Source organism: Ascaphus truei, unplaced genomic scaffold, assembly GCF_040206685.1.
Source record: "Ascaphus truei isolate aAscTru1 unplaced genomic scaffold, aAscTru1.hap1 HAP1_SCAFFOLD_1436, whole genome shotgun sequence".
NCBI lineage: Eukaryota > Metazoa > Chordata > Amphibia > Anura > Ascaphidae > Ascaphus > Ascaphus truei.
The window spans coordinates 1618-73037 of NW_027454320.1; the positions used below are offsets into that span (position 1 = coordinate 1618).

Here is a 71420-nt window from a genome sequence, read left to right on the forward strand (position 1 = left end):
GAGAGCGGGGGAGAGAGAGAGAGCGGGGGAAGAGAGAGAGAGCGGGGGGAGGGAGAGGAGAGAGAGACGGGGGGAGAGAGAGAGAGAGACGGGGGGAGAGAGAGACGGGGGAGAGAGAGAGAGACGGGGGAGAGAGAGAGAAAGACGGGGGAGAGAGAGAGACGGGGAGAGAGAGAGAGAACGGGGGAAGAGAGAGAGAGAGAGAGAGAGAGAGAGACGGGGAGAGAGAGAGAGAGCGGGGGGCGAGAGAGAGAGACGGGGGAGAGAGAGAGAGCGGGGGGAGAGAGAGAGAGAGACGGGGGGAGAGAGAGAGAGAGAGAGACGGGGGAGAGAGAGAGACGGGGGAGAGAGAGAGAAAGACGGGGGAGAGAGAGAGACGGGGGAGAGAGAGAGAGAACGGGGGAAGAGAGAGAGAGAGAGAGAGAGAGACGGGGCGAGAGAGAGAGAGCGGGGGGCGAGAGAGAGAGACGGGGGGAGAGAGAGAGAGCGGGGGGAGAGAGAGAGAGACGGGGGGGAGAGAGAGAGAGAGAGAGACGGGGGGAGAGAGAGAGAGAGAGAGACGGGGGGAGAGAGAGAGACGGGGGAGAGAGAGAGAAAGACGGGGGAGAGAGAGAGAGAGACGGGGGAGAGAGAGAGAGAACGGGGGAGAGAGAGAGAGAGCGGGGGAAGAGAGAGAGAGCGGGGGGAGAGAGAGAGAGCGGGGGGAGAGAGAGAGAGCGGGGTGGGGGAGAGAGAGAGAGCGGGGGGAGAGAGAGAGCGGGGGGAGAGAGAGAGCGGGGGGAGAGAGAGAGAGCGGGGGAGAGAGAGAGAGCGGGGGAGAGAGAGAGAGCGGGGGAGAGAGAGCGGGGGGAGAGAGCGGGGGGGGAGAGAGCGGGGGGGGAGAGAGAGAGAGCGGGGGGGAGAGAGAGAGAGCGGGGGGAGAGAGAGGAGAGCGGGGGGGAGAGAGAGAGAGAGCGGGGGGAGAGAGAGAGAGCGGGGGGAGAGAGAGAGAGCCGGGGGGAGAGAGAGAGAGCGGGGGAGAGAGAGAGAGCGGGGGGAGAGAGAGAGAGCGGGGGGAGAGAGAGAGAGAGCGGGGGGAGAGAGAGAGAGCGGGGGGAGAGAGAGAGAGCGGGGGGAGAGAGGAGAGAGCGGGGGGAGAGAGAGAGAGCGGGGGGAGAGAGAGAGAGCGGGGGGAGAGAGAGAGAGCGGGGGGAGAGAGAGAGAGCGGGGGGAGAGAGAGAGAGCGGGGGGAGAGAGAGAGAGCGGGGGAGAGAGAGAGCGGGGGGAGAGAGAGAGCAGGGGGAGAGAGAGAGAGCAGGGGGAGAAAGAGAGAGCAGGGGGAGAAAGAGAGAGAGGAGCAGGGGAGAGAGAGAGAGCGGGGGAGAGAGAGAGAGCGGGGGGAGAGAGAGCGGGGGGAGAGAGAGAGCGGGGGAGAGAGAGAGAGCGGGGGGGGAGAGAGAGAGAGCGGGGGGGAGAGAGAGAGAGCGGGGGGAGGCGGGGGAGAGAGAGAGCGGGGGAGAGAGAGAGCGGGGGGAGAGAGAGAGAGCGGGGGGAGAGAGAGAGACGGGGGGAGAGAGAGAGAGCGGGGGAGAGAGAGAGAGCGGGGGGAGAGAGAGAGAGCGGGGGGAGAGAGAGAGAGCGGGGGGAGAGAGAGAGAGCGGGGGAGAGAGAGAGAGCGGGGGGAGAGAGAGAGCGGGGGAGAGAGAGAGCGGGGGGAGAGAGAGCGGGGGGAGAGAAAGCGCGAGGTAGAGAGAGAGCGGGGGAAGAGAGAGAGAGAGAGCGGGGGGGAGAGAGAGAGAGAGAGCGGGGGGGAGAGAGAGAGAGAGGCGGGGGGGAGAGAGAGAGAGCGGGGGGGAGAGAGAGAGAGCGGGGGGAGAGAGAGAGAGCGGGGGAGAGAGAGAGCGCGGGGGGAGAGAGAGAGAGCGGGGGAGAGAGAGAGAGCGGGGGAAGAGAGAGAGAGCGGGGGAGAGAGAGCGGGGAAGAGAGAGAGAGCGGGGGGAGAGAGAGCGGGAAGAGAGAGAGCGGGGGGAGAGAGAGCGGGGAAGAGAGAGAGAGCGGGGGGAGAGAGAGCGGGAAGAGAGAGAGAGCGGGGGGAGAGAGAGCGGGGGAGAGAGAGAGAGCGGGGGGAGGAGAGAGAGAGCGGGGGGGGGAGAGAGAGAGAGCGGGGGGGAGAGAGAGGAGAGCGGGGGGAGAGAGAGAGAGCGGGGGGAGAGAGAGAGAGCGGGGGGAGAGAGAGAGCGGGGGGAGAGAGAGAGAGCGAGCCGGGGAGAGAGAGAGAGCGGGGGGAAGGGAGAGAGCGGGAGAGAGAGCGGGGGAAGGGAGAGAGCAGGAGAGAGAGCGAGAGATCAGGAGGGGAGAAGGCGAAAGGGGGCGAAACAGACCGGCCCCCATGAGATAATGAGACAGACCTGACTCCAGTAGCGATTGACGATGAGAAGAGATGCATCGTCCGTGGCTTGCCGTCTCTCCAGGGTCTCGATGCGCTCTCGCAGCTCATCCTCTATGGTCTGTCTCTGGTCCAGCATCCCCGCGAGCTTCTTGTTCTTCACCTGCAGAGTGCGCAAGTCCTGCTCCTCCTACCGGAGAGAGACAGCGTGGAGCAGAGAGCGCGGGCGTCCAGGTGGGGGGGAGAGCGCGGGCGCCCAGGGGGGGAGAGCGAGAGCGGGCGCCCAAAGGGGGGGAGAGAGAGCGGGCGCCCAGGGGGGGCAGAGAGAGCGCGGGCGCCAAGGGGGGGGAGAGCGAGAGCGGGCGCCCAAAGGGGGGGGGAGAGAGAGCGGGGGCGGCCAGGGGAAGCAGAGAGAGAGCGGGCTCCCAGGGGGGGAGAGCGAGAGCGCCCAAGGGGGTGAGGAGAACGAAAGAGCGGGTGCCCAGGGGGGGCAGGAGAGGGAGAGAGCGGGCGACCATTGGGGGGAGAGAGAGAGAGTGGGCGCCCAGGGAGGGAAAGCAAGAGAGCGGCCGCCCAGGGGGGGGAGAGTGAGAGAGCGGGCGCCCAGGGGGGGAGAGCGGGCGGCCAGGGGGGGAGAGCGAGAGGCCAGGGGGGGAGAGCGAGAGCGCGGGCGCCCAGGGGGGGAGAGCGAGAGAGCGGGCGCCCAGGGGGTGAGAGCGCGGGCGCCCAGGGAGGAAAAGCAAGAGAGCGGGCGCCCAGGTGGGGGGGGAGAGAGAGAGATAGCGGGAGCCCAGGGGGAGAGAGAGAGCGGGCGCAAAGGGGGGAGAGCGAGCGGGCGCCCAAAGGGGGGGAGAGAGAGGGCGCCCAGGGGGGGGAAGAGTGAGAGAGCGGGACCCAGGGGGGGTGGGGGGAGAGCGAGAGAGCAGGCATCATGTGGGGGGGGGGGGCGAGCGAGAGACCGGGTGCCCAGGGGGGGGAGAAACAGCGGGCGCCCAGGGGGGGCAGAGAGAGAGAGCAGGCTCCCGGGGGGGGAGAGCGAGAGAGCGGGCGCCCAGGGGGGGGGGGAGAGCGAGAGCGCTCAAGGGGGGAGAGCGAGAGCCCAGGGGGGGTGGAGAACGAAAGAGCGGGTGCCCAGGGGGGGCAGAAGAGAGGGGGGGGCGGAGAGAGAGCGGGTGCCCAGGGGGGGGTGGGGGGAGAGCAAAAGAGGGAGCGCTCAGGGGGGGAGAGCGAGGAGAGCGGGCGCCCGGGGAGGGGGGAGCGAGAGAGCGGGCGCCCAGGGAGGGGAGAGAGAGAGAGAGAGAGAGCGGGCGCCCAGGGGAGAGAGAGCGCCATGGGGGGGGAGAGAGAGCGAAAGTGCGGGCACCCGGGGGGGGGGGGGAAGAAAGAGCGGGCGCCCAAAGGGGGGGAGAGAGCGGGCGACCAGGGGGGGGGGGGGGAGGAGAGAGAGTGGGCACCCAAAGGGGGGGGAGAGAGCACGGGCGCCCAGGGAGGGGAGAGCAAGAGAGCGGGCGCCAAAGGGGGGGAGAGAGAGCGGGCGCCCAGGGGGGGCAGAGAGAGCGAGCGGGGCGGGCTCCCAGGGGGGGAGAGCGAGAGAGCGAGTGCCCCAGGGGGGAGGGGGGAGAGCGAGAGCGCCCAAGGGGGGGGGGGAGAGCGAGAGCGCCCAAGGGGGGGGGGGGGGAGAGCGAGAGCGCCCAAGGGTGGAGAGCGAGAGCCCAGGGGGGGTGGAGAACGAAACAGCGGGTGCCCAGGGGGGAGAACGAGAGAGCAGGCGCCCAGGGGGGGAGGGGGGGACGAGAGAGCAGGCGCCCGGGGGGGGGGGACGAGAGAGCAGGCGCCCAAGGGGGGAGCACGAGAGAGCAGGCGCCCAGGGGGGAGAACGAGAGAGCAGGCGCCCAGGGGGGAGAACGAGAGAGCAGGCGCCCAGGGGGGAGAACGAGAGAGCAGGCGCCCATGGGGGAGAACGAGAGAGCAGGCGCCCAGGGGGGAGAACGAGAGAGCAGGCGCCCAGGGGGGAGGGGGGGGAACGAGAGAGCAGGCGCCCGGTGGGGGGGGGGAACGAGAGAGCAGGCGCCCAAGGGGGCAGAACGAGAGAGCAGGCGCCCAAGGGGGGAGAACGAGAGAGCAGGCGCCCAGGGGGAAGAACGAGAGAGCAGGCGCCAAGGGGGGAGAACGAGAGCGGGCGTCCATGGGGGAGAAACAGCGGGCGCCCAGGGAGGGGAGAGAGAGTGAGCGCCCAAAGGGGAGGGAGAGAGGGCGCCATGGGAGGGGAGAGAGAGCGCCCAAGGGGGGAGAGCGTGAGACCAGGGGGGGTGGAGAGCGAAAGAGCGGGTGCCCGGGGGGGGGGAGAGAATGGGCGCCCTGTGGGGGGAGAGAGCGGGCGCCCATTGGGGGTAGAAAGAGTGGGCTCCCATTGGGGCGAGAGAGAGAGAGCGGGCGCCCAAGGGGGAGAACGAGATAGCAGGCACCCAGGGGGGAGAACGAGAGAGCAGGCGCCAGGGGGGGGGAGCGAGAGAGTGGGCGCTCAGGGGGGAAGAGCGAGCGCCCAGGGGGGAGAGCGAGCGCCATGGGGGGGGGGGAAGAGCGAGAGACTGGGTGCCTGAGGGGGGGGGGAGCAAGAGAGCGGTCGCCCGGGGGGGAGAGTGAAAGAGCGGGTGCCCAGGGGGGGAGAGCGAGAGAGCGGACGCCCAGGGAGGAGAGCGAGAGAGCGGGCACCCAGGGGGGGAGAGCAAGAGAGCCCGCGCAGGGGGGATAGGGAGAGTGAGAGCACGCAGGGTAGAGCGATAGAGCGCACGCAGGGGGAGAGCACGCAGGGGGAGAGCAAGCAGGGGGAGAGAGAGACTGCATAGGGAGTGTAGAGATCACCAGTATACTCACAGTAGAAGAGACACCCCCCAGTTTAATCGTCTCCACTGTGGTCCCAGAATCCTCCACTGCTGCCTTCTTTTCTGGGGGGGCCAAGGAACCTGCGTCCCCCCCAGCTCTCTTACTTCCGGCTCCTGACATCCTGGGGCAGTCTCGTGGGACACAGGGACGCTCCCGCACGGCTGTCTAACCCCGTCTCACTGCCGTGGCTAGACAGCGAGGAAAGAGGCCATACTTAGGACTAATCTATACAGCGCGTGTGGACTCAGAGATGGGGAGCCCAGCACTCCTAGTATCAGGTGCTCATAGGGTTAACACACACAGCGCACAACAGTGTATTAAACAGATGGAAAGTATCGCACGTACAGGATATTCCTATCACTCAGGCACTGCGTGCCCGGTAAGTATCGCACGTACAGGATATTACTATCACTCAGGCAGTGAGTGTCCGGTAAGTATCGCACGTACAGGATATTACTATCACTCAGGCACTGCGTGTCCGGTAAGTATCGCACGTACAGGATATTACTATCACTCAGGCACTGCGTGCCCGGTAAGTATCGCACGTACAGGATATTCCTATCACTCAGGCACTGCGTGCCCGGTAAGTATCGCACGTACAGGATATTACTATCACTCAGGCAGTGCGTGTCCGGTAAGTATCGCACGTACAGGATATTACTATCACTCAGGCATCGCGTGTCCGGTAAGTATCGCACGTACAGGATATTACTATCACTCAGGCATCGCGTGTCCGGTAAGTATCGCACGTACAGGATATTACTATCACTCAGGCATCGCGTGTCCGGTAAGTATCGCACGTACAGGATATTACTATCACTCAGGCACTGCGTGTCCGGTAAGTATCGCACATACAGGATATTACTATCACTCAGGCACTGCGTGTCCGGTAAGTATCGCACGTACAGGATATTACTATCACTCAGGCACTGCTTGTCCGGTAAGTATCGCACGTACAGGATATTACTATCACTCAGGCACTGCGTGTCCGGTAAGTATCGCACGTACAGGATATTACTATCACTCAGGCATCGCGTGTCCGTTAAGTATCGCACGTACAGGATATTACTATCACTCAGGCACTGCGTGTCCGGTAAGTATCGCACGTACAGGATATTACTATCACTCAGGCACTGCGTGTCCGGTAAGTATCGCACGTACAGGATATTACTATCACTCAGGCATCGCGTGTCCGGTAAGTATCGCACGTACAGGATATTACTATCGCTCAGGCATAGCGTGTCCGGTAAGTATCGCACGTACAGGATATTACTATCACTCGGGCACTGCGTGTCCGGTAAGTATCGCATGTACAGGATATTACTATCACTCAGGCACTGCGTGTCCGGTAAGTATCGCACATACAGGATATTACTATCACTCAGGCACTGCGTGTCCGGTAAGTATCGCACGTACAGGATATTACTATCACTCAGGCATCGCGTGTCCGATAAGTATCGCACGTACAGGATATTACTATCACTCAGGCAACGCGTGTCTGGTAAGTATCGCACGTACAGGATATTACTATCACTCAGGCATCGCGCGTCCGGTAAGTATCGCACGTACAGGATATTACTATCACTCAGGCACTGCGTGTCCGGTAAGTATCGCACGTACAGGATATTACTATCACTCAGGCACTGCGTGTCCGGTAAGTATCGCACGTACAGGATATTACTATCACTCAGGAACTGCGTGTCCGGTAAGTATCGCACGTACAGGATATTACTATCACTCAGGCATCGCGTGTCCGGTAAGTATCGCACGTACAGGATATTACTATCACTCAGGCATCGCGTGTCCGGTAAGTATCGCACGTACAGGATATTACTATCACTCAGGCAGTGCGTGTCCGGTAAGTATCGCACGTACAGGATATTACTATCACTCAGGCACTGCGTGTCCGGTAAGTATCGCACGTACAGGATATTACTATCACTCAGGCATCGCGTGTCCGGTAAGTATCGCACGTACAGGATATTACTATCACTCAGGCACTGCGTGTCCGGTAAGTATCGCACATACAGGATATTACTATCACTCAGGCACTGCGTGTCCGGTAAGTATCGCACGTACAGGATATTACTATCACTCAGGCATCGCGTGTCCGGTAAGTATCGCACGTACAGGATATTACTATCACTCAGGCACTGCGTGTCTGGTAAGTATCGCACGTACAGGATATTACTATCACTCAGGCAGCGCGTGTCCGGTAAGTATCGCACATACAGGATATTACTATCACTCAGGCACTGCGTGTCCGGTAAGTATCGCACGTACAGGATATTACTATCACTCAGGCACTGCGTGTCCGGTAAGTATCGCACGTACAGGATATTACTATCACTCGTACAGGATATTACTATCACTCAGGCATCGCGTGTCCGGTAAGTATCGCACGTACAGGATTTTACTATCACTCAGGCACTGCGTGTCCGGTAAGTATCGCACGTACAGGATATTACTATCACTCAGGCACTGCGTGTCCGGTAAGTATCGCACGTACAGGATATTACTATCACTCAGGCATCGCGTGTCCGGTAAGTATCGCACGTACAGGATATTACTATCACTCAGGCATTGCGTGTCCGGTAAGTATCGCACGTACAGGATATTACTATCACTCAGGCATCGCGTGTCCGGTAAGTATCGCACGTACAGGATTTTACTATCACTCAGGCACTGCGTGTCCGGTAAGTATCGCACGTACAGGATATTACTATCACTCAGGCACTGCGTGTCCGGTAAGTATCGCACGTACAGGATATTACTATCACTCAGGCATCGCGTGTCCGGTAAGTATCGCACATACAGGATATTACTATCACTCAGGCATAGCGTGACCGGTAAGTATCGCACATACAGGTTATTACTATCACTCAGGCACTGCGTGTCCGGTAAGTATCGCACGTACAGGATATTACTATCACTCGGGCACTGCGTGTCCGGTAAGTATCGCACGTACAGGATATTACTATCACTCAGGCATAGCGTGTCCGGTAAGTATCGCATGTACAGGATATTACTATCACTCAGGCAGCGCGTGCCCGGTAAGTATCGCACGTACAGGATATTACCATCACTCAGGCACTGCGTGCCCGGTAAGTATCGTACGTACAGGATATTACTATCACTCAGGCATCGCGTGTCCGGTAAGTATCGCACGTACAGGATATTACTATCACTCAGGCATCAGGCACTGCGTGTCCGGTAAGTATCGCACGTACAGGATATTACTATCACTCAGGCACTGCGTGTCCGGTAAGTATCGCACGTACAGGATATTACTATCACTCAGGCACTGCGTGCCCGGTAAGTATCGTACGTACAGGATATTACTATCACTCAGGCATCGCGTGTCCGGTAAGTATCGCACGTACAGGATATTACTATCACTCAGGCATCGCGTGTCCGGTAAGTATCGTACGTACAGGATATTACTATCACTCAGGCATCGCGTGTCCGGTAAGTATCGCACGTACAGGATATTACTATCACTCAGGCATCGCGTGTCTGGTAAGTATCGCACATACAGGATATTACTATCACTCAGGCACTGCGTGTCCGGTAAGTATCGTACGTACAGGATATTACTATCACTCAGGCATCGCGTGTCCGGTAAGTATCGTACGTACAGGATATTACTATCACTCAGGCATCGCGTGTCCGGTAAGTATCGCACGTACAGGATATTACTATCACTCAGACATAGCGTGACCGGTAAGTATCGCACGTACAGGATATTACTATCACTCAGGCACTGCGTGTCCGGTAAGTATCGCACGTACAGGATATTACTATCACTCAGGCATCGTGTGTCAGGTAAGTATCGCACGTACAGGATATTACTATCACTCAGGCATCGCGTGTCCGGTAAGTATCGCACGTACAGGATATTACTATCACTCAGGCATCGCGTGTCCGGTAAGTATCGCACGTACAGGATATTACTATCACTCAGGCATCGCGTGTCCGGTAAGTATCGCACGTACAGGATATTACTATCACTCAGGCACTGCGTGTCCGGTAAGTATCGCACGTACAGGATATTACTATCACTCAGGCACTGCGTGTCCGGTAAGTATCGCACGTACAGGATATTACTATCACTCAGGCATCGCGTGTCCGGTAAGTATCGCACGTACAGGATATTACTATCACTCAGGCATTGCGTGTCCGGTAAGTATCGCACGTACAGGATATTACTATCACTCAGGCACTGCGTGTCCGGTAAGTATCGCACGTACAGGATATTACTATCACTCAGGCACTGCGTGTCCGGTAAGTATCGCACGTACAGGATATTACTATCACTCAGGCACTGCGTGTCCGGTAAGTATCGCACGTACAGGATATTACTATCACTCAGGCATCGCGTGTCCGGTAAGTATCGCACATACAGGATATTACTATCACTCAGGCATAGCGTGACCGGTAAGTATCGCACATACAGGTTATTACTATCACTCAGGCACTGCGTGTCCGGTAAGTATCGCACGTACAGGATATTACTATCACTCGGGCACTGCGTGTCCGGTAAGTATCGCACGTACAGGATATTACTATCACTCAGGCACTGCGTGTCCGGTAAGTATCGTACGTACAGGATATTACTATCACTCGGGCACTGCGTGTCCGGTAAGTATCGCACGTACAGGATATTACTATCACTCAGGCATAGCGTGTCCGGTAAGTATCGCATGTACAGGATATTACTATCACTCAGGCAGCGCGTGTCCGGTAAGTATCGCACATACAGGTTATTACTATCACTCAGGCACTGCGTGTCCGGTAAGTATCGCACGTACAGGATATTACTATCACTCGGGCACTGCGTGTCCGGTAAGTATCGCACGTACAGGATATTACTATCACTCAGGCATAGCGTGTCCGGTAAGTATAACATGTACAGGATATTACTATCACTCAGGCAGCGCGTGCCCGGTAAGTATCGCACGTACAGGATATTACTATCACTCAGGCATCGCGTGTCCGGTAAGTATCGCACGTACAGGATATTACTATCACTCAGGCACTGCGTGCCCGGTAAGTATCGCACGTACAGGATATTACTATCACTCAGGCATCGCGTGTCCGATAAGTATCGCACGTACAGGATATTACTATCACTCAGGCAACGCGTGTCTGGTAAGTATCGCACGTACAGGATATTACTATCACTCAGGCATCGCGTGTCCGGTAAGTATCGCACGTACAGGATATTACTATCACTCAGGCACTGCGTGCCCGGTAAGTATCGCACGTACAGGATATTACTATCACTCAGGCATCGCGTGTCCGGTAAGTATCGCACGTACAGGATATTACTATCACTCAGGCATCAGGTACTGCGTGTCCGGTAAGTATCGCACGTACAGGATATTACTATCACTCAGGCACTGCGTGTCCGGTAAGTATCGCACGTACAGGATATTACTATCACTCAGGCATAGCGTGACCGGTAAGTATCGCACATACAGGTTATTACTATCACTCAGGCACTGCGTGTCCGGTAAGTATCGCACATACAGGATATTACTATCACTCAGGCACTGCGTGTCCGGTAAGTATCGTACGTACAGGATATTACTATCACTCAGGCATCGCGTGTCCGGTAAGTATCGCACGTACAGGATATTACTATCACTCAGACATAGCGTGACCGGTAAGTATCGCACGTACAGGATATTACTATCACTCAGGCACTGCGTGTCCGGTAAGTATCGCACGTACAGGATATTACTATCACTCAGGCATCGCGTGTCCGGTAAGTATCGCACGTACAGGATATTACTATCACTCAGACATAGCGTGACCGGTAAGTATCGCACGTACAGGATATTACTATCACTCAGGCACTGCGTGTCCGGTAAGTATCGCACGTACAGGATATTACTATCACTCAGGCATCGCGTGTCCGGTAAGTATCGCACGTACAGGATATTACTATCACTCAGGCATTGCGTGTCCGGTAAGTATCGCACGTACAGGATATTACTATCACTCAGGCATAGCGTGTCCGGTAAGTATCGCACGTACAGGATATTACTATCACTCAGGCACTGCGTGTCCGGTAAGTATCGCACGTACAGGATATTACTATCACTCAGGCATCGCGTGTCCGGTAAGTATCGCACGTACAGGATATTACTATCACTCAGGCATCGCGTGTCTGGTAAGTATCGCACGTACAGGATATTACTATCACTCAGGCACTGCGTGTCCGGTAAGTATCGTACGTACAGGATATTACTATCACTCAGGCATCGCGTGTCCGGTAAGTATCGCACATACAGGATATTACTATCACTCAGGCATAGCGTGACCGGTAAGTATCGCACATACAGGTTATTACTATCACTCAGGCACTGCGTGTCCGGTAAGTATCGCACGTACAGGATATTACTATCACTCGGGCACTGCGTGTCCGGTAAGTATCGCACGTACAGGATATTACTATCACTCGGGCACTGCTTGTCCGGTAAGTATCGCACGTACAGGATATTACTATCACTCAGGCACTGCGTGTCCGGTAAGTATCGCACGTACAGGATATTACTATCACTCAGGCACCGCGTGTCCGGTAAGTATCGCACGTACAGGATATTACTATCACTCAGGCACTGCGTGTCCGGTAAGTATCGCACGTACAGGATATTACTATCACTCAGGCACTGCGTGTCCGGTAAGTATCGCACGTACAGGATATTACTATCACTCGTACAGGATATTACTATCACTCAGGCATCGCGTGTCCGGTAAGTATCGCACATACAGGATATTACTATCACTCAGGCATAGCGTGACCGGTAAGTATCGCACATACAGGTTATTACTATCACTCAGGCACTGCGTGTCCGGTAAGTATCGCACGTACAGGATATTACTATCACTCAGGCATCGCGTGTCCGGTAAGTATCGCACGTACAGGATATTACTATCACTCAGGCACTGCGTGTCCGGTAAGTATCGCACGTACAGGATATTACTATCACTCGTACAGGATATTACTATCACTCAGGCATCGCGTGTCCGGTAAGTATCGCACGTACAGGATTTTACTATCACTCAGGCACTGCGTGTCCGGTAAGTATCGCACGTACAGGATATTACTATCACTCAGGCACTGCGTGTCCGGTAAGTATCGCACGTACAGGATATTACTATCACTCAGGCATCGCGTGTCCGGTAAGTATCGCACGTACAGGATATTACTATCACTCAGGCATTGCGTGTCCGGTAAGTATCGCACGTACAGGATATTACTATCACTCAGGCATCGCGTGTCCGGTAAGTATCGCACGTACAGGATTTTACTATCACTCAGGCACTGCGTGTCCGGTAAGTATCGCACGTACAGGATATTACTATCACTCAGGCACTGCGTGTCCGGTAAGTATCGCACGTACAGGATATTACTATCACTCAGGCATCGCGTGTCCGGTAAGTATCGCACATACAGGATATTACTATCACTCAGGCATAGCGTGACCGGTAAGTATCGCACATACAGGTTATTACTATCACTCAGGCACTGCGTGTCCGGTAAGTATCGCACGTACAGGATATTACTATCACTCGGGCACTGCGTGTCCGGTAAGTATCGCACGTACAGGATATTACTATCACTCAGGCATAGCGTGTCCGGTAAGTATAACATGTACAGGATATTACTATCACTCAGGCAGCGCGTGCCCGGTAAGTATCGCACGTACAGGATATTACTATCACTCAGGCATCGCGTGTCCGGTAAGTATCGCACGTACAGGATATTACTATCACTCAGGCACTGCGTGCCCGGTAAGTATCGCACGTACAGGATATTACTATCACTCAGGCATCGCGTGTCCGATAAGTATCGCACGTACAGGATATTACTATCACTCAGGCAACGCGTGTCTGGTAAGTATCGCACGTACAGGATATTACTATCACTCAGGCATCGCGTGTCCGGTAAGTATCGCACGTACAGGATATTACTATCACTCAGGCACTGCGTGCCCGGTAAGTATCGCACGTACAGGATATTACTATCACTCAGGCATCGCGTGTCCGGTAAGTATCGCACGTACAGGATATTACTATCACTCAGGCATCAGGTACTGCGTGTCCGGTAAGTATCGCACGTACAGGATATTACTATCACTCAGGCACTGCGTGTCCGGTAAGTATCGCACGTACAGGATATTACTATCACTCAGGCATAGCGTGACCGGTAAGTATCGCACATACAGGTTATTACTATCACTCAGGCACTGCGTGTCCGGTAAGTATCGCACGTACAGGATATTACTATCACTCAGGCACTGCGTGTCCGGTAAGTATCGCACGTACAGGATATTACTATCACTCAGGCATCGCGTGTCCGGTAAGTATCGCACGTACAGGATATTACTATCACTCAGGCATCGCGTGTCTGGTAAGTATCGCACATACAGGATATTACTATCACTCAGGCACTGCGTGTCCGGTAAGTATCGTACGTACAGGATATTACTATCACTCAGGCATCGCGTGTCCGGTAAGTATCGCACGTACAGGATATTACTATCACTCAGACATAGCGTGACCGGTAAGTATCGCACGTACAGGATATTACTATCACTCAGGCACTGCGTGTCCGGTAAGTATCGCACGTACAGGATATTACTATCACTCAGGCATCGCGTGTCCGGTAAGTATCGCACGTACAGGATATTACTATCACTCAGACATAGCGTGACCGGTAAGTATCGCACGTACAGGATATTACTATCACTCAGGCACTGCGTGTCCGGTAAGTATCGCACGTACAGGATATTACTATCACTCAGGCATCGCGTGTCCGGTAAGTATCGCACGTACAGGATATTACTATCACTCAGGCATTGCGTGTCCGGTAAGTATCGCACGTACAGGATATTACTATCACTCAGGCATAGCGTGTCCGGTAAGTATCGCACGTACAGGATATTACTATCACTCAGGCACTGCGTGTCCGGTAAGTATCGCACGTACAGGATATTACTATCACTCAGGCATCGCGTGTCCGGTAAGTATCGCACGTACAGGATATTACTATCACTCAGGCATCGCGTGTCTGGTAAGTATCGCACGTACAGGATATTACTATCACTCAGGCACTGCGTGTCCGGTAAGTATCGTACGTACAGGATATTACTATCACTCAGGCATCGCGTGTCCGGTAAGTATCGCACATACAGGATATTACTATCACTCAGGCATAGCGTGACCGGTAAGTATCGCACATACAGGTTATTACTATCACTCAGGCACTGCGTGTCCGGTAAGTATCGCACGTACAGGATATTACTATCACTCGGGCACTGCGTGTCCGGTAAGTATCGCACGTACAGGATATTACTATCACTCGGGCACTGCTTGTCCGGTAAGTATCGCACGTACAGGATATTACTATCACTCAGGCACTGCGTGTCCGGTAAGTATCGCACGTACAGGATATTACTATCACTCAGGCACCGCGTGTCCGGTAAGTATCGCACGTACAGGATATTACTATCACTCAGGCACTGCGTGTCCGGTAAGTATCGCACGTACAGGATATTACTATCACTCAGGCACTGCGTGTCCGGTAAGTATCGCACGTACAGGATATTACTATCACTCAGGCATCGCGTGTCCGGTAAGTATCGCACGTACAGGATATTACTATCGCTCAGGCATAGCGTGTCCGGTAAGTATCGCACATACAGGATATTACTATCACTCAGGCATAGCGTGACCGGTAAGTATCGCACATACAGGTTATTACTATCACTCAGGCACTGCGTGTCCGGTAAGTATCGCACGTACAGGATATTACTATCACTCAGGCATCGCGTGTCCGGTAAGTATCGCACGTACAGGATATTACTATCACTCAGGCACTGCGTGTCCGGTAAGTATCGCACGTACAGGATATTACTATCACTCGTACAGGATATTACTATCACTCAGGCATCGCGTGTCCGGTAAGTATCGCACGTACAGGATTTTACTATCACTCAGGCACTGCGTGTCCGGTAAGTATCGCACGTACAGGATATTACTATCACTCAGGCACTGCGTGTCCGGTAAGTATCGCACGTACAGGATATTACTATCACTCAGGCATCGCGTGTCCGGTAAGTATCGCACGTACAGGATATTACTATCACTCAGGCATTGCGTGTCCGGTAAGTATCGCACGTACAGGATATTACTATCACTCAGGCATCGCGTGTCCGGTAAGTATCGCACGTACAGGATTTTACTATCACTCAGGCACTGCGTGTCCGGTAAGTATCGCACGTACAGGATATTCCTATCACTCAGGCACTGCGTGCCCGGTAAGTATCGCACGTACAGGATATTACTATCACTCAGGCACTGCGTGTCCGGTAAGTATCGCACGTACAGGATATTACTATCACTCAGGCATCGCGTGTCCGGTAAGTATCGCACATACAGGATATTACTATCACTCAGGCATAGCGTGACCGGTAAGTATCGCACATACAGGTTATTACTATCACTCAGGCACTGCGTGTCCGGTAAGTATCGCACGTACAGGATATTACTATCACTCGGGCACTGCGTGTCCGGTAAGTATCGCACGTACAGGATATTACTATCACTCAGGCATAGCGTGTCCGGTAAGTATCGCATGTACAGGATATTACTATCACTCAGGCAGCGCGTGCCCGGTAAGTATCGCACGTACAGGATATTACTATCACTCAGGCATCGCGTGTCCGGTAAGTATCGCACGTACAGGATATTACTATCACTCAGGCACTGCGTGCCCGGTAAGTATCGCACGTACAGGATATTACTATCACTCAGGCATCGCGTGTCCGGTAAGTATCGCACGTACAGGATATTACTATCACTCAGGCATCAGGCACTGCGTGTCCGGTAAGTATCGCACGTACAGGATATTACTATCACTCAGGCACTGCGTGTCCGGTAAGTATCGCACGTACAGGATATTACTATCACTCAGGCACTGCGTGTCCGGTAAGTATCGCACGTACAGGATATTACTATCACTCAGGCATCGCGTGTCCGGTAAGTATCGCACGTACAGGATATTACTATCACTCAGGCATCGCGTGTCTGGTAAGTATCGCACATACAGGATATTACTATCACTCAGGCACTGCGTGTCCGGTAAGTATCGTACGTACAGGATATTACTATCACTCAGGCATCGCGTGTCCGGTAAGTATCGCACGTACAGGATATTACTATCACTCAGACATAGCGTGACCGGTAAGTATCGCACGTACAGGATATTACTATCACTCAGGCACTGCGTGTCCGGTAAGTATCGCACGTACAGGATATTACTATCACTCAGGCATCGTGTGTCCAGTAAGTATCGCACGTACAGGATATTACTATCACTCAGGCATTGCGTGTCCGGTAAGTATCGCACGTACAGGATATTACTATCACTCAGGCATCGCGTGTCCGGTAAGTATCGCACGTACAGGATTTTACTATCACTCAGGCACTGCGTGTCCGGTAAGTATCGCACGTACAGGATATTACTATCACTCAGGCACTGCGTGTCCGGTAAGTATCGCACGTACAGGATATTACTATCACTCAGGCATCGCGTGTCCGGTAAGTATCGCACGTACAGGATATTACTATCACTCAGACATAGCGTGACCGGTAAGTATCGCACGTACAGGATATTACTATCACTCAGGCACTGCGTGTCCGGTAAGTATCGCACGTACAGGATATTACTATCACTCAGGCATCGCGTGTCCGGTAAGTATCGCACGTACAGGATATTACTATCACTCAGGCATCGCGTGTCTGGTAAGTATCGCACATACAGGTTATTACTATCACTCAGGCACTGCGTGTCCGGTAAGTATCGCACGTACAGGATATTACTATCACTCGGGCACTGCGTGTCCGGTAAGTATCGCACGTACAGGATATTACTATCACTCAGGCATAGCGTGTCCGGTAAGTATCGCATGTACAGGATATTACTATCACTCAGGCAGCGCGTGCCCGGTAAGTATCGCACGTACAGGATATTACTATCACTCAGGCATCGCGTGTCCGGTAAGTATCGCACGTACAGGATATTACTATCACTCAGGCACTGCGTGCCCGGTAAGTATCGCACGTACAGGATATTACTATCACTCAGGCATCGCGTGTCCGGTAAGTATCGCACGTACAGGATATTACTATCACTCAGGCATCGCGTGTCCGGTAAGTATCGCACGTACAGGATATTACTATCACTCAGGCACTGCGTGTCCGGTAAGTATCGCACGTACAGGATATTACTATCACTCAGGCACTGCGTGTCCGGTAAGTATCGCACGTACAGGATATTACTATCACTCAGGCATCGCGTGTCCGGTAAGTATCGCACGTACAGGATATTACTATCACTCAGACATAGCGTGACCGGTAAGTATCGCACGTACAGGATATTACTATCACTCAGGCATCGCGTGTCCGGTAAGTATCGCACGTACAGGATATTACCATCACTCAGGCACTGCGTGTCCGGTTAGTATCGCACGTACAGGATATTACTATCACTCAGGCATCGCGTGTCCGGTAAGTATCGCACGTACAGGATATTACTATCACTCAGGCATCGCGTGTCCGGTAAGTATCGCACGTACAGGATGTTACTATCACTCAGGCACTGCGTGTCCGGTAAGTATCGCACGTACAGGATATTACTATCACTCAGGCATCGTGTGTCCGGTAAGTATCGCACGTACAGGATATTACTATCACTCAGGCATCGCGTGTCCGGTAAGTATCGCACGTACAGGATATTACTATCACTCAGGCATAGCGTGTCCGGTAAGTATCGCACGTACAGGATATTACTATCACTCAGACATAGCGTGTCCGGTAAGTATCGCACGTACAGGAAATTACTATCACTCAGACATAGCGTGTCCGGTAAGTATCGCACGTACAGGATATTACTATCACTCAGGCACTGCGTGCCCGGTAAGTATCGCACGTACAGGATATTCCTATCACTCAGGCACTGCGTGCCCGGTAAGTATCGCACGTACAGGATATTACTATCACTCAGGCAGTGCGTGTCCGGTAAGTATCGCACGTACAGGATATTACTATCACTCAGGCATCGCGTGTCCGGTAAGTATCGCACGTACAGGATATTACTATCACTCAGGCATTGCGTGTCCGGTAAGTATCGCACGTACAGGATATTACTATCACTCAGGCATCGCGTGTCCGGTAAGTATCGCACGTACAGGATATTACTATCACTCAGACATAGCGTGTCCGGTAAGTATCGCACGTACAGGATATTACTATCACTCAGGCACTGCGTGCCCGGTAAGTATCGCACGTACAGGATATTCCTATCACTCAGGCACTGCGTGCCCGGTAAGTATCGCACGTACAGGATATTACTATCACTCAGGCAGTGCGTGTCCGGTAAGTATCGCACGTACAGGATATTACTATCACTCAGGCATCGCGTGCCCGGTAAGACACAGTGAGAGGGGGGAGGGGGATATATACAGACAGTGAGGGGGGGGAGGGGGATATATACAGACACAGTGAGAGGGGGGAGGGGGATATATACAGACACAGTGAGAGGGGGGAGGGGGATATATACAGACACAGTGGGAGGGGGATATATACAGACAGTGAGAGGGGGATATATACAGACACAGTGAGAGGGGGAGGGGGATATATACAGACAGTGAGAGGGGGATATATACAGACACAGTGAGAGGGGGAGGGGGATATATACAGACACAGTGAGAGGGGAAGGGGGATATATACAGACAGTGAGGGGGGGATATATACAGACACAGTGAGAGGGGGGGGATATATACAGACACAGTGAGAGGGGGATATATACAGACAGTGAGAGGGGGGGAGGGGGACATATACAGACACAGTGAGAGGGGGGGGAGGGGGATATATACAGACACAGTGAGAGGGGGGGAGGGGGATATATACAGACACAGTGAGAGAGGGGAGCGGGATATATACAGACACAGTGAGAGGGGGAGGGGGATATATACAGACACAGTGAGAGGGGGGAGGGGGATATAAACAGACACAGTGAGAGGGGGAGGGGGATATATACAGACAGTGAGAATGGGAGGGGGATATATACAGACACATTGAGAGGGGGGAGGGGGATATATACAGACACATTGAGAGGGGGGAGGGGGATATATACAGGCACAGTGAGAGGGGGAGGGGGATATATACAGGCACAGTGAGAGGGGGGAGGGGGATATATACAGGCACAGTGAGAGGGGGGGTGTATACAGACACAGTGAGGGGGGTGTATACAGACACAGTGAGGGGGGGTGTATACAGACACAGTGAGGGGGGGTGTATACAGACACAGTGAGGGGGGGTGTATACAGACACAGTGAGGGGGGGTGTATACAGACACAGTGAGGGGGGGTGTATACAGACACAGTGAGGGGGGTGTATACAGACACAGTGAGGGGGGGTGTATACAGACACAGTGAGGGGGGGTGTATACAGACACAGTGAGGGGGGATGTATACAGACACAGTGAGGGGGGGGTGTATACAGACACAGTGAGGGGGGGGTGTATACAGACACAGTGAGGGGGGGGTGTATACAGACACAGTAAGGGGGGGTGTATACAGACACAGTGAGGGGGGGTGTATACAGACACAGTGAGGGGGGGTGTATACAGACACAGTGAGGGGGGGTGTATACAGACACAGTGAGGGGGGGTGTATACAGACACAGTGAGGGGGGGTGTATACAGACACAGTGAGGGGAAGTGTATACAGACAGTGGGGGGGGGGGTATATACAGACAGTGGGGGGGGTATATACAGACAGTGGGGGGGTATATACAGACAGTGGGGGGGTATATACAGACAGTGGGTGGGGTATATACAGACAGTGGTGGGGGGTATATACAGACAGTGGTGGGGGGTATATATAGACAGTGGGGGGGTATATACACACAGTGGGGGGGGTATATACAGACAGTGGGAGGGGTATATACAGACAGTGGGGGGGGGGTATATACAGACAGTGGGGGGGGTATATACAGACAGTGGGGGGGTGTATATACAGACAGTGGTGGGGGTGTATATACAGACAGTGGTGGGGGTGTATATACAGACAGTGGTGGGGGTGTATATACAGACAGTGGGGGGGGGTGTATATACAGACAGTGGTGGGGGTGTATATACAGACAGTGGTGGGGGTGTATATACAGACAGTGGTGGGGGTGTATATACAGACAGTGGTGGGGGTGTATATACAGACAGTGGGGGGTGGGTATATACAGACAGTGGGGGGGGGTATATACAGACAGTGGGGGGGGGTATATACAGACAGTGGGGGGGGTATATACAGACAGTGGGGGGGGGGTATATACAGACAGTGGGGGGGGGGTATATACAGACAGTGTTGGGGGTATATACAGACAGTGGGGGGGTATATACAGACACAGTGAGGGGGTATATACAGACACAGTGAGGGGGTATATACAGACAGTGGGGGGGGGGTATATACAGACAGTGGGGGGATGTATATACAGACAGTGGGGGGGGTAAATACAGACAGTGGGGGGGGTATATACAGACAGTGTGGGGGGTATATACAGACAGTGGGGGGGGGGGGTATATACAGACAGTGGGGGGGTATATACAGACAGTGGGGGGGGGTATATAAAGACAGTGGGGGGGGTGTATATACAGACAGTGGTGGGGGTGTATATACAGACAGTGGTGGGGGTGTATATACAGACAGTGGGGGGGGGGTATATACAGACAGTGGGGGGTGGTATATACAGACAGTGGGGGGGGGGGTATATACAGACAGTGGGGGGGGTATATACAGACAGTGGGGGGGGTATATACAGACAGTGGGGGGGGGTATATACAGACAGTGGGGGGGTATATACAGACAGTGGGGGGGTATATACAGACAGTGGGGGGGTATATACAGACAGTGGGGGGGTATATACAGACAGTGGGGGGGGTATATACAGACAGTTGGGGGGGTATATACAGACAGTGGGGGGGGTATATACAGACAGTGGGGGGGGTATATACAGACAGTGGGGGGGGGTATATACAGACAGTGGGGGGGGGTATATACAGACAGTGGGGGGGGGGTATATACAGACAGTGGGGGGGTATATACAGACAGTTATATACAGACAGGGGGAGGGGTGTATATACAGACAGTTATATACAGACCGTTATATACAGACGGGGGGGTGTATATACAGACAGGGGGAGGGGGGTGTATATACAGACAGGGGGAGGGGGTGTATATACAGACAGGGGGAGGGGGTGTATATACAGACGGGGGAGGGGGTGTATATACAGACAGGGGGGAGGGGGTGTATATACAGACAGGGGGAAGGGGGTGTATATACAGACAGGGGGAAGGGGGTGTATATACAGACAGGGGGAGGGGGGTGTATATACAGACAGGGGGAGGGGGGTGTATATACAGACAGGGGGAGGGGGTGTATATACAGACAGGGGGAGGGGGGTGTATATACAGACAGGGGGAGGGGGGTGTATGTACAGACAGGGGGAGGGGGGTGTATGTACAGACAGGGGGAGGGGGGTGTATGTACAGACAGGGGGAGGAGGGTGTATGTACAGACAGGGGGAGGGGGTGTATGTACAGACAGGGGGAGGGGTGTATGTACAGACAGGGGGAGAGGGGTGTATATACAGACAGGGGGAGGGGGGTGTATATACAGACAGGGGGAGGGGTGTGTATATACAGACAGGGGGAGGGGTGTGTATATACAGACAGGGGGAGGGGTGTGTATATACAGAGAGGGGGAGGGGTGTGTATATACAGAGAGGGGGAGGGGGGTGTATATACAGACAGGGGGAGGGGGGAGTATGTACAGACAGGGGGAGGGGTGTATGTACAGACAGGGGGAGGGGGGTGTATGTACAGGCAGGGGGAGGGGGGTGTATGTACAGACAGGGGGAGGGGGTGTATATACAGACAGGGGGAGGGGGTGTATATACAGACAGGGGGAGGGGGTGTATATACAGACAGGGGGAGGGGGGTGTATATACAGACAGGGGGAGGGGGGTGTATATACAGACAGGGGGAGGGGGTGTATATACAGACAGGGGGAGGGGGGTGTATATACAGACAGGGGGAGGGGGGTGTATGTACAGACAGGGGGAGGGGGGTGTATGTACAGACAGGGGGAGGGGGGTGTATGTACAGACAGGGGGAGGAGGGTGTATGTACAGACAGGGGGAGGGGGTGTATGTACAGACAGGGGGAGGGGTGTATGTACAGACAGGGGGAGAGGGGTGTATATACAGACAGGGGGAGGGGGGTGTATATACAGACAGGGGGAGGGGTGTGTATATACAGACAGGGGGAGGGGTGTGTATATACAGACAGGGGGAGGGGTGTGTATATACAGAGAGGGGGAGGGGTGTGTATATACAGAGAGGGGGAGGGGGGTGTATATACAGACAGGGGGAGGGGGGAGTATGTACAGACAGGGGGAGGGGTGTATGTACAGACAGGGGGAGGGGGGTGTATGTACAGGCAGGGGGAGGGGGGTGTATGTACAGACAGGGGGAGGGGGTGTATATACAGACAGGGGGAGGGGGTGTATATACAGACAGGGGGAGGGGGTGTATATACAGACAGGGGGAGGGGGTGTATGTACAGACAGGGGGAGGGGGGTGTATGTACAGACAGGGGGAGGGGGGTGTATGTACAGACAGGGGGAGGGGGGTGTATATACAGACAGGGGGAGGGGGGTGTATGTACAGACAGGGGGTGGGGGTGTATATACAGACAGTGGTGGGGGTGTATATACAGACAGTGGGTGGGGGTGTATATACAGACAGTGGGGGGTGTGTATATACAGACAGTGGGGGGTGGGTATATACAGACAGTGGGGGGGGGGTATATACAGACAGTGGGGGGGGGTATATACAGACAGTGGGGGGGGGTATATACAGACAGTGGGGGGGGTATATACAGACAGTGGGGGGGGTATATACAGACAGTGGGGGGGGTATATACAGACAGTGGGGGGGGTATATACAGACAGTGGGGGGGGTATATACAGACAGTGGGGGGGGTATATACAGACAGTGGGGGGGGGTATATACAGACAGTGGGGGGGGTATATACAGACAGTGGGGGGGGGTATATACAGACAGTGGGGGGGGTATATACAGACAGTGGGGGGGGTATATACAGACAGTGGGGGGGGTATATACAGACAGTGGGGGGGTATATACAGACAGTGGGGGGGTATATACAGACAGTGGGGGGGTATATACAGACAGTGGGGGGGGTATATACAGACAGTGTGGGGGGTATATACAGACAGTGGGGGGGTATATACAGACAGGGGGGGGTATATACAGACAGTGGGGGGGGTATATACAGACAGTGGGGGGGGTGTATATACAGACAGTGGTGGGGGTGTATATACAGACAGTGGTGGGGGTGTATATACAGACAGTGGTGGGGGTGTATATACAGACAGTGGTGGGGGTGTATATACAGACAGTGGGGGGGGGGGGGGGGTATATACAGACAGTGGGGGGGGGGGTGGGTATATACAGACAGTGGGGGGTGGTATATACAGACAGTGGGGGGGGGTATATACAGACAGTGGGGGGGGGGTATATACAGACAGTGGGGGGTATATACAGACAGTGGGGGGGGTATATACAGACAGTGGGGGGGTATATACAGACAGTGGGGGGGTATATACAGACAGTGGGGGGGTATATACAGACAGTGGGGGGGTATATACAGACAGTGGGGGGGTATATACAGACAGTGGGGGGGTATATACAGACAGTGGGGGGGTATATACAGACAGTGGGGGGGTATATACAGACAGTGGGGGGGGTATATACAGACAGTTGGGGGGGTATATACAGACAGTGTGGGGGGTATATACAGACAGTTGGGGGGGTATATACAGACAGTGGGGGGGGTATATACAGACAGTGGGGGGGGTATATACAGACAGTGGGGGGGGTATATACAGACAGTGGGGGGGTATATACAGAAAGTGAAGGGGGGGTTATACAGACAGTGGGGGGGTATATACAGACAGTTATATACAGACAGGGGGAGGGGTGTATATACAGACAGTTATATACAGACCGTTATATACAGACGGGGGGGTGTATATACAGACAGGAGGAGGGGGGTGTATATACAGACAGGGGGAGGGGGTGTATGTACAGACAGGGGGAGGGGGGTGTATGTACAGACAGGGGGAGGGGGGTGTATATACAGACAGGGGGAGGGGGGTGTATATACAGACAGGGGGAGGGGGGTGTATATACAGACAGGGGGAGGGGGGTGTATGTACAGACAGGGGGAGGGGGTGTATGTACAGACAGGGGGAGGGGGGTGTATGTACAGACAGGGGGAGGGGGGTGTATGTACAGACAGGGGGAGGGGGGTGTATGTACAGACAGGGGGAGGGGGGTGTATGTACAGACAGGGGGAGGGGGGTGTATGTACAGACAGGGGGAGGGGGGTGTATGTACAGACAGGGGGAGGGGGGTGTATGTACAGACAGGGGGAGGGGGGTGTATGTACAGACAGGGGGAGGGGGGTGTATGTACAGACAGGGGGAGGGGGGTGTATGTACAGACAGGGGGAGGGGGGTGTATGTACAGACAGGGGGAGGAGGGTGTATGTACAGACAGGGGGAGGAGGGTGTATGTACAGACAGGGGGAGGGGGGTGTATGTACAGACAGGGGGAGGAGGTGTATGTACAGACAGGGGGAGGGGGGTGTATGTACAGACAGAGGGAGGGGGGTGTATGTACAGACAGGGGGAGGGGGGTGTATGTACAGACAGGGGGAGGGGGGTGTATGTACAGACAGGGGGAGGGGGTGTACAGTATGTACAGACAGGGGGAAGGGGGGTGTATGTACAGACAGGGGGAGGGGGTGTATGTACAGACAGGGGGAGGGGGGTGTATGTACAGACAGGGGGAGGGGGTGTATGTACAGACAGGGGGAGGGTTGTATGTACAGACAGGGGGAGGGGGTGTATGTACAGACAGGGGGAGGGGGTGTATGTACAGACAGGGGGAGGGGGTGTATGTACAGACAGGGGGAGGGGGTGTATGTACAGACAGGGGGAGGGGGTGTATGTACAGACAGGGGGAGGGGGTGTATGTACAGACAGGGGGAGGGGGTGTATGTACAGACAGGGGGAGGGGGTGTATGTACAGACAGGGGGAGGGGGGTGTATGTACAGACAGGGGGAGGGGGGTGTATATACAGACAGGGGGAGGGGGTGTATGTACAGACAGGGGGAGGGGGGTGTATGTACAGACAGGGGGAGGGGGGTGTATGTACAGACAGGGGGAGGGGGGTGTACAGTATGTACAGACAGGGGGAAGGGGGGTGTATGTATAGACAGGGGGAGGGGGGTGTATGTACAGACAGGGGGAGGGGGGTGTATGTACAGACAGGGGCAGGTGGGTGTATGTACAGACAGGGGGTGGGGGTGTATATACAGACAGGGGGAGGGGGTGTATATACAGACAGGGGGAGGGGGTGTATGTACAGACAGGGGGAGGGGGGTGTATGTACAGACAGGGGGAGGGGGGTGTATGTACAGACAGGGGGAGGGGGGTGTATGTACAGACAGGGGGAGGGGGGTGTATGTACAGACAGGGGGAGGGGGGTGTATGTACAGACAGGGGGAGGGGGGTGTATGTACAGACAGGGGGAGGGGGGTGTATGTACAGACAGGGGGAGGGGGGTGTATGTACAGACAGGGGGAGGGGGTGTATGTACAGACAGGGGGAGGGGGTGTATGTACAGACAGGGGGAGGGGGTGTATGTACAGACAGGGGGAGGGGGGTGTATGTACAGACAGGGGGAGGGGGGTGTATGTACAGACAGGGGGAGGGGGGTGTATGTACAGACAGGGGGAGGGGGGTGTATGTACAGACAGGGGGAGGGGGGTGTATGTACAGACAGGGGGAGGGGGGTGTATGTACAGACAGGGGGAGGGGGGTGTATGTACAGACAGGGGGAGGGGGGTGTATGTACAGACAGGGGGAGGGGGGTGTATGTACAGACAGGGGGAGGTGGGTATATGGTGAAGGGGAACCGTGACACCCCGGTATATATCTCCCCCGGGGTGGGGGTCTGCGCAGAGGGGCGGGGCCTCGCACGCATGTTAATGAGCCGGACACGTGACCTCAGATCGGGTTTTTATAATGAATCTATTTCTATTAATTTCAGACAGAAAAACTTACCAGCGACATACCGGAAACGGAAGTGACGCGCCCTGCAGGAAGACACGGGAACTGACATAGACATCTGCCTGAGGATAGAGGGGCCGCGACTCTCTGGTAGGCTCTGGGCGGCCATCTTAGTGGGGGTCAGGCTAAAGTGCTGCGGGCTGAAGCAGCAGGCGGCCATGTTGGAGGAGGAGACGCTGAAGCAGCAGGCGGCCATATAGGAGGGGGAGACACTGAAGTAACAGGCGGCCATGTTGGAGGGGGAGACGCTGAAGTAACAGGCGGCCATGTTGGAGGGGGAGACGGTGAAGCAGCAGGCTGCCATGTTGGAGGGGGAGACGCTGAAGTAGCAGGCGGCCATGTTGGAGGGGCAGACGCTGAAGCAGCAGGCGGCCATGTAGGAGGGGGAGACACTGAAGTAACAGGCGGCCATGTTGGAGGGGGAGACGCTGAAGTAACAGGCGGCCATGTTGGAGGGGGAGACGCTGAAGTAACAGGCGGCCATGTTGGAGGGGGAGACGGTGAAGCAGCAGGCTGCCATGTTGGAGGGGGAGACGCTGAAGTAGCAGGCGGCCATGTTGGAGGGGCAGACGCTGAAGCAGCAGGCGGCCATGTTGGAGGGGCAGACACTGAAGCAGCAGGCGGCCATGTTGGAGGGGCAGACGCTGAAGCAGCAGGCGGCCATGTTGGAGGGGGAGTATCACAGTAGGAGTGTTGTCCTGACCCGTGCGGGAGGCTCCGGCCTGGAGGTTAGAGGGGCCCAGGAACCAGAGGTGGGCAGAGTCACTCACTCTCACAGGGGCAGAGTCACTCACTCTCACAGGGGCAGTGTCACTCACTCTCACAGGGGCAGAGTCACTCACTCTCACAGGGGCAGAGTCAATCTCACAGGGGCAGAGTCACTCACTCTCACAGGGGCAGAGTCACTCTCACAGGGGCAGAGTCACTCACTCTCACAGGGGCAGTGTCACTCACTGTCACAAGGGCAGTGTCACTCACTCTCACAGGGGCAGAGTCACTCACTCTCACAGGAGCAGTGTCACTCACTCTCACAGGGGCAGTGTCACTCACTCTCACAGGAGCAGAGTCACTCACTCTCACAGGGGCAGTGTCACTCACTCTCACAGGGGCAGTGTCACTCTCACAGGGGCAGAGTCACTCTCACAGGGGCAGAGTCACTCACTCTCACAGGGGCAGAGTCACTCACTCTCACAGGGGCAGTGTCACTCACTCTCACAAGGGCAGTGTCACTCACTCTCACAGGGGCAGTCACTCACTCTCACAGGAGCAGTGTCACTCACTCTCACAGGGGCAGTGTCACTCACTCTCACAGGAGTAGAGTCACTCACTCTCACAGGGGCAGTGTCACTCACTCTCACAGGGGCAGTGTCACTCACTCTCACAGGGGCAGTGTCACTCTCACAGGGGCAGAGTCACTCTCACAGGGGCAGAGTCACTCACTCTCACAGGGGCAAGGTCACTCACTCTCACAGGGGCAGAGTCACTCACTCTCACAGGGGCAGAGTCACTCACTCTCACAGGGGCAGAGTCACTCACTCTCACAGGGGCAGTGTCACTCTCACAGGGGCAGAGTCACTCACTCTCACAGGAGCAGAGTCACTCACTCTCACAGGGGCAGTGTCACTCTCACAGGGGCAGAGTCACTCTCACAGGGGCAGAGTCACTCACTCTCACAGGGGCAGTGTCACTCACTGTCACAAGGGCAGTGTCACTCACTCTCACAGGGGCAGAGTCACTCACTCTCACAGGAGCAGTGTCACTCACTCTCACAGGGGCAGTGTCACTCACTCTCACAGGAGCAGAGTCACTCACTCTCACAGGGGCAGTGTCACTCACTCTCACAGGGGCAGTGTCACTCTCACAGGGGCAGAGTCACTCTCACAGGGGCAGAGTCACTCACTCTCACAGGGGCAGAGTCACTCACTCTCACAGGGGCAGTGTCACTCACTCTCACAAGGGCAGTGTCACTCACTCTCACAGGGGCAGAGTCACTCACTCTCACAGGAGCAGTGTCACTCACTCTCACAGGGGCAGTGTCACTCACTCTCACAGGAGCAGAGTCACTCACTCTCACAGGGGCAGTGTCACTCACTCTCACAGGGGCAGTGTCACTCACTCTCACAGGGGCAGTGTCACTCTCACAGGGGCAGAGTCACTCTCACAGGGGCAGAGTCACTCACTCTCACAGGGGCAAGGTCACTCACTCTCACAGGGGCAGAGTCACTCACTCTCACAGGGGCAGAGTCACTCACTCTCACAGGGGCAGAGTCACTCACTCTCACAGGGGCAGTGTCACTCTCACAGGGGCAGAGTCACTCACTCTCACAGGAGCAGAGTCACTCACTCTCACAGGGGCAGTGTCACTCTCACAGGGGCAGAGTCACTCTCACAGGGGCAGAGTCACTCACTCTCACAGGGGCAGAGTCACTCACTCTCACAGGGGCAGTGTCACTCACTCTCACAGGGGCAGTGTCACTCTCACAGGGGCAGTGTCACTCTAACAGGGGCAGAGTCACTCACTCTCACAGGAGCAGTCACTCACTCTCACAGGGGCAGTGTCACTCACTCACAGGGGCAGTGTCACTCTCACAGGGGCAGAGTCACTCTCACAGGGGCAGTGTCACTCTCACTGGGGCAGAGTCACTCTCACAGGGGCAGAGTCACTCACTCTCACAGGGGCAGTGTCACTCTCACAGGGGCAGAGTCACTCACTCTCACAGGAGCAGAGTCACTCACTCTCACAGGGGCAGTGTCACTCACTCTCACAGGGGCAGTGTCACTCACTCTCACAGGGGCAGTGTCACTCACTCTCACAGGGGCAGTGTCACTCACTCTCACAGGGGCAGTGTCACTCACTCTCACAGGGGCAGTGTCACTCTCACACGGGCAGAGTCACTCACTCACAGGGGCAGTGTCACTCTCACAGGGGCAGAGTCACTCACTCTCACAGGAGCAGAGTCACTCACTCTCACAGGGGCAGAGTCACTCTCACAGGGGCAGTGTCACTCTCACAGGGGCAGTGTCACTCACTCTCACAGGGGCAGAGTCACTCTCACAGGGGCAGAGTCACTCTCACAGGGGCAGAGTCACTCTCACAGGGGCAGAGTCACTCACTCTCACAGGGGCAGAGTCACTCACTCTCACAGGGGCAGTGTCACTCTCACAGGGGCAGAGTCACTCACTCTCACAGGGGCAGTGTCACTCACTCTCACAGGGGCAGAGTCAGTCACTCTCACAGGGGCAGAGTCACTCACTCTCACAGGGGCAGTGTCACTCACTCTCACAGGGGCAGTGTCACTCACTCTCACAGGGGCAGAGTCACTCACTCTCACAGGGGCAGAGTCACTCACTCTCACAGGGGCAGAGTCACTCTCACAGGGGCAGAGTCAGTCACTCTCACAGAGGCAGTGTCACTCTCACAGGGGCAGTGTCACTCACTCTCACAGGGGCAGAGTCACTCTCACAGGGGCAGAGTCACTCACTCTCACAGGGACAGAGTCACTCACTCTCACAGGGACAGAGTCACTCACTCTCACAGGGGCAGAGTCACTCACTCTCACAGGGGCAGAGTCACTCACTCTCACAGGGGCAGAGTCACTCTCACAGGGGCAGAGTCACTCACTCTCACAGGGGCAGTGTCACTCACTCTCACAGGGGCAGTGTCAGTCTCACAGGGGCAGTGTCACTCACTCTCACAGGGGCAGTGTCACTCACTCTCACAGGGGCAGAGTCACTCACTCTCACAAGGGCAGTGTCACTCACTCTCACAGGGACAGTGTCAGTCACTCTCACAGGGGCAGTGTCACTCACTCTCACAGGGGCAGTGTCACTCACTCTCACAGGGGCAGAGTCACTCACTCTCACAGGGGCAGTGTCACTCTCACAGGGGCAGTGTCACTCACTCTCACAGGGGCAGAGTCACTCACTCTCACAGGGGCAGTGTCACTCTCACAGGGGCAGTGTCACTCACTCACAGGGGCAGTGTCACTCACTCTCACAGGGGCAGAGTCACTCGCTCTCACAGGGGCAGAGTCACTCGCTCTCACAGGGGCAGAGTCACTCGCTCTCACAGGGACAGTGTCACTCACTCTCACAGGGGCAGTGTCACTCGCTTTCACAGGGGCAGAGTCACTCGCTCTCACAGGGGCAGAGTCACTCGCTCTCACAGGGGCAGAGTCACTCACTCTCACATGGGCAGAGTCACTCACTCTCACAGGGGCAGAGTCACTCACTCTCACAGGGGCAGTGTCACTCAGTCTCACAGGGGCAGAGTCACTCACTCTCACAGGGGCAGTGTCACTCACTCTCACAGGGGCAGTGTCACTCACTCTCACAGGGGCAGAGTCACTCACTCTCACAGGGGCAGAGTCACTCACTCTCACAGGGGCAGAGTCACTCACTCTCACAGGGGCAGTGTCACTCACTCTCACAGGGGCAGGGTCACTCACTCTCACAGGGGCAGTGTTACTCTCACAGGGGCAGAGTCAGTCTCACAAGGTCCGTGTCACTCACTCTCACAGGGGCAGAGTCACTCACTCTCACAGGGGCAGTGTCACTCACTCTCACAGGGGCAGTGTCACTCACTCTCACAGGGGCAGAGTCACTCACTCTCACCGGGGCAGACTCACTCACTCTCACAGGGGCAGTGTCACTCACTCTCACAGGGACAGTGTCAGTCACTCTCACAGGGGCAGTGTCACTCTCACAGGGGCAGTGTCACTCACTCTCACAGGGGCAGAGTCACTCACTCTCACAGGGGCAGTGTCACTCTCACAGGGGCAGAGTCACTCACTCTCACAGGGGCAGTGTCACTCACTCTCACAGGGGCAGTGTCACTCACTCTCACAGGGGCAGTGTCACTCACTCTCACAGGTATAGTGTCACTCACTCTCACAGGGGCAGTGTCACTCACTCTCACAGGGGCAGAGTCACTCACTCTCACAGGGGCAGAGTCACTCACTCTCACAGGGGCAGAGTCACTCACTCTCACAGGGGCAGAGTCACTCACTCTCACAGGGGCAGAGTCACTCACTCTCACAGGGACAGAGTCACTCACTCTCACAGGGGCAGAGTCACTCACTCTCACAGGGGCAGTGTCACTCACTCTCACAGGGGCAGTGTCACTCACTCTCACAGGGGCAGAGTCACTCTCACAGGGGCAGAGTCACTCACTCTCACCAGGGCAGAGTCACTCACTCTCACCGGGGCAGACTCACTCACTCTCACAGGGACAGTGTCAGTCACTCTCACAGGGGCAGTGTCACTCTCACAGGGGCAGTGTCACTCACTCTCACAGGGGCAGAGTCACTCACTCTCACAGGGGCAGTGTCACTCTCACAGGGGCAGAGTCACTCACTCTCACAGGGGCAGTGTCACTCACTCTCACAGGGGCAGTGTCACTCACTCTCACAGGGGCAGTGTCACTCACTCTCACAGGGGCAGAGTCACTCACTCTCACAGGGGCAGAGTCACTCACTCTCACAGGGGCAGAGTCACTCACTCTCACAGGGGCAGAGTCACTCACTCTCACAGGGGCAGAGTCACTCCCTCTCACAGGGGCAGAGTCACTCACTCTCACAGGGGCAGAGTCACTCACTCTCACAGGGGCAGTGTCACTCACTCTCACAGGGGCAGAGTCACTCACTCTCACAGGGGCAGTGTCACTCACTCTCACAGGGGCAGAGTCACTCACTCTCACAGGGGCAGAGTCACTCACTCTCACAGGGGCAGAGTCACTCACTCTCACAGGGGCAGAGTCACTCACTCTCACAGGGGCAGAGTCACTCACTCTCACAGGGGCAGAGTCACTCACTCTCACAGGGGCAGAGTCACTCACTCTCACAGGGGCAGAGTCACTCACTCTCACAGGGGCAGAGTCACTCACTCTCACAGGGGCAGAGTCACTCACTCTCACAGAGGCAGAGTCACTCACTCTCACAGGGGCAGTGTCACTCACACAGGGGCAGTGTCACTCTCACAGGGGCAGAGTCACTCTCACAGGGGCAGTGTCACTCACACAGGGGCAGTGTCAGGCTCACAGGAGCAGAGTCACTCACTCTCACAGGGGCAGTGTCACTCACTCTCACAGGGGCAGTGTCACTCACACAGGGGCAGTGTCAGTCTCACAGGAGCAGAGTCACTCTCACAGGGGCAGTGTCACTCACACAGGGTCAGTATCACTCTCACAGGGGCAGTGTCACTCACTCTCACAGGGGCAGTGTCACTCACTCTCACAGGAGCAGTGCGAGGCCAGCGGGCAGTGTGCGGGCAGTGCGAGGCCAGCGGGCAGTGTGTGGGCAGTGCGAGGCCAGCGGGCAGTGTGTGGGCAACGGGAAGTGTGTGGGCAGTGCTAGGCCAGCGGGCAGTGTGTGGGCAGTGCGAGGCCAGCGGGTAGTGCGAGGTCAGCAGGCAGTGTGCGGGCAGTGCGAGGCCAGCGGGCAGTACGAGGCCAGTGGGCAGTGTGCGGGCAGTGCGAGGCCAGCGGGCAGTGTGCGGGCAGTGCGAGGCCAGCGGGCAGTGTGTGGGCAGCGGGCAGTGCTAGGCCAGCGGGCAGTGTGTGGGCAGTGCTAGGCCAGCGGGCAGTGTGTGGGCAGCGGGCAGTGCTAGGCCAGCGGGCAGTGTGTGGGCAGTGCTAGGCCAGCGGGCAGTGTGTGGGCAGCGGGCAGTGCGAGGCCAGCGGGTAGTGTGCGGGCAGTGTGAGGCCAGGGGGCAGTGTGTGGGCAGCGGGAAGTTTGTGGGCAGTTCTAGGCCAGCGGGCATTGTGCGGGCAGTCCGAGGCCAGCGGGCAGTGTGCGGGCAGTGCGAGGTCAGCGGGCAGTGTGTGGGCAGTGCGAGGCCAGCGGGTAGTGTGCGGGCAGTGCGAGGCCAGCGGGCAGTGTGTGGGCAGCGGCAAGTGTGTGGGCAGTTCTAGGCCAGCGGGCAGTGTGCGGGCAGTGCGAGGCCAGCGGGCAGTGTGTGGGCAGCGGGAAGTGTGTGGGCAGTGCTAGGCCAGCGGGCAGTGTGCGGGCAGTGTGTGGGCAGCGGGCAGTGTGCGGGCAGTGTGTGGGCAGCGGGCAGTGTGTTGGCAGTGCGAGGCCAGCGGGCAGTGTACGAGCAGTGTGTGGGCAGCGGGCAGTTTGTGGGCAGTGTGTGGGCAGTGCGAGGCCAGCGGGCAGTGTGTGGGCAGTGCGAGGTCAGCGGGCAGTGTGTGGGCAGTGCGAGGGCAGTGTGTGGGCAGTGCGAGGTCAGCGGGCAGTGGGCAGTGTGCGGGCAGTGCGAGGCCAGCGGGCAGTGTGTGGGCCGTGCGTGGCCAGCGGGCAGTGTGTGGGCAGTGCGAGACCAGCGGGCAGTGTGCGGGCAGTGCGAGGTCAGCGGGCAGTGTGCGGGGTCAGTGGGCAGTGTGCGGGCAGTGCGAGGCCAGCGGGCAGTGTGCGGGCAGTGCGAGGTCCGCGGGCAGTGTGTGGGCAGTGCGAGGCCAGCGGGCAGTTTGTGGGCAGTGCGAGGTCAGTGGGCAGTGTGTGGGCAGTGCGAGGTCAGTGGGCAGTGTGTGGGCAGTGCGAGGTCAGTGGGCAGTGTGTGGGCAGTGCTAGGCCAGCGGGCAGTGTGCGGGCAGTACGAGGTCAGTGGGCATTGTGAGGGCAGTGCTAGGCCAGCGGGCAGTGTGTGGGCAGTGCGAGGTCAGTGGGCAGTGTGCGGGCAGTGCGAGGTCAGTGGGCAGTGTTTGGGCAGTGCGAGGTCAGCGGGCAGTGTGCGGGCAGTGCGAGGTCAGTGGGCAGTGTGCGGGCAGTGCGAGGTCAGTGGGCAGTGCGAGGTCAGCGGGCAGTGTGCGGGCAGTGCGAGGTCAGCGGGCAGTGCGAGGTCAGTGGGTAGTGTGCGGGCAGTGCGAGGTCAGCGGGCAGTGCAAGGTCAGTGGGCAGTGTGCGGGCAGCGGGATCTAACCCCAGACTTCTACTGGAGGAGACAAATAGGTTTTATTTTGCATTCCCAGGATTGCTCTGAACGTGTAACAGGAGCCGATGCTGGAACTGAAACGCCGCGCAGAGGGAGGAGGAGAGCGTCAGGAGGAGTGAGACGCGCGAGAGAGGGAGGAGGAGAGCAGGACGATACCGCAGTGGGGAGAGCGTCAGGAGGAGTGAGACGCGAGAGAGGGAGGAGGAGAGCGGGACGATACCGCAGTGGGGAGAGCGTCAGGAGGAGTGAGACGCGACAGAGGGAGGAGAGCAGGACGATACCGCAGTCGGGAGAGCGTCAGGAGGAGTGAGACGCGAGAGAGGGAGGAGAGCGGGACGATACCGCAGTCGGGAGAGCGTCAGGAGGAGTGAGACGCGCGAGAGAGGGAGAGAGCGCGTTCTGAACAGACTGCTCATCATGCGACTGTCTGTGCTCCTCTGCAGTCGCACTTTCCACGTCTCCCTGCTCTTCTCCTTCACCCTTCTCCTGACCCCTCTCTCCTTCCGTGGCCTCCTGTACTCGCCCCTCTTCTCCCGCTCTCTGCACCTGGAGCGCCTGAGCCGCGAGTTCCTCTCTCGGAACCTGCAGGAGGCGGCCGACGCCCTGACATACTTCCGCCAACGCCCCTCGCCCTCTCTGCACGGGAACCGCTCTCTCGCCTCTCCTCACAACATCTCCCTCCCCTGTGACCGCACCGCAGCCAGACCGCTGCACTCTCCCCCCCCCGGCGGGCACGTCCCCCTCGCCATCACCATCATAACGACACGCCGACGCCCCGAGTACCACTACTCGCTGCAGGTGGCCCGCGGGTTCCTGGACCGGCTCTCGGACTGCGGGCCGGACTGCTCCCGTTTCCGCCTCCTCCTCTGCAACGTGGATCCCTCGCCCGCCTCGCACGCAGACGCCTGCCTCCTCTCCCACTTCCTGCCCTCCGTGGAGCGCCCCTCGCGGGGGATGGAGGAGGAAGAGGAGGATCTCAACCGCTTCGAGCGCGAGAAGCAGGATTACGCCTTCTGCCTGTCGCGCACGCTGGAGGTTCTCTCCCCGGAGTATGTTCTGCTCGCGGAGGACGACGCGGTGCCACAGGTGGACTTCTTCCGCGCCTTCTTCGAGCTGGTGCGGGTGCGATTCCCCCACAAGCCTCTGGGGGGAGCCCTCTACGCTAAACTCTACCACCCCGAGAGGCTGCAGGGGTATCTGAACCCAGAGCCTATGCGGATCCTGGAGTGGTTCGGACTGGGCTCGCTGGCAGGGCTGACCTTGACCTGGCTGTACAGCAGGGTGTTCCGCCAAACGCCGTTCAGCTGGCGCCTCTTTGTGGCGTTCGCTGCCTACGCCATGCTACTGGCGGAGCTCTGGGGGCGTCACTACCTCCTGGAGCTGAGGCGGGCATCGCCGGCACTGTACAACGTGGTGCCCGCCACGGAATGCTGCACACCTGCCATGCTGTTCTCCGAGGCCTCTGCGCGGCGGGCACTGGGGTACCTGCAGGAAATGAAGTGCCAGCCGGGGAACGCAAAGGACACGGCGCTGTACCGGGAGCTGGAGAAGCGGGGGGAGCGGGCGTGGGCCGTGGAACCCAACATGGTGACTCACGTGGGGATGTTCTCTACACTCAGGGGATCCATGGAGGATCCGCAGCTGCTGTGACCCAGGCCCCGCCCACTGCGGCAGAGACGCATAGTGTGGGGAGAGGTGTTTATCACGAGAGAAATATAAAGTGGCCTATCCTAAAGCAAATGATAAACATTATTTTTTTCACAACTTTTATAAATTTTATATCTATTTTTTTAATAGGCCTGAAGCCTGCAGTAGAGTATTCACATGCATACTCCGGTAATAGGCCTGAAGCCTGCAGTAGAGTATTCACATGCATACTCCGGTAATAGGCCTGAAGCCTGCAGTAGAGGGTTCACATACATACTCCTGTAATAGGCCTGAAGCCTGCAGTAGAGTGTTCACATGCATACTCCTGTAATAGGCCTGAAGCCTGCAGTAGCGTGTTCACATGCATACTCCGGTAATAGGCTGAAGCCTGCAGTAGCGTGTTCACATGCATACTCCTGTAATAGGCCTGAAGCCTGCAGTAGCGTGTTCACATGCATACTCCTGTAATAGGCCTGAAGCCTGCAGTAGCGTGTTCACATGCATACTCCTGTAATAGGCCTGAAGCCTGCAGTAGCGTGTTCACATGCATACTCCTGTAATAGGCCTGAAGCCTGCTGCTGTAGAGTGTTCACGTGCATACTCCTGTAATAGGCCTGAAGCCTGCAGTAGCGTGTTCACATGCATACTCCTGTAATAGGCCTGAAGCCTGCAGTAGCGTGTTCACGTGCATACTCCGGTAATAGGCCTGAAGCCTGCTGCTGTAGAGTGTTCACGTGCATACTCAGGTAATAGGCCTGAAGCCTGCAGTAGAGTGTTCACGTGCATACTCCGGTAATAGGCCTGAAGCCTGCAGTAGAGTGTTCACGTGCATACTCCGGTAATAGGCCTGAAGCCTGCAGTAGAGTGTTCACATGCATACTCCTATAATAGGCCTGAAGCCTGCAGTAGAGTGTTCACGTGCATACTCCGATAATAGGCCTGAAGCCTGCAGTAGAGTGTTCACGTGCATACTCCGATAATAGGCCTGAAGCTTGCTGCGGTAGAGTGTTCACATACATACTCCGGTAATAGGCCTGAAGCCTGCAGTAGAGTGTTCACATGCATACTCCTGTAGTAGGCCTGAAGCCTGCAGTAGCGTGTTCACATGCATACTCCTGTAGTAGGCCTGAAGCCTGCTGCGGTAGAGTGTTCACGTGCATACTCCGGTAATAGGCCTGAAGCCTGCTGCGGTAGAGTGTTCACGTGCATACTCCTGCTGCTTATTCTCACTTGTGTCCCCCCCAACATGCGGCACAGAACGGGTTTCCATGCAGATATCAGTGTCTTATCAGAGAAACTACTTTCCTGTGCTCATGTGATGAGGCATATACACTCCGGCACAATCCCTTTATTGTCTGACTGCATACCACTGGTGTAGGAGGAGAAATTACTTTTATAATGAACTAGTAAAAATAAATTCAAGAAACAATCAAAAAGTAATTAAAAAAGAACATTATTAGAAATGGTCTCATTTGTCTCTCCTCTCTGCCTGTATCCGTGTCGGTCTCCCGTCTCTGTGTCCTCTCTGTCTCTCTCCTCTCTGCCTGTATCCATGTCGGTCTCTCGTCTCTGTGTCCTCTCTGTCTCTCTCCTCTCTGCCTGTGTCCGTGTCTGTCTGTCTCTGTGCCTGTCTCTCGTCTCTGTATCTGTGTCCTGTCTGTCTCTGTGCCTGTCTCTCGTCTCTGTGTCTGTGTCCTCTCTGTCTGTCTATGTGCCTGTCTCTCGTCTCTGTATCTGTGTCCTCTCTGTCTCTCGTATCTGTACATGAATAACACACATCTTCCCAGATAGCTCAAACTCCCACATCCACCACATCATGAATATATATTTATGCCAAAATGAGTGCTAGTGAGTGTGGCAAATGTATACAACAGAAGACAGGGGTGCCCAATGCTACCTCAAATTGACAAGACATATATGGTAATGAGTATAAAGTTTAAATACTTGAATAATAATAGTAATAACTTGGTTATTTAGTTAAACCCTTTGGCCAAAGCGTCGTAAGCCTGCATACCACGTCAAGGTATAACCAAAAATGCAGGTCCTAACACTAAAGCTGTGAACCCTTCCTGTTACCTCTGTATGAGGGGAAGGAACTGCAGTGAGTCCTGTCCATTCAGCAAGCAAAGGAGGTTCTGGCAACTTGCTGAATGGACAGGTGGCCCTTACATGTGTGCACGAGCTCTTGGAAGTCTCGCATGCTCAGTTAAGAGTAGCGGCGGCCATTACAGCTTCAGACATGCGCAGTAGAGATCACGCACGCGGCGCTAATAGAGAAGAGGTCCTGAGTGGACTACAATTCCCAGCAGCCTCTGGGGACTGCCTTTTCACCCCTATCACCTGCTGCATTAAAGCCACTATGGCTGACAGATTCTCATGCTGCAAAGAAGATACAATGTTGTGTGCAGACAGGGAGTGTCAGTTAGGAGCTGGGACACAGAGAGGGGAGGGTGTGTTTGTGCAGGGAGGAAAGTAGCCTCCTGCACTAGGCCAGAAGTCTCCCCTTAGGCCCCAGCTAGACCCCAACTCCCCTTCAGCTTGTGACTGCTTTAGGGAAGGCCCCTTAGGTAGGGACTTTGCCCTGTTAGCAGTCAGTTCAGTCAGTGACACAGCTGCAGTGCTGTGTGCTCTGACAAGAAGGGTCAGTGTACAAGGAATCATTCTCTGCGGCTGCAGAGATAAGAGTCTTTCCAAAGGTGGATCACTCCATGCGGGAGCCACTCACCGCCAGGCAGAGTTGCAGGACGTCACAGAGGAGATCACAGAGCGGCGGATCCTTTGTGAAGTGTCTGCAGCCCCAGGTGCTGGAGCACTGGGGCAGGTATCGTATTTTAAGTGCACCAACATACCAGTACATCAGGCGCTGATCCCGCCTACAGGTTTTGGGTTTCTTAGAGGACTCGTGGGACTCTGGGTACACATGTTGGGGAGGAGTAAGGGTATAGCTCAGTTAGGGGCAAGGTTATAGCTGCCAGCTAGTGGCAGAGGGTGACACGGCTGTGTTTCTATTATTGCTATGTGTATTGTGTTATGTTTGATTCTGCATATAGTAAACGGGTATACGTATACTCCTGTGTATGTGGTTACTATATGTGGGTCCTGTGTAGGGAACATTCTACACTCCTAGAATCCTACATAGGTGGAGGCGCGGACCGGAGAAACGTTCCAGAGAAGCACCCCAGGCTCTCACTGGCGGAGGCTTAGACCTCCTGTGAGCCTGACAGGTATACTGCACCACACCTGGTAACATATAGGTTCCCCCTCACATACACTCTATATGTGATTGGGTGGGGGAATAACCGTTACACATGTATAACAGGGGTAGGGTATAATGATTACACAGTACATGTGTAACAGGGTAGGGTATAATGATTACACAGTACATGAATAACGGGGTAGGATATAATGATTACACAGTACATGTATAACGGGGTATGGTATAATGATTACACAGTACATGTATAACGGGGTAGGGTATAATGGTTACACAGTACATGAATAACGGGGTAGGGTATAATGATTACACGGTACATGAATAACGGGGTAGGGTATAATGATTACACAGTACATGTATAACAGGGGGTAGGGTATAATGGTTACACAGTACAGGAATAACGGGTTGGGTATAATGTTTACACAGTACATGAATAACAGGGGGTAGGTATAATGATTACACAGTACATGAATAACGGGGTAGGGTATAATAATTACACAGTACATGTATAACGGGGTAGGGTATAATGGTTACACAGTACATGAATAACGGGGTAGGTATAATGATTACACAGCACATGTATAACGGGATAGGTTATAATGATTACACAGTACATGTATAACAGGGGGTAGGGTATAATGATTACACAGTACATGAATAACGGGGTAGGGTATAATGATTACACAGTACATGAATAACGGGGTAGGGTATAATGATTACACAGTACATGAATAACGGGGTAAGGTATAATGATTACACAGTACTTGAATAACGGGGGGTAGGGTATAATGATTACACAGTACATGAATAACGGGGTAGGGTATAATGATTACACAGTACATGTATAACGGGGTAGGGTATAATGATTACACAGTACATGTATAACGGGGTAGGGTATAATGGTTACACAGTACATGAGTAACAGGGGGTAGGGTATAATGATTACACAGTACATGTATAACGGGGTAGGGTATAATGGTTACACAGTACATGAATAACGGGGTAGGGTATAATGATTACACGGTACATGAATAACGGGGTAGGGTATAATGGTTACACAGTACATGTATAACGGGGTAGGGTATAATGATTACACAGTACATGAATAACGGGGTAGGGTATAATGATTACACAGTACGTGTATAACGGGGTAGGGTATAATGATTACACAGTACATGTATAACGGGGTAGGGTATAATGGTTACACAGTACATGTATAACGGGGTAGGTATAATGATTACACAGTACATGAATAACGGGGTAGGGTATAATGATTACACAGTACATGTATAACGGGGTAGGGTATAATGAGGGGGATTACACGTCTGTATGTGACGGTCTCACATGTACATGTAGGGGGATTACACGTCTGTATGTGACGGTCTCACATGTACATGTAGGGGGATTACACGTCTGTATGTGTCGGTCTCACATGTACATGTAGGGGGATTACACGTCTGTATGTGACGGTCTCACATGTACATGTAGGGGGATTACACGTCTGTATGTGACGGTCTCACATGTACATGTTGGGGGATTACACGTCTGTATGTGACGGTCTCACATGTACATGTTGGGGGATTACACGTCTGTATGTGACGGTCTCACATGTACATGTAGGGGGATTACACGTCTGTATGTGACGGTCTCACATGTACATGTAGGGGGATTAAACGTCTGTATGTGACGGTCTCACATGTACATGTAGGGGGATTACACGTCTGTATGTGACGGTCTCACATGTACATGTAGGGGGATTACACGTCTGTATGTGACGGTCTCACATGTACATGTAGGGGGATTACACGTCTGTATGTGTCGGTCTCACATGTACATGTAGGGGGATTACACGTCTGTATGTGACGGTCTCACATGTACATGTAGGGGGATTACACGTCTGTATGTGACGGTCTCACATGTACATGTAGGGGGATTACACGTCTGTATGTGTCGGTCTCACATGTACATGTAGGGGGATTACACGTCTGTATGTGACGGTCTCACATGTACATGTAGGGGATTACACGTCTGTATGTGTCGGTCTCACATGTACATGTAGGGGGATTACACGTCTGTATGTGACGGTCTCACATGTACATGTAGGAGGATTACACGTCTGTATGTGACGGTCTCACATGTACATGTAGGGGGATTACACGTCTGTATGTGTCGGTCTCACATGTACATGTAGGGGGATTACACGTCTGTATGTGACGGTCTCACATGTACATGTAGAGGGATTACACGTCTGTATGTGACGGTCTCACATGTACATGTAGGGGGATTACACGTCTGTATGTGACGGTCTCACATGTACATGTAGGGGGATTACACGTCTGTATGTGACGGTCTCACATGTACATGTAGGGGGATTACACGTCTGTATGTGACGGTCTCACATGTACATGTAGGGGGATTACACGTCTGTATGTGACGGTCTCACATGTACATGTAGGGGGATTACACGTCTGTAGGTGACGGTCTCACATGTACATGTAGGGGGATTACACGTCTGTATGTGACGGTCTCACATGTACATGTAGGGGGATTACACGTCTGTATGTGACGGTCTCACATGTACATGTAGGGGGATTACACGTCTGTATGTGACGGTCTCACATGTACATGTAGGGGGATTACACGTCTGTATGTGACGGTCTCACATGTACATGTAGGGGGATTACACGTCTGTATGTGACGGTCTCACATGTACATGTAGGGGGATTACACGTCTGTATGTGACGGTCTCACATGTACATGTAGGGGGATTACACGTCTGTATGTGACGGTCTCACATGTACATGTAGGGGGATTACACGTCTGTATGTGACGGTCTCACATGTACATGTAGGGGGATTACACGTCTGTATGTGACGGTCTCACATGTACATGTAGGGGGATTACACGTCTGTATGTGACGGTCTCATATGTACATGTAGGGGGATTACACGTCTGTATGTGACGGTCTCACATGTACATGTAGGGGGATTACACGTCTGTATGTGTCGGTCTCACATGTACATGTAGGGGGATTACACGTCTGTATGTGTCGGTCTCACATGTACATGTAGGGGGATTACACGTCTGTATGTGACGGTCTCACATGTACATGTAGGGGGATTACACGTCTGTATGGGACGGTCTCACATGTACATGTAGGGGGATTACACGTCTGTATGTGACGGTCTCACATGTACATGTAGGGGGATTACACGTCTGTATGTGACGGTCTCACACGTACATGTAGGGGGATTACACGTCTGTATGTGACGGTCTCACATGTAGGGGGATTACACGTCTGTATGTGACGGTCTCACATGTACATGTAGGGGGATTACACATCTGTATGTGACGGTCTCACATGTACATGTAGGGGGATTACACGTCTGTATGTGACGGTCTCACATGTACATGTAGGGGGATTACACGTCTGTATGTGACGGTCTCACATGTACATGTAGGGGGATTACACGTCTGTATGTGACGGTCTCACATGTACATGTAGGGGGATTACACGTCTGTATGTGACGGTCTCACATGTACATGTAGGGGGATTACACGTCTGTATGTGACGGTCTCACATGTACATGTAGGGGGATTACACGTCTGTATGTGACGGTCTCACATGTACATGTAGGGGGATTACACGTCTGTATGTGACGGTCTCACATGTACATGTAGGGGGATTACACGTCTGTATGTGACGGTCTCACACGTACATGTAGGGGGATTACACGTCTGTAGGTGACGGTCTCACACGTACATGTAGGGGGATTACACGTCTGTAGGTGACGGTCTCACACGTACATGTAGGGGGATTACACGTCTGTATGTGACGGTCTCACATGTACATGTAGGGGGATTACACGTCTGTATGTGACGGTCTCACATGTACATGTAGGGGGATTACACGTCTGTATGTGACGGTCTCACATGTACATGTAGGGGGATTACACGTCTGTATGTGACGGTCTCACATGTACATGTTGGGGGATTACACGTCTGTATGTGACGGTCTCACATGTACATGTAGGGGTATTACACGTCTGTATGTGACGGTCTCACATGTACATGTAGGGGGATTACACGTCTGTATGTGACGGTCTCACATGTACATGTAGGGGGATTACACGTCTGTATGTGACGGTCTCACATGTACATGTAGGGGGATTACACGTCTGTATGTGACGGTCTCACATGTACATGTAGGGGGATTACACGTCTGTATGTGACGGTCTCACATGTACATGTAGGGGGATTACACGTCTGTATGTGACGGTCTCACATGTACATGTAGGGGGATTACACGTCTGTATGTGACGGTCTCACATGTACATGTAGGGGGATTACACGTCTGTATGTCAGGGTCACTCTCCCACTTCCAATGCGGTTCCTCCGTGGTTCTGTATGTCACACGCAATCACAACACACGTGTCTCTCATGGGGGCTCAAGTATTCACCTGCGATAGTGCTGATCGGGGTCTAAACGCTAATGTGTCTCTCACCGCCTGCCTGTCTCTCCGCCTGCCTGTCTCTCCGCCTGTCTCTCTCACCGCCTGTCTCTCTCACCGCCTGTCTCTCTCACCGCCTGTCTCTCTCACCGCCTGTCTGTCTCTCTCACCGCCTGTCTGTCTCTCTCACCGCCTGTCTGTCTCTCTCACCGCCTGCCTGTCTCTCTCACCGCCTGCCTCTCTCACCGCCTGCCTGTCTCTCTCACCGCCTGCCTGTCTCGCACCGCCTGCCTGTCTCTCACCGCCTGCCTGTCTCTCACCTCCTGCCTGTCTCGCACCGCCTGCCTGTCTCGCACCGCCTGCCTGTCTCGCACCGCCTGCCTGTCTCGCACCGCCTGCCTGTCTCGCACCGCCTGCCTGTCTCTCACCGCCTGCCTGTCTCTCACCGCCTGTCTGTCTCTCACCGCCTACCTGTCTCTCACCGCCTGCCTGTCTCTCACCGCCTGCCTGTCTCTCACCGCCTGCCTGTCTCTCACCGCCTGCCTGTCTCGCACCGCCTGCCTGTCTCGCACCGCCTGCCTGTCTCTCACCGCCTGCCTGTCTCTCACCGCCTGTCTGTCTTTCACTTTGACACAATAACTTTGGACTTTGCTTTGTCTGACAAGATAAACACGTTAATCAGGACAGAGGGGAGAGAGAGGAGGGAGAGAGGGAGAGAGAGAGGAGGGGGAGAGGGACAGAGGGGGGGGGGAGGGAGCGAGAGAGAGAGAGGAGGGGTATCACGGGAGACCAGGACTAATACCCGGGATCAATATCGCCGTCAGAACCCGAGAGTTTATAAAATTAATTTATAGGAAAAGTATATCCACAACAACACAGACACACACACAGACACACAGACACAACACACACACCGACACACTCACAACTGGGGAGACGGGGGGTACCTGCACTCTCACAGCTGGGGAGACGGGGGTACCTGCACTCTCACAACTGGGGAGACGGGGGGTACCTGCACTCTCACAGCTGGGGAGACGGGGGGTACCTGCACTCACAGCTGGGGAGATGGGGGTACCTGCACTCTCACAGCTGGGGAGACGGGGGTACCTGCACTCTCACAGCTGGGGAGACGGGGATACCTGCGGGGGAGACGGGGGTACCTGCGGGGGAGACGGGGGTACCTGCGGGCCTAGCTGCAGTGACCTCATTGCATAGGTTTCCCCTGCGCTGCTCCCTACACAGGGACTACAGGTCAGGCCTGAGACCAGCACCGGCGCTGCCAATCACCCCCATATCTGTATCTGCCAATCACCCCCATATCTGTATCTGCCAATCACCCCCAGCACTGGCGCTCTGTATCTGCCAATCACCCCCAGCACTGGCGCTCTGTATCTGCCAATCACCCCCAGCACTGGCGCTCTGTATCTGCCAATCACCCCCAGCACTGGCGCTCTGTATTTGCCAATCACCCCCAGCACTGGCGCTCTGTATCTGCCAATCACCCCCAGCACTGGCGCTCAGTATCTGCCAATCACCCCCAGCACTGGCGCTCAGTATCTGCCAATCACCCCCAGCACTGGCGCTCTGTATCTGCCAATCACCCCCAGCACTGGCGCTCTGTATCTGCCAATCAGCCCCAGCACTGGCGCTCTGTATCTGCCAATCACCCCCAGCACTGGCGCTCTGTATCTGTATCTGCCAATCACCCCCAGCACTCGAGCTCCTTATTATACACTTTATTAAAACATAATATTGCAACACTCAGGGCCAGGTGCGGCCTACATGCCCAGGCCCTGATTGGTGGGTAGGAAGCAGCTGCCTACATGCCCGGCCCTGATTGGTGGGTAGGAAGGTGCTGCCTACATGCCCAGGCCCTGATTGGTGGGTAGGAAGGTGCTGCCTACATGCCCAGGCCCTGATTGGTGGGTAGGAAGGTGCTCCCTACATGCCCAGGCCCTGATTGGTGGGTAGGAAGGTGCTGGCTACATGCCCAGGCCCTGATTGGTGGGTAGGAAGGTGCTACCTACATGCCCGGCCCTGATTGGTGGGTAGGAAGGTGCTACCTACATGCCCGGCCCTGATTGGTGGGTAGGAAGGTGCTGCCTACATGCCCAGGCCATGATTGGTGGGTAGGAAGGCGCTGCCTACATGCCCAGGTCCTGATTGGTGGGTAGGAAGGTGCTGCCTACATGCCCAGCCCTGATGGGTAGGAAGGAGCTGGCTACATGCCCAGGCCCTGATTGGTGGGTAGGAAGGAGCTGGCTACATGCCCAGGCCCTGATTGGTGGGTAGGAAGGTGCTGGCTACATGCCCAGGCCTTGAGTGGTGGGTAGGAAGGTGCTGCCTACATGCCCGGCCCTGATTGGTGGGTAGGAAGGTGCTGCCTACATGTCCAGGCCCTGATTGGTGGGTAGGAAGGTGCTGCCTACATGCCAGGCCCTGATTGGTGGGTAGGAAGGAGCTGCCTACATGCCCAGGCCCTGATTGGTGGGTAGGAAGGAGCTGGCTACATGCCCAGGCCCTGATTGGTGGGTAGGAAGGTGCTACCTGCATGCCCAGGCCCTGATTGGTGGGTAGGAAGGAGCTGGCTACATGCCCAGGCCCTGATTGGTGGGTAGGAAGGTGCTGCCTACATGCCAGGCCCTGATTGGTGGGTAGGAAGGAGCTGCCTACATGCCCAGGCCCTGATTGGTGGGTAGGAAGGAGCTGGCTACATGCCCAGGCCCTGATTGGTGGGTAGGAAGGTGCTACCTGCATGCCCAGGCCCTGATTGGTGGGTAGGAACGAGCTGGCTACATGCCCAGGCCCTGATTGGTGGGTAGGAAGGTGCTGCCTACATGCCCAGGCCCTGATTGGTGGGTAGGAAGGTGCTGGCTACATGCCCAGGCCCTGATTGGTGGGTAGGACGGTGCTGCCTACATGCCCAGGCCCTGATTGGTGGGTAGGAAGATGCTGCCTACATGCCCAGGCCCTGATTGGTGGGTAGGAAGGTGCTGGCTACATGCCCAGGCCCTGATTGGTGGGTAGGAAGGTTCTGCCTACATGCCCAGGCCCTGATTGGTGGGTAGGAAGGTGCTGCCTACATGCCCAGGCCCTGATTGGTGGGTAGGAAGGTTCTGCCTACATGCCCAGGCCCTGATTGGTGGGTAGGAAGGAGCTGCCTACATGCCCAGGCCCTGATTGGTGGGTAGGAAGGTGCTGCCTACATGCCCAGGCCCTGATTGGTGGGTAGGAAGGAGCTGCCTACATGCCCAGGCCCTGATTGGTGGGTAGAATTGCAACATAACAAGGATACAGGGAAAGGTCACAGACCAAGTTGCAACAATTCTCCTGCAAACATATTAACCCCTGATTCCCGAGGTGCTGGAACCAAGTAAAATACATATAACTACAATAGCGCCCCGCTCATACGGCGTGTTCCATTCCATGGCGCCGCCACAAAGCGAAAAGCGGAACCGGCAATTTTCGGCGTCTCCTACCCTTCTGCGCATGCGCAGATTTGAAGTCCCCCATTCTGCGCATGTGCGAACTCAGCTGCCCCCCTTCTGCGCATGCGCAGACATGGCGGCCCCCTTCTCGGTACCGTTGTATTGGCGTCTCGCCGAGAAGCGGGGCCCTGCTGTATATATAACACATAATACAATACCAATGTATTACTGACAGGTAGGGGTAATGGCAGACTTAACCTTTATAAACAGCAGCCATAATTCCCCCTACCGTCACACCTCCCCCTTAAGCGGAGAGCTCTGGGGTAGCGAACCCAACGGGTTCATCCCAAGCGTGACGCCTGAAGGTCAGAGCTAAGCCAGCCCGGGATGGTCCTGCCGCGAGAGTCCTTCGGCATTGCCGTGGTCACTCCCTTAGGCCTCAGCCCGCGTGCTTGGAGGCGTGTGCACAGATTACAGCCGCACTCTGCGGTCGGTAGATGAGCTATGGGATGTGCCGGGGGCGGGGCCATAACAGCGGGCATGGCCATGGCAGGGCATATCTGCATTTCCATTGGCTGCCCGCCGAGCACGTGACCGCGTCGCGGCACAGAAAGACAAAAGTTTTCTTCCCTGCCAGCGTACGCATCACTGCGCTTTGCGCGCCCACAGACACACGGCCACTGGGGCCTGCCCCATAGAGGGCTGTGCTGTGTGACGCACGCGCCGCAGCGGCCCTGGCCTTATGCTGTATGGTGATGTCACACTGCTGTAATGGCAGACTCCACCGCGGCCGCTTGGCGTTATCCCCCTGACGCCCGCTGTAACCAGCTCAGGGGGCTGTGGTCAGTAATGACCGTAAACGGGCGGCCATACACATGTGGTTGAAGCTTCCGGAGGGCCCATACTATAGCCAGGCACTCTCTCTCTCAGCCGTAGCATAAGCAGCCTCCCGATCTAATAACTTGCGGCTCCGGCACACGATTGGGTGTTCAACCCCACCGGCACCCACCTGACTGAAAACGGCACCAATGCCAAAGTGAGAGGCATCAGTTTGAATCAGGAACCGCTTATCATAGTCGGGAGCTGCTAGGATCGGAGGGCTTGCCAGGGCAGCCTTCAGAGCTGAGAAGGCACTCACACCCCGGTGACCAGGTTACCGTGCGAGGGAGCCTCTTTATAGTCAGGTCAGTCAAGGGTTTGGCCAGGGCACTGTAATTTGGTACAAACTTGCGGTAGTACCCGACGGTCCTCAGAAAGGCTAGCACCTGTTTCTTAGTTCTGGGAACCGGCCACCCCACAATGGCTTCCACCTTGGCGGGCTCAGGTTTGAGATGGCCCCCCCGCCTACCCTGTGCCCAAGGTATTCAACCTCTGCCATCCCTATCTTGCACTTGGCCGGTATTAGTGTTAGCCCGGCCTCCTGGATTCAGGCTAGGACTGAGTAAGATGGTCAGTCCCGGAATTACTAAAGACCGCCAGGTCGTGTACGTACGCCCTACCATACCCCTGCATTCCGTCCAGCAGGCGATTGACCAGACGCTGGAAGGTAGTCGGTGCATTCTTCATCCCAAATGGCATGACGGAAAACTCATACAAGCCACTTGGGGTGATGAAGGCCGACTTCTCCCGCGCCTCCTGGGTCAATGGGATCTGCCAGTACTCCCGGCTCAGATCCATGGTGGTCAGATACCTTGCTCCGGCGAGCTCGTCTAACAGCTCATCCACCCGGGGCATGGGATAGGCACCCGACACTGTCTGGGCATTTAACTGCTGGTAGTCTAACAGTGTCAGGACGTGCTCACCACAAACGAGACGGGACCGCGGTGCTGAGGTGGGATAGGATATAACACCACCCACAGCCACAAGGGCACTTCTTGAGAGTAGATTGGTCTGGGAGTCCGGATCGGGGCAGGAGAGGTACGGATGGTAGAGGGTGCTGTTAGCCAAGTCCGGGGTTAGAGAGAAGGACGTAATCGTTACCGTTTGCCGGGATCGGGATGCCAGAGGTGCGGAGAGTCGTGTTGCCGTATGCAGAGTTCGGGATGCCAGAGGTGCGGGTAGACGTAGCGGAAGCCGGTTCGGTACACGAGGAAGACTGCAAAACAAGATAGGACAAGACAGGACTAGGGAGGCAGAGAGTGATGAGAACAACTGGTTCTATGCTCAGCCGATGAGTTAATGAAGCTGCAGGGTATATATAGGCAAGAGGGTCCAATGGCCGAGTAGCAAGGTGGAGGTGTGTGAATGGGCCAGACTGAGTCAGGGATAGTGGAGATGGTGGGTTGGTCAGCGCACGGGATTTTGCTCACAGGATGAAATGAGAGGATAAGGAACACGTGATTAGTGTTTAGATAGGCAAACAGTACATATGCAGTAATAAAATGTTGTTACCTAAAATATTTAATAAAATATTTAATAAAATGAGGTTTAAATAAAATGCTTGAATGGATAGCTAGAATAAAAACTTTTCATAAGTTTAAAAAATGGGGATCTGTTATTTTAGGACTGATCTAAGGTGGGGATGGTGATATATAAAAAGGGGGGGTAAGAGTGGGTGATTAGCAGGTTTCTGTATATCCTGCTGTCTGACAGGGGTGGTAGTGCTGATTAGCAGAGTATAATGGGCAGTCTTACTTTATATAAGTGCTGCCAGAAGCAATATAGCTTCCTCCCCCTCCCAATGGAGGCAGTATGTAAGTGACTTATCCCCCGGGTGCCCAATTTGGAATAAAAAGGGGCCAGACACGGTGAGTAAGTAAAAATGGAATTTATTAAGTGCAAAAAACAGCAAACAGAAATAACACTTACGATACAGCTTGGGCAGCAGCCCAGCTTCAGCCCGATCGTCCGTTCACACTCCTCCGACCAGTATACCTCCCGTGCTCGCGTCCGATGGCGGGACCGGAAGAGGAGGGCTTACCGGATGTCAGCAGGCTGGCTGGCTCCTTCAGGCAATGGGCTCCGGCAGGGAACTACGCGTTTCGCAGTGATGCTTCGTCAGGTTCCTCAGGTTCCTGACGAAGCATCACTGCGAAACGCGTAGTTCCCTGCCGGAGCCCATTGCCTGAAGCCCATACACTGGCGACACACTTTATTCGAGCACGGCTAGTCCCACGAATTCGGGTATACCCGGGTGTATTGAGGTTTGTGACTGTTTTCTGCCCGAGTGCATTGGGTTATTTTCCAAGCAGGGATTGAAGCATTTTATTCCCGCTGGCTGCAATACTGCACAGTATATATATATATACTGCATTACAATTCATGAATTTATGCCATCTGGTAGACACACGAAGCATTGCAGCCTATTAAATCCTAATCATTATCATTTAACAGATCAGCCGCCCGTCAGCCAGGCATGAACCCAGGCTGGGAAGGCAAATGCAACGGGGCTTGTCAGAGGTGAGGAGCAGCGCATTCCAGGTATCTGCCAGGTACATACTGGGTATTTGCTCGAATAAAGTGTGTCGGTGCAGTAAGCCCTCCTCTTCCGGTCCCGCCATCGGACGCGAGCACGGGAGGTATACTGGTCGGAGGAGTGTGAACGGACGATCGGGCTGAGGCTGGGCTGCTGCCCAAGCTGTATCGTAAGTGTTATTTCTGTTTGCTGTTTTTTGCACTTAATAAATTCCATTTTTACTTACTCACCGTGTCTGGCCCCTTTTTATTCCAAATTGGGGATAAGTCACTTACATACTGCCTCCATTGGGAGGGGGAGGAAGCTATATTGCTTCTGGCAGCACTTATATAAAGTAAGACTGCCCATTATACTCTGCTAATCAGCACTACCACCCCTGTCACACAGCAGGATATACAGAAACCTGCTAATCACCCGCTCTTACCCCCCGAAACGTTGGACCTTTGGTGGCACAATAAACTGCACCTTTAGTAAGACCGTGTGCCTGCTTCCATTCCTTTGCTAAAATAACAGATCCCCATTTTTTAAACTTATGAAAAGTTTTTATTCTAGCTATCTATTCAAGCATTTTATTTAAACCTCATTTTATTAAATATTTTATTAAATATTTTAGGTAACAACATTTTATTACTGCATATGTACTGTTTGCCTATCTAAACACTAATCACGTGTTCCTTATCCTCTCATTTCATCCTGTGAGCAAAATCCCGTGCGCTGACCAACCCACCATCTCCACTGCAACTCTAAAGAAGATTCCGGGCTTTATCTTCTCTACAGGTCCAGCTGCAGAAAACAACAAGGGCAAGTATACACTACCCTTTTTTTTGGTTACACATTACAAAACAGGCAACATCACAAGCCTAAGAAACAAGGGAGCGCCCCAGCCTCTATTCTTTGAGTCAGGGATAGGTCCAGAGGAACTCCTGGGGGAGGGAGTATACGAACGGATGCATTTGATTGCAGCATTACAAATGGACGATATGCCTTTAAGAGGCTGGCGCTCCTCTATGTGGGCGTGCCCCAGTGTGGCCGTTCCTGCGGGCGCGTGACCGGACACACGCCCAGACCCAACACTAGAAGGGAAGTGCTGGCGTGCGCGCGTCTAGGCAAGATGGCGACCGGCGTCCTGGAGGGAGGATCGCTACGAGGCGCGGGAGAGCCCGGCGGAGCCGCGGGTAAGTGAGGAGCACGCCGAGGGCGGCATGACTCCCAGGTCGTGACAGTACCCCCCCCTTCAGGGGCGACCTCCGGGCGTCCATGACATGGCTTGGAGGGATTCTTACAATGGAAAGCCTGGACGAGTCGAGGTGCGTGAAGATCCCGGTGGGGAATCCATGAACGTTCCTCTGGTCCAAAACCCCTCCAGTGAACCAGGTATTGTACTCCTCCTCTGGAAATCCTAGAATCCAGAATATACTGAACCTCGTACTCCTGTTGACCTTGGATCAGAAGAGGAAGTGGAGGAGAAGTCGTCTTAGAAAAGCGAGGACTCTGAAATGCTGGTTTAAGCAAAGATACATGGAAGACTGAAGGTATCTTCATCGAGGGTGGAAGGCGCAGGCGATAAGCCACAGGATTAATCCTCCTGACCACGGGAAAGGGACCAAGGAACTTGGGTGCTAGCTTCATGGTAGGAACCTTTAGTTGGATATTCCTGGAAGAAAGCCAAACCCTGTCTCCTGGGACGTACTCCGGAACCTGGCGTCGAAGGCGTTCTGCCTGGAGTTTCTGTCTCCCTGTGGCCACCTTTAAGTTCTCCTGGATCCTAGTCCATAAATCTTTCAGCCGGGAGATACGCTTGTCGACCGCTGGTACTCCTGAGGATAGAGAGGAGAAAGGTAAACGGGAAGGATGAAAGCCACAATTTATGAAGAAGGGAGATTCCTGAGTGGAGTCATTGCGAAGGGAGTTAAGAGCAAACTCGGCCCAAGGAAGTAGATCCACCCAGTCATCCTGTGTATCGGTTATAAAACATCGGAGGTATTGTTCCAGGTTTTGGTTGGCCCTCTCCGTCTGCCCATTGGTCTGTGGGTGGTATCCCGAGGAGAATTGTAGTGAAATACCCAATTTTTGGGAAAAAGCTCGCCAAAATCTTGACACAAATTGAGACCCCCGATCAGAGACGATGGTTGCAGGCACTCCGTGAAGACGAAAAATTTCCTGAACGAAAACATCCGCAAGCCTGGAGGAATTCGGAAGACCCCTCAAGGGAACAAGGTGCGTCTGTTTGGAAAAACGATCAATTACCACAAGAATCGTATTCATCCCTTTGGAGTTTGGGAGCTCTACGATGAAGTCCATAGAAATATGGTTCCAGGGCCGGTCTGGAATGGGTAAAGGAAGGAGAAGGCCTGCTGGTCTGACCCGGGGTACTTTGTTGCGAGCGCATGTGCCACACGCCTTTACAAACTCCTCCACATCCTTAGCCCTCTCTGGCCACCAGAAGGTACGTTGAACAAGGTCGTTGGTTTTCCGTATCCCTGGATGTCCTGCCGATTTAGAGGAATGGCACCACTCGAGAACCCTTTTGCGGTGTTGGGGTGCCGTGTAGAGTCTTCCCTCCGGGACCTTGAGCCCCATCGGAGTCTGTGATTGCTCGGATCAAATTTTGTCCATAATATCAAAGGAGTTGGCGGACAGAATACATCTAGAGGGAATAATCGTCTCTAGCTGTTCTTCAGACTTGTCCTCTGCCAGGAACTGTCGAGACAGAGCGTCCGCCTTTAGATTCTTGGAGCAAGGAATATAGGAGATGAGAAAATTGAATCGTGAAAAAAATAGTGCCCAGCGGGCTTGTCGAGAGCTTAAACGACGTGCCCCTTCTAGGTAGAGAAGGTTCTTATGGTCTGTGAGTATGGTTATAGGTGTCTCCGTACCCTCTAAGAAGTGTCTCCACTCTTCTAATGCCAACTTGATAGCCAAAAGCTCCCGGTTCCCAACATCGTAATTCCGTTCTGCGGATGAGAATTTCTTCGAGAAGAAGGCACATGGGTGTAGTCTGGCTAAGGGAGAGATCCTTTGGGATAAGACAGCCCCAGCCCCGATGTCAGAGGCATCTACCTCCATGGTAAATGGAAGTTTAGGATCTGGGTGGGTGAGGATAGAGGCAGACACAAAAGCCTTCTTCAGAAGTATAAATGCCCGTATGGCGGTCTAAGACCATGATGAAGGATCTGCACCCTTCTTCGTGAGAGCAGTTATGGGAGATACCCTAGAAGAAAAATTGCGAATGAAGCGTCGATAATAGTTTGCAAAACCTAGAAAGCGTTGCACGGCTTTGAGAGTGGTCGGACGGGGCCAGTCCAAAATAGCCTTAAGTTTTTCTGGATCCATATTGAATCCGGAGTCAGAGATAACGTATCTGTTACGCCGGTGCTGCCCGCAGACCAGACCCGTCCCCTGAGCTGAAGGGGGAAGTGGTAATACATGCACCCGCAGCAAAGGGAGCGTGTCCGGAGTGTGGTATGAAGCGTTGCCAGGCCAGGTGTAGTAAAGTAGACAATACTTGCCGGTACCGGTTGTAGAGATAGAGTGATGAATGCCTTGCCGAGGTCAGGGAGTGGAGAGTGGAGATAGGTCGTAGTCCAAGCCGTGTTCAAGGGGTTACCAGAGTGATCGTTGTCCAAGGAGTGCCGAGATCGAGAGTCAGAGAGGGTAGTCGTACAAGCCGCGTCAGAACCTGTGAAAACACTGAGAGAATCCAGAAGTACTTCCATCCAGAGACTATGTCGAGCGACGAGTGATGGGAAGCACAGGCATAATAAAGCTGGGCAGGCCAATGGGAAAAGGGGGCAGGCCTGGAGGACTGCAAGGAGTCCTCCCTGATAGGAGGGAGGTGTTACAGCCCAGCTGAGTGTAATCCTTGATTTGCATGGAACTGTGTGATGCTTGGGGGCGACGCCTCACTGCAGGAGCAGTGGTTAAAAGTGCTCTGTTAGGCGTGTGCACATAACGTCTGGGGCTGGCGTGCGTGTAGGTGGGCGTGCAGGAGGGCGTGGGCGCGCCCGGCGCTGAGCAGAGGAATCGCCGAGGTGAGTGATCCCGCGACGACGGCAGGGGCGAGGAGCCGTGGAGGCCGGTAAGGCAGGATTGTTTTGTGTGTCCAGGGGCTCCCTGCAGAGAGGGAGTGCTCTGTGTGGGAAGCGAGGAGAACGCCGATTCCTGACAGTACCCCCCTCTTCAGGAACAGCCTCAGAACGGTCCAAGAACGGTTTCTCTGGAAACTTTTTCCTGAAGGACTTAAGAAGGGCCGGGGCATGAATGTCCTTTGAAGGTACCCAGGATCTCTCTTCAGGGCCAAAGCCATCCACTGCACCAAGAACTGGAGCTGACCCCTGGATAGGCGAGAATCGAAAAGAGAGTGAACTTCGTATTCCTCGTTATTTTGTACAGTAATGGGATCCGGGTTACGAGTCTGATCCGGAAAGAAGTGACTGGAGATGAATGGTTTTAAGAGGGACACATGAAAGACATTGGGAATCTTCATACTGGGTGGTAGTTGGAGCCGGAATGCCACAGGATTGATTTGTTCACAAATAGGGAAGGGACCCAGGAACTTAGGTGCCAGTTTAGGAGATGGTACCTTGAGGTGGATATTCCTAGAGGAGAGCCATACCAAATCCCCTGGTTTGTAACTGGGCGCCGAACGACGACGACGATCGGCCTGTAGTTTCGATCTGCGGGAGGAGTTGAGAAGGGTAGACTGAATCCTGGACCATGCGGTTTGGAGGGAAGAAATGCGTTCATCTACGGCTGGTACTCCAGAAGGAATGTTGGGGATGGGAAGACAGGGAGGGTGGAACCCATAATTTATAAAGAAGGGTGACTCCCGGGTGGACTCGTTTTTTGCAGAATTGACGGCATACTCTGCCCAAGAGAGGAGTTGAGCCCAATCATCCTGGAAATCGGATACAAAACATCTCAGGTACTTCTCCAGGGATTGATTGGTTCTCTCCGTTTGTCCATTGGACTGAGGATGATAGGCGGAAGAGAAGGAAGAAGAGATGCCCAATCTCTTCGTGAAAGCTCTCCAAAATTTGGATACGAACTGAGAACCTCTGTCAGAAATAATGGACGAAGGGATCCCATGAATCCGGAAAATCTGCTCCGTAAAGGTATCAGCAAGGGCGGGGGAGGTGGGTAATCCTTTAAGTGGAATGAAATGGGACATCTTTGAGAACCTGTCCATGACCACCAAGATAGTGTTCATTCCTCTGGACCTGGGCAACTCCACGATGAAGTCCATAGAAATGTGGGACCAGGGGCGGTCGGGAACTGGAAGGGGTAACAGAAAACCCTGAGGCTTTTGACGGTGAGTCTTGCTTTGAGCGCACGTGGGGCATGCGCGGGTAAACTCCAGAATATCTTGAGACATCCTTGGCCACCAGAAATTCCGACGAATGAGATCAGTAGTCTTCTTAAAACCTGGCTGACCTGCAGATTTAGAGGAGTGACCCCAAGACAGGACCTCTGGAACAAATTTGGATGATACAAAGAGTTTGTTGTCAGGAACGACCAAGTCCTTGGGAATGCGTCTCTGGGAGTGCAAAATCTTGTCAAGATTCTTGAAAGTAGACGTGGCGAGAATCCTCTCATGCGGAAGGATAGTCTCCAACGATTCCTCTGGCCTCTCTTCAGAAGAATGTATTCGGGAGAGTGCGTCTGCCTTTACGTTCTTGGTCCCGGGGATATAGGACAGGTGAAAATCGAATCGAGAAAAAAAAAGCGCCCAACGAGTCTGTCGTGGACCAAGGCGTCGAGCGTTCTCTATGTAAAGAAGGTTCTTGTGGTCCGTGAGGATAGAAAACGGCTCTTTTGACCCCTCCAGCAGGTGTCTCCACTCTTGAAGAGCCATCTTCACGGCCAGAAGTTCCCTGTTACCCACGTCATAATTCCTCTCGGCAGACGAGAATTTCTTGGAAAAATATGCACAGGGATGTAACTTATCTTGGGGCGTGGGTCTCTGGGAAAGAACGGCACCAGCGCCGCAATCGGAAGCGTCGACCTCCAGGACGAAGGGAAGTTCGATGTTGGGATGACGGAGAATAGGTGCGGATATAAAGGCTTCCTTGAGTGTCTCGAAGGCGGACATGGCCTCGGATGACCAAGCAGAAGTATCAGCTCCTTTTTTGGTGAGCGCAGTAAGGGGTGCCACAATGGTGGAAAAATTCTGTATAAACTTACGATAGTAATTAGCGAACCCTAAAAAACGTTGTATGGCCTTGAGAGAGTTGGGTCTTGGCCATTCAGTGACTGCTTGAAGTTTACCGGAGTCCATCCTAAACCCCTCATCGGAAATTATATACCCCATGAACGGAGTAGAGGTCGTATGAAAGGTGCACTTCTCCAGTTTGGCGTACAAATGGTGTTCACGGAGACGGGAAAGGACGTAGGAGGTGTGGCGTATATGGTCCTGGAGATCTTTGGAAAAAATCAGGATATCATCCAAGTATACAATAACAAAAATATTGAGTACCTTACGTCGTTGATGAAATCCTGGAAGACAGCGGGAGCATTACATAAGCCGAAAGGTAGAAGATATTCGTAGTGTCCATTACGCGTGTTGAAGGCCGTCTTCCATTCATCCCCCTTCCTGATGCGCACCAGGTTATAGGCACCACGTAGATCCAACTTGGAAAAAATCTTGGCCCCTGTAATTTATCGAACAGTTCGGTAATAAGGGGAAGGGGGTAACGATTTTTAATAGTGATGTGGTTTAAACCCCTGTAGTCGATGCAAGGCCTCAACGAACCGTCCTTTTTCTTGACGAAGAAAAACCCAGCCCCTGCTGGGGAATTGGAGTGACGAATAAAGCCTTTCTTGAGATTCTCCTGGATATATTCATCCATAGCGTGAGATTCTGGTAACGACAAGGGGTAGGTCTTGGACTTGGGTAGGGAGTAATCTGGAACTAGATCGATCGGACAATCGTAAGTCCTGTGTGGCGGCAAGAGGTCTGACTGTACCTTATTGAAAACGTCCCGGAATTGATGGTAAACGGAAGGTAGAATAACTTCGGGAACAGAGGTATTGGCCAGCAGTTGATGAGTCTCGCCTGACCTCGGCCTCCAGGAAATGGGAGCAGAGGAAGTCCAGTCAATGAGAGGATTGTTAAGCTGTAGCCAAGGAAGACCATGGGTGATGGGTAACCCAGGAGCGTGAATGGCATCGAGAACTAAGATCTCCTTGTGCAGATGTGAGGACAGAAGCAAGGGAGCTGTCTCTAAGGAGATGTGGGCCTTGGTAAGAGGACGTCCATCGATACCGACGAGTGCGATGGGAACCTTCTTTCTCACGAGTGGTATGCGGTTTAACCTGGCGAATTCAAGATCCACGAAGTTTCCTCCAGCTCCTGAGTCAATGAAAGCGGGGGTAGAAGTCTTGAACTTATCGCCTGAAAGGGAGACTGGAAATGTAAGTTTCTTAGGGAGTTCACCTTTAGAAAGGGGACGTGGAGACATTACACCCAGAGAGAGCCCCTCTGTACTCACTAGGTGTTCCCGTTTCCCGGACGCAGTGGACACTCCCGAACCAGATGTTCCATGGACCCGCAGTAGAAACACAATCCCCCGGCGTGGCGGAACTGCCGTATCGGTGTGCTGATGCATTGTACCCCCAATTGCATTGGCTCTGGCAACTCCAGTGCAGGACGAAGAGGTGTGGTAGCACTTGGGGGAGCAGGGGTGCTGCTGAGAGTACTGGAGAACGGAACTTGAAAGTTATGGAAGTGAGTGCGCTGACGCTCTGAGCGGCGTACCTGGATGCGTTGATTCACTCGGACGGCCAAATCAATCAGGACCTCCAGTTGATCCGGCCTGGATTGGCGAGAGAGTTCGTCCTTGATGGGATCTGCCAGGCCTTGCCAGAATACGGAGACGAGAGCCTCTTGTCCCCAGTTAGTCTCGGCTGCTAGAGTCCGGAATTCCACAGCATACTGCGTCACCGTTCGCCGTCCCTGCGTGATCTGGAGGAGAGAAACAGATGCCATCTCCCGACGAGCGGGGGAATCGAATACCCGTTGAAACTCTGCTTTAAATGCCGGGTAATCTTGGGTAAGGTCAGAACGTCGCTCCCAAACCGGGGAAGCCCAAGCCAGGGCGCTGCCAGTGAGGAGGTTATAAATGTAGGCTACCTTCTTGCGATCAGTATTGTAGAGATGGGGGGACATTTCAAACTGCACCTCACACTGGTTTAGGAAACCCCTACAATCTTGCGGTTCACCTGCATAAGGCTTGGGAGGAGGAATCCTTACATCTGAGCTGCTAACTGCGCTTGCGGAGTGGGGGCTTACATCTGGTGGGGTCGCGGTCGGTATCCTGTCTGAGAGTACTGCGACCTGGCGTGTAAGTGCCACAATTTGATCCGCCATGGCCTGGTTTTGCTGAAGCAGATTAGAGAAAAACTGCTGTAGTTCGGTCTGGTCTGCGTCTTGTGGGCTCGACATAATGTTACGCCGGTGCTGCCCGCAGACCAGACCCGTCCCCTGAGCTGAAGGGGGAAGTGGTAATACACGCACCCGCAGCAAAGGGAGCATGTTCGGAGTGTGGTATACAGTGTTGCCAGGCCAGGTGTAGTAAGGTAGACAATACTTGCCGGTACCGGTTGTAGAGATAGAGTGATGAATGCCTTGCCGAGGTCAGGGAGTGGAGAGTGGAGATAGGTCGTAGTCCAAGCCGTGTTCAAGGGGTTACTAGAGTGAGCGTTGTCCAAGGAGTGCCGAGATCGAGAGTCAGAGAGGGTAGTCGTACAAGCCGCGTCAGAACCTGTGAAAACACTGAGAGAATCCAGAAGTACTTGCATCCAGAGACTATGTCGAGCGACGAGTGATGGGAAGCACAGGCATAATAAAGCTGGGCAGGCCAATGGGAAGAGGGGGCAGGCCTGGAGGACTGCAAGGAGTCTTCCCTGATAGGAGGGAGGTGTTACAGCCCAGCTGAGTGTAATCATTGATTTGCATGGAACTGTGTGATGCTTGGGGGCGACGCCTCACTGCAGGAGCAATGGTTAAAAGTGCTCTGTTAGGCGTGTGCTCTGTAAGCTGGGAATGCATGCACATAACGTCTGGGGCTGGCGTGCGTGTATGTGTGCGTGCAGGAGGGCGTGGGCGCGCCCGGTGCTGAGCAGAGGAATCGCCGAGGGGAGTGACCCCGCGACGGCGGCAGGGGCGAGGAGCCGTGGAGACCGGTAAGGCAGGATTGTTTTGTGTGTCCAGGGGCTCCCTGCGGAGAGGGGGTGCTCTGTGTGGGAAGCGAGGAGAACGCCGATTCCTGACAGTATCCCAAAAATGCCACAGACTTGAGATGGAACTGACATTTCTCCAACTTCGCAAAGAGATGGTTCTCCCGGAGGCGTAACAGCACTTGTTGAACGTGTTTGATGTGTTCATGGATGGATTTAGAAAAGATTAGGATGTCATCTAGGTAGACGATAAGAAATGTATTAAGAATGTCCCGAAAAATCTCATTGACGAAATCCTGAAAAACTGCTGGTGCGTTGCACAGACCGAACGGCATGACCAGGTATTCATAGTGGCCGTCATGGGTGTTAAAAGCAGTCTTCCACTCGTCCCCCTCACGTATCCTTACTAAATTGTAGGCACCTCTTAAATCCAATTTAGAAAAGATAGTTGCTCCCTGAAGACGGTCGAAAAGTTCCTGTATCAAGGGCAGTGGGTAGCGGTTCTTGCGTGTGATGTTATTCAAACCCCGGTAGTCTATGCATGGACGAAGAGAACCGTCCTTCTTTTTGACAAAAAAGAAGCCTGCTCCGACTGGAGAGGAAGACTTTCGGATGAAACCCCTCTCTAAATTCTCTACAATGTAAGTGTTCATGGCTTTAGTCTCTGGGAGAGAGAGAGGATAGGATCGTCCTCTGGGAAGAGGTGCTCCGGGTAGAAGGTCAATAGGGCAGTCGAAAGGACGGTGCGGAGGTAGAACCTCGGAACGTGCTTTGTCGAACACATCACGGAATTCCCAGTACACAGAAGGTAGGGAGTCGAGCTTCTCTGGCAGGGTAGACAACCCACCAATCCTCTGGAAAATCCTGGTACATGTCTTGGCACAAGGAGCACCCCACTGGATGGGTTCCCGATCCGTCCAGTCGATGCGAGGATTATGGAGTTGAAGCCAAGGAAGACCCAAAATCAGCTCAACAGAGGGAGTGTGGATAACATCGAGGGTAATGATCTCCGTATGAACGTCGATGTACTGCAGTAGGAGAGGCACCGTCTGGAGCGTGATGAATGCCGGCTGTAGAGGTCGACCGTCAATGGCCTCCAGACCTACTGGCGTCTTCTTATTGACAAATGGAATATTGTTCCGTCTAGCAAAAGTCTCATCGATGAAATTGCCTGCGGAACCGGAATCAATGAACGCCCGTGCTTGAGTGTGAAACCCCTCTCCAGACAGTGTTACTGGCAACATTATCCTGGTGGGAAGGATGTCTTTGCTGATGGGAGAAAGTGTCAGTATTCCCAATGAAACTCTCTGGGATTTCATTGGGAGTTGGCGTGTCCCGGCTTGTGGGGACACTGGGGTAATATGTGACTGGAATTGCCATAGTATATGCAGAGACCAGCATTGCGCCAACGTTGTTTCTCGGCAGCAGACAGCTTGTTACCTCCGAAGTGCATAGGTTCCGGGACGTCCACGGAAGGGGGTGTAGGAGCCATGAACGATGGAGCAAGATGCCTTGAAACCCGTTGACGGTAACGAGAACATTCATTTCTCCGCTCCTGCAGACGCTGGTCCACTCGAACACACAGACTGATCAAATCCTCTAGGTCAGTGGGACGTTCCCGCGCTGCGAGCTCATCCTTTAGGGATTCAGACAGACCTTGCCAAAACGCTGAGGATAGTGCTTCATTATTCCATCCCGTTTCAGCAGCAAGTGTGCGGAACTCCACAGCGTACCGGGCGACGGGTCGTTCTCCCTGGGTTATGTGATGAAGAGAACATGCTGCCGTTAATTGCCGTGCAGGGGTGTCGAAGACTCTTCGGAACTCCTCGACGAAGAGATCGATGTCCTGTGTGAGAGGACCTTGTTGTTCCCAGATGGGAGAAGCCCATGCCAGCGCCTCGTCGATGAGAAGAGCCACGATATAGCCGACCCTGGAGACAGAAGAGACAAAACGAGAGAGCGAGAGTCGAAATTGGATGAGGCATTGGTTAAGGAAGCCCCTACATCCTTGGGGATCCCCGGCATAGTGTTTGGGAGCCGGAATACGAGGTTCCAAAGCAAACGGAGGTGCTGGAAAGGCGGTTGCGGAAGCTGTGGAAGCCACGGGTGAGGCTTGCCGACTGAGAGCTCGGACTTGAACATTAAGGGAATGAAGGCTTTGCTGTAACGTATCCATTCGTCTATCAGCTTGTTCCAGATAAGTCTCTAGCCTGGTGAAGAGATTTGTATGGGCATTTAAAGTGCGCTCCACCTCAGCGGGGTCCATGTTTGTTGGGCTGAGCATAATGTCAGGACGTGCTCACCACAAACGAGGCGGGACCGCGGTGCTGAGGTGGGATAGGATATAACGCCACCCACAGCCACGTGGACACGTCTTGAGAGTAGAGTGGTCTGGAAGTCCGGATCGGGGCAGGAGAGGTACGGATGGTAGAGGGTGCTGTTTGCCAAGTCCGGGGTTAGAGAGAGGGACGTTTGCCGAGATCGGGATGCCAGAGGTGCGGAGAGTCGTGTTGCCGTATGCCGAGTTCGGGATGCCAGAGGTGCGGGTAGACGTAGCGGAAGCCGGTTCGGTACACGAGGAAGACTGCAAAACAAGATAGGACAAGACAGGACTAGGGAGGCAGAGAGTGATGAGAACAACTGGTTCGATGCTCAGCCGACGAGTTAATGAAGCTGCAGGGTATATATAGGCAAGAGGGTCCAATGGCCGAGTAGCAAGGTGGAGGTGTGTGAATGGGCCAGACTGAGTCAGGGATAGGTCCAGAGGAACTCCTGGGGGAGGGAGTATACGAACGGATGCATTTGATTGCAGCATTACAAATGGACGATATGCCTTTAAGAGGCTGGCGCTCCTCTAAAGTGGGCGCGCCCCCGTGTGGCCGTTCCTGCGGGCGCGTGACCGGACACACGCCCAGACCCGACACTAGAAGGGAAGTGCTGGCGTGCGCGTCTAGGCAAGATGGCGACCGGCGTCTTGGAGGGAGGATCGCTACGAGGCGCAGGAGAGCCCGGCGGAGCCGCGGGTAAGTGAGGAGCACGCCGAGGGCGGCGTGACTCCCAGGTCGTGACAAACAGAACCGGGTGGTTCCATCCTTTTTGGGAACAAGGACCACTGGCGAGGCCCCGGGACTCTGACCTGGAGATCACTCCTATCTCCTCCATGCTCCGCGTTACCGCCACAGGCACTCGGTATGCGGACTTATGGTAGGGCCTCAGTGTTGACCGGATGATCAGTGAGGTGAGTCCATCCCGGCTTGTCCGTGAACAGACTTCCATACCTTACCAGAAAACTCTCACGCCTGCTTCCGTTGGGACCCTATCCCCACGTCCTCCACAGAGCCTCCCCGCCTGGCCTCCCCGCCTGGCCTCCCCGAGGAGATCGGGCAGAGCTCCGCTTGCCGCATCTCCCGATGGTGGGCTGCACGCCGCCATCACCACCGCTCCACTCGCATGGCATGCTTTTAACATGTTGATGTGGTAGCTCCGATGTCTACCTAAGGCTGCGTCCATGGAAGGACAGTCAGCGCTGCGCCGTGCGGACGCTCCGCGCTGAGCCCCGGCATCCTCAATGAGGATGCCTTGAGAAGAGGCTCCCGCGAGCATGCGCAGGCGTGCTGAGGAGTTGGGTTTTCAGCCGACAGCCAATGCTGTTTTTCAGCGCGCTGTCGGCTGAAAACCTCCAATCACAGCAAGGCAGCGTCAACGTCACGGCGCCGGGGACGGGGGGAGGAGAGGGAAGTGGGGCGGGAGAGAAGTGGGGTGGGAGAGAAGTGGGGCGGGAGGGGAGAGAGGGTGCAAAGACAGAGCAGGGAGTGCGCAGAGACCGTGCAGAGAGGTGCGCAGAGACAGCGCAGGGAGTGGTGCAAGGAGTGCGCAGAGACAGAGCAGGGAGTGGTGCAAGGAGTGCGCAGAGACAGAGCAGGGTGCGGTGAAGGGAGTGTGCAGGGGGTGGTGCTGGGAGTGCGCAGAGACAGAGCAGGGAGTGCGCAGAGACAGCGCAGGGAGTGCGCAGAGACAGCGCAGGGAGTGCGCAGAGACAGCGCAGGGAGTGCGCAGAGACAGCGCAGGGAGTGCGCAGAGACAGCGCAGGGAGTGCGCAGAGACAGCGCAGGGAGTGCGCAGAGAAAGCGCAGGGAGTGCGCAGAGACAGCGCAGGGACTGTGCAGGGTGCGGTGCAGGGAGTACGCAGGGGGTGGTGCAGGGAGTGTGCAGGGGGTGGTGCAGGGAGTGCGCAGGGGGTGGTGCAGGGGGTGCGCAGAGAGAGCAGGGAGCGGGACCGGATTTGGCAGCTAAGCTAGCTCTCTAACCCTCCCCCCCCCCCCCAGGGGTTGAACTTTGGCCTCTGTAACCGTTTCCAGGCCCTGCTGTGACTGATCGCTGAGTAAGGTGTGTTCTGAGGCAGCCAATGAGAGCGCGGCACACGGTGCACACACGGTGAGGGGGAGGGGCCGGGCACACACGGTGAGGGGGAGGGTCCGGGCACACACGGTGAGGGCGAGGGGCCTGGCACACACGGGGGAGGGGGAGGGGCCGGGCACACACGGGGAGGGGGAGGGGCCGGGCACACACGGGGAGGGGGAGGGGCCGGGCACACGACACCCCCGCAGATATAAGGAAGCTGCTGTGTCTGCTCTGTCCCGTCACCTCTAGGATTGTCTCTCTCTCGCCTACTCTCGTAAGTGTGACGCTCTGCGGGTTTCTGGCAGGGAAGGGGTAAAGGAGCGACGCTCTGCGGGTCTCTGGCAGGGAAGGGGTAAAGGAGCGACGCTCTGCGGGTCTCTGGCAGGGAAGGGGTAAAGGAGCGACGCTCTGCGGGTCTCTGGCAGGGAAGGGGTAAAGGAGCGACGCTCTGCGGGTCTCTGGCAGGGAAGGGGTAAAGGAGCGACGCTCTGCGGTCTCTGGCAGGGGACGGGTAAAGGAGCGACGCTCTGCGGGTCTCTGGCAGGGAAGGGGTAAAGGAGCGACGCTCTGCGGGTCTCTGGCAGGGGACGGGTAAAGGAGCGACGCTCTGCGGGTCTCTGGCAGGGGACGGGTAAAGGAGCGACGCTCTGCGGGTCTCTCGCCTACTCTCGTAAGTGTGACGCTCTGCGGGTCTCTAGCAGGGAAGGGGTAAAGGAGCGACGCTCTGCGGGTCTCTGGCAGGGGAGGGGTAAAGTAGCGACGCTCTGCGGTTCTCTGGCAGGGAAGGGGTAAAGGAGTGACGCTCTGTGGGTCTCTAGCAGGGAAGGGGTAAAGGAGCGACGCTCTGCGGGTCTCTGGCAGGGGAAGGGGTAAAGGAGCGACGCTCTGCGGGTCTCTGGCAGGGAAGGGGTAAAGGAGCGACGCTCTGCGGGTCTTTCGCCTACTCTCGTAAGTGTGACGCTCTGCGGGTCTCTGGCAGGGAAGGGGTAAAGGAGCGACGCTCTGCGGGTCTCTGGCAGGGAAGGGGTAAAGGAGGGACGCTCTGCGGGTCTCTGGCAGGGAAGGGGTAAAGGAGCGACGTTCTGCGGGTCTCTGGCAGGGAAGGGGTAAAGGAGCGACGCTCTGCGGGTCTCTGGCAGGGAAGGGGTAAAGGAGCGATGCTCTGCGGGTCTCTGGCGGGGGAGGGGTAAAGGAGCAACGCTCTGCGGGTCTCTGGCAGGGAAGGGGTAAAGGAGCGACGCTCTGCGGGTCTCTGGCAGGGAAGGGGTAAAGGAGCGACGCTCTGCGGGTCTCTGGCAGGGAAGGGGTAAAGGAGAGACGCTCTGCGAGTCTCTGGCGGGGGAGGGGTAAAGGAGCGACGCTCTGCGGGTCTCTGGCAGGGAAGGGGTAAAGGAGCGACGCTCTGCGGGTCTCTGGCAGGGAAGGGGTAAAGGAGCGACGCTCTGCGGGTCTCTGGCAGGGAAGGGGTAAAGGAGCGACGCTCTGCGGGTCTCTGGCAGGGAAGGGGTAAAGGAGCGACATTCTGCGGGTCTCTGGCAGGGAAGGGGTAAAGGAGCGACGCTCTGCGGGTCTCTGGCGGGGGAGGGGTAAAGGAGCGACACTCTGCGGGTCTCTGGCAGGGAACGGGTAAAGGAGCGACGCTCTGCGGGTCTCTGGCAGGGGAGGGGTAAAGGAGTGATGCTCTGCGAGTCTCTGGCAGGGAAGGGGTAAAGGAGCGACGCTCTGCGGGTCTCTGGCAGGGGAGGGGTAAAGGAGTGATGCTCTGCGGGTCTCTGGCGGGGGAGGGGTAAAGGAGCGACACTCTGCAGGTCTCTAGCAAGGAAGGGGTAAAGGAGCGACGCTCTGCGGGTCACTGGCGGGGGAGAGGTAAAGGAGCGACGCTCTGCGGGTCTCTGGCAGGGAAGGGGTAAAGGAGCGACGCTCTGCGGGTCTCTGGCAGGGGACGGGTAAAGGAGCGACGCTCTGCGGGTCTCTGGCAGGGAAGGGGTAAAGGAGCGACGCTCTGCGGGTCTCTGGCAGGGAAGGGGTAAAGGAGCGACGCTCTGCGGGTCTCTGGCAGGGGACGGGTAAAGGAGCGACGCTCTGCGGGTCTCTGGCAGGGGACGGGTAAAGGAGCGACGCTCTGCGGGTCTCTGGCAGGGAAGGGGTAAAGGAGCGACGCTCTGCGGGTCTCTGGAAGGGAAGGGGTAAAGAAGCAACGCTCTGCGGGTCTCTGGCAGGGAAGGGGTAAAGGAGCGACGCTCTGTGGGTCTCTGGCAGGGAAGGGGTAAAGGAGCGATGCTCTGCGGGTCTCTGGCAGGGGACGGGTAAAGGAGCGACGCTCTGCGGGTCTCTGGCAGGGAAGGGGTAAAGGAGCGACGCTCTGCGGGTCTCTGGCAGGGAAGGGGTAAAGAAGCGACGCTCTGCGGGTCTCTGGCAGGGAAGGGGTAAAGGAGCGACGCTCTGCGGGTCTCTGGCAGGGAAGGGGTAAAGGAGCGATGCTCTGCGGGTCTCTGGCAGGGGACGGGTAAAGGAGCGACGCTCTGCGGGTCTAGCAGGGAAGGGGTAAAGGAGCGACGCTCTGCAGTCTCTAGCAGGGAAGGGGTAAAGGAGCGACGCTCTGCGGGTCTCTGTCATAGGAGGGGTAAAGGAGCGACGCTCTGCGGGTCTCTGGCGGGGAAGGGGTAAAGGAGCGACGCTCTGCGGGTCTCTGTCATAGGAGGGGTAAAGGAGCGACGCTCTGCGGGTCTCTGGCGGGGGAGGGGTAAAGGAGCGACGCTCTGCGGGTCTCTGGCGGGGGAAGGGTAAAGGAGCGACGCTCTGCGGGTCTCTAGCGGGGAAGGGGTAAAGGAGCGACGCTCTGCGGGTCTCTGGCAGGGAAGGGGTAAAGGAGCGACGCTCTGCGGGTCTCTGGCAGGGAAGGGGTAAAGGAGCGACGCTCTGCGGGTCTCTGGCAGGGAAGGGGTAAAGGAGCGATGCTCTGCGGTTCTCTGGCGGGGGAGCGGTAAAGGAGCGATGCTCTGCGGGTCTCTGGCAGGGGAGGGGTAAAGGAGCGACGCTCTGCAGGTCTCTGGCAGGGGAGGGGTAAAGGAGCGATGCTCTGCGGGTCTCTGGCAGGGAGGGGTAAAGGAGCGACGCTCTGCGGGTCTCTTGCAGGGAAGGGGTAAAGGAGCGACGCTCTGCGGGTCTCTGGCGGGGGAGGGGTAAAGGAGCGATGCTCTGCGTGTCTCTGGCGGGGGAGGGGTAAAGGAGCGATGCTCTGCGGGTCTCTGGCGGGGGAGGGGTAAAGGAGCGATGCTCTGCGTGTCTCTGGCATGGGAGGGGTAAAGGAGCAACGCTCTGCGGGTCTCTTTGGGGGGGGAGGGGTAAAGGAGCGATGCTCTGCGGGTCTCTGGCGGGGGAGGGGTAAAGGAGCGACGCTCTGCGGGTCTGTGGCGGGGAGGGGTAAAGGAGCGACGCTCTGCGGGTCTCTGGCGGGGGAGGGGTAAAGGAGCGACGCTCTGCGGGTCTCTGGCGGGGGAGGGGTAAAGGAGCGACGCTCTGCGGGTCTCTGGCGGGGGAGGGGTAAAGGAGCGACGCTCTGCGGGTCTCTGGCGGGGGAGGGGTAAAGGAGCGACGCTCTGCGGGTCTCTGGCGGGGGAGGGGTAAAGGAGCGATGCTCTGCGTGTCTCTGGCGGGGGAGGGGTAAAGGAGCAACGCTCTGCGGGTCTCTGGCGGGGAGGGGTAAAGGAGCGACGCTCTGCGGGTCTCTGGCGGGGGAGGGGTAAAGGAGCGATGCTCTGCGGGTCTCTGGCAGGGAAGGGGTAAAGGAGCGATGCTCTGCGGGTCTCTGGCGGGGGAGGGGTAAAGGAGCGACGCTCTGCGGGTCTGTGGCGGGGAGGGGTAAAGGAGCGACGCTCTGCGGGTCTCTGGCGGGGGAGGGGTAAAGGAGCGACGCTCTGCGGGTCTCTGGCGGGGGAGGGGTAAAGGAGCGACGCTCTGCGGGTCTCTGGCGGGGGAGGGGTAAAGGAGCGACGCTCTGCGGGTCTCTGGCGGGGGAGGGGTAAAGGAGCGACGCTCTGCGGGTCTCTGGCGGGGGAGGGGTAAAGGAGCGATGCTCTGCGTGTCTCTGGCGGGGGAGGGGTAAAGGAGCAACGCTCTGCGGGTCTCTGGCGGGGAGGGGTAAAGGAGCGACGCTCTGCGGGTCTGTGGCGGGGGAGGGGTAAAGGAGCGATTGTATTGTATGTCTGTATTTATATAGCGCCATTAATGTACACAGCGCTGCACAGCAGTAATACACGCGGTAATCATATAAATAACAGATCGTGGGAATAAGTGACATTAAGGAAGAGGAGTCTCTGCCCCGAGGAGCTTACAGTCTAATACAGTCTGAGATTCTCTGCAGGTCTCTGGCGGGGGAGGGGTACATACACACACACACACACACACACACACACACACACACACACACACACACACACACACACACACACACACACACACACACACACACACACACACACACATACACACACATATATACATACACACATACATATATACACACATATATACATACACACACACACATACACACACATATATACATACACACACACACATACACACACACACACACACATACACACAGACACATAGACACATACATACAAACACACATACATACACACACACACATACATATATACACACATATATACATACACACATACACACATACACACACACACACACACACACACACACACACACACACACACACACACACACACACACACAACGTCGCGGCTAAACATTTTGATGCCGCATCTATTTGATTTTTTAGAGACTGTTGCCACATGTGACTGTTTCTAAACCAATCAGAGACCGTGTCCCGCCCCCTTTAGTGACGTCGCTGGCGACAGTCGCTGAAAATCCAATTATAATTTTCGCAGGTGGCGACGTCATCGGTCGCGTCGCTGTCACCAGCACTATAAGCGCAGCCTAAGACATGTGAATGTGCTCACATATATATATATATATATATATATATATACACGCGCGCGTGTCCCAATCACGCAGACTCTCCCTCAGCGCTGAAGCAGGGATCTCTATATAGAGACATCACTCCTTGCAGCGGGTGTGCGAGTGGGCGCTCCACTCACCCCCCGATGTCAGAGAAAACAAGGAGGCCCCGGGGTGAGTTATAAATGAGTACCGTACATGTGAGTATAAGTGCGTGCCGGGCCAGGCAGGGGGCCCGGAGCTGGACTTCACATGTATACTCGTTACTACTCACGATTGTGTTTGTATAAAGGGATCATGGATTATGTTGGGTTATCACACGTTATGTGGCGTTATTAGCCATTGTTTGTTCATATTAGCAGTATTTCTCTTCACATTTATATATTTTATTTCATGATTTGTTTTTTCCTATCTAATTGCTCATGCACTTTGCACTTTGCACTTTGCACGAGTATTGTGCCTGTGATGAGACGGCATTTCATGCTGATTAGGTGCATTGGGATCATGTGCACGCGGATTCCGATTGATCCAGTCATTGATTAAGTATCTGGCCTTGGGCATATATGTGAGGACTTGCTAGTGCAACTCTCCCCCTGATGAAGCACGTTAAGCTGTGAAACGCGTTGCTACGCAGCATATCCCTCATCCCGTCCTTGCGTCTCTTGCTGTGACGCGTTTCGCCCCTCCTTTTCCTGGAGCTGCTAGTTCAGAGACCCGGTGCCCCAGGTCCTAACGGAAGTCCAGCTCCGGACCCCCTGCCCGGCGCTTACTTATACGCACATGTACGTTACTCGCACTTGTTGCGTGTTTTTGACACATTCATTTATAACTCACCCCGGGGCCTCCTCGTTTTCTCTGAGATTGGGGGGATCCCTCTGGGTTTGAGTGTGTGTGTGTATATATTATACACACTGTGTGTATATACACACACACATACACGTATGTATATCTTTATTTATATAGACAGTATACAGCGTCACAAAGACAGTACAGGGAATTAGAATACAGTAGACAGAGCACAGTCAGGCAGTAGCATGGCGCTGAGAACACAGGGCCGAGACCAGCACTACTAACACACTGATATAAAGCCGCACCCCAACTACAACATACAAGTGGGGCTCCCTGGGGTACAGAGACCGTTCTAACAGAGAGAGAGCGGCGAACCCCAGCAGACCCGACTCACGGAGACGCCACGTGGGGCCGCGCCACGTGGGGCCGCACCACGCTTACTGTTAGTGCTTGTATTAGCGCGTCCTGTTTGTTCCACCACCCCGTGCGTATTTAATGCACGCGGTATATATTTCACCCCGCGAGAGCCTGTTATGCAGCTTCTGTGAATCTTGTCTCATGGGGTTCGCCTCTTTTTCTCTCTCTTTGTTATAATTGGATGGCAGTGCTGGCCTTGATGGTGGGCAGTTCACAAGGGCGGATATCGGGTGCTGTAATACAGGGGGGCGCAAACTTTTCCCCCTGCGGCCCCTGCCGGCAGTTCCCCTCTCTCCGCACCCCCACCCCCGCTTACCTCGGCTCTGGCGGCATGACGTCATGTTGCCACAGCAACCTGACGTCACATGACCTCGCGGCGTCAAATGCCATGTCTAAAAAGCCGCCGGAGCCGAGGTCAGTTAGGTTTACAGAGGCCCTGCAGCTTATTCTAAGTGCCTTCGGGAAGCGCGCGGGGCCTCTGTAAACCCCGCCCCCCCACACAGTCTCGCGCCGCCCCCCCCCCGGGGCTCGCGCCCCCCCCCCGTTTGCGCACCACTGCTCTAATATATCCGGAATAAGATCACTCACAAAATGTCCAATATATAACACAGACAGAACACCTCGGGGTGTGAGCTCCGTCCCAAAACCTCATTAAGGCAACATTCAGTCATTAGCCGAGAGGTGTGCGCTCGCGTGTGCGCTCGCGTGTGCGCTCGCGTGTGCGCTCGCCTGTGCGCTCGCGCGTGTGCTCGCCTGTGCGCTCGCGTGTGCGCTCGCGTGTGCGCTCGCGTGTGTGCGCTGCGTGTGTGCTCGCCGCGTGTGTGCTGCGTGTGTGCTCGCCTGTGCGCTCGCCTGTGCGCTCGCGTGTGCATGTTTGGTTGTTACGGGAGCTTTAACATGTCTTGCTGGCAGAGAGCAGTCATACTCCGTATTGCTTTATAGCGCAGGCCTGCGCTGCGTTTGCGCTGCGTGTCCATGGCTCCGGCACCTGAGCTATCTCTCGCTGTCTCCCCGCAGGCTCCCAGGATGTCT

General features: G+C 55.1%; 3 protein-coding genes across 8 annotated transcripts in view; 2 read left to right on the top strand and 1 right to left on the bottom strand.

Annotated features, from left to right (window-relative positions):
• Positions 1-2306: 2306 nt before the first annotated feature.
• On the bottom strand, positions 2307-26647 carry LOC142475931 (E3 ubiquitin-protein ligase BRE1A-like). The gene is made up of 3 exons (XM_075581592.1): positions 26532-26647; positions 5240-5436; positions 2307-2555 (listed from the first exon to the last, which is right to left on the bottom strand). The coding sequence occupies exons 2-3, from the start codon at positions 5366-5368 to the stop codon at positions 2325-2327; spliced, it is 360 nt and encodes a 119-aa protein (XP_075437707.1). The 5' UTR covers positions 5369-5436; positions 26532-26647; the 3' UTR covers positions 2307-2324.
• Positions 26648-27107: 460 nt separating this feature from the next.
• PGAP4 (post-GPI attachment to proteins GalNAc transferase 4) lies at positions 27108-37576 on the top strand. 6 transcript variants are annotated; one of them, XM_075581593.1, is made up of 4 exons: positions 27108-27289; positions 34504-34550; positions 34653-34666; positions 34789-37576. In XM_075581593.1, exons 1-4 carry the CDS (start codon positions 27128-27130, stop codon positions 36114-36116), a joined length of 1551 nt encoding a protein of 516 aa, XP_075437708.1. In that variant the 5' UTR covers positions 27108-27127; the 3' UTR covers positions 36117-37576. The 6 variants fall into 6 exon arrangements, with proteins under 6 accessions (XP_075437708.1, XP_075437709.1, XP_075437710.1 ...); XM_075581594.1 differs by having other exon boundaries at positions 27108-27265; XM_075581595.1 differs by lacking the exon at positions 34653-34666 and having other exon boundaries at positions 34504-34572; positions 34739-37576.
• Positions 37577-64858: 27282 nt separating this feature from the next.
• The window catches only part of LOC142475930 (fructose-bisphosphate aldolase B-like), a gene marked incomplete at its 3' end in the record, with an annotated part of 20016 nt that continues 13454 nt past the window's right edge, over positions 64859-71420 (top strand). The window contains exons 1-2 of the mRNA XM_075581591.1: positions 64859-64869; positions 71406-71420. The exon at positions 71406-71420 is cut by the window's right edge and continues 106 nt beyond it. Of these exons, the coding sequence (XP_075437706.1) occupies positions 71415-71420 (6 nt within the window). The remainder of the gene's footprint in view (positions 64870-71405) is intronic.

Bases quoted from the DNA above. Each gene is read 5' to 3' on its own strand.
- LOC142475931 (XM_075581592.1), bottom strand. From the start codon at position 5,368: ATGTCAGGAGCCGGAAGTAAGAGAGCTGGGGGGGACGCAGGTTCCTTG. The intron at 2,556-5,239 runs GTGAGTATACTG...TCTCTCCGGTAG, and splicing joins TGGGGGGTGTCTCTTCTACT to GAGGAGCAGGACTTGCGCAC.
- PGAP4 (XM_075581593.1), top strand. From the start codon at position 27,128: ATGTTGGAGGGGCAGACACTGAAGCAGCAGGCGGCCATGTTGGAGGGG. The intron at 27,290-34,503 runs GTGGGCAGAGTC...TTGCATTCCCAG, and splicing joins GAGGGGCCCAGGAACCAGAG to GATTGCTCTGAACGTGTAAC.